Source organism: Dermochelys coriacea, chromosome 1 (genome assembly GCF_009764565.3).
Source record: "Dermochelys coriacea isolate rDerCor1 chromosome 1, rDerCor1.pri.v4, whole genome shotgun sequence".
In the NCBI taxonomy this organism is placed as follows: Eukaryota; Metazoa; Chordata; order Testudines; family Dermochelyidae; genus Dermochelys; species Dermochelys coriacea.
The window spans coordinates 163,717,684-163,789,772 of record NC_050068.2 but is presented as its reverse complement, the minus strand read 5'-3'; the positions used below and the strand labels follow the sequence as shown (position 1 = coordinate 163,789,772).

General features: G+C 46.2%; 1 protein-coding gene and 1 long non-coding RNA gene across 3 annotated transcripts; both read right to left on the bottom strand.

Annotated features, from left to right (window-relative positions):
• Positions 1–14,699: 14,699 nt before the first annotated feature.
• C1H21orf140 (chromosome 1 C21orf140 homolog) lies at positions 14,700–15,446 on the bottom strand. Its single transcript, XM_038388086.1, has one exon. The coding sequence runs from the start codon at positions 15,444–15,446 to the stop codon at positions 14,700–14,702; it is 747 nt and encodes a 248-aa protein (XP_038244014.1).
• Positions 15,447–35,157: 19,711 nt separating this feature from the next.
• LOC122458666 lies at positions 35,158–57,722 on the bottom strand. 2 transcript variants are annotated; one of them, XR_006278803.1, is made up of 4 exons: positions 57,578–57,722; positions 55,989–56,034; positions 46,584–46,700; positions 35,158–36,056 (listed from the first exon to the last, which is right to left on the bottom strand). It is a non-coding gene; the product is annotated as an uncharacterized LOC122458666 (long non-coding RNA). The 2 variants fall into 2 exon arrangements; XR_006278800.1 differs by lacking the exon at positions 57,578–57,722 and having other exon boundaries at positions 55,989–56,184.
• Positions 57,723–72,089: the final 14,367 nt, after the last annotated feature.

Below are 72,089 nucleotides of genomic sequence, written 5' to 3'. Positions count from 1 at the left end.
CCAACCCTTCAGAGAAAGCACGTGGAAGTCCACTGGCTTCAAGAGGATGTCAAGCTTTGTCAGATAATGACTGAATGTATCAGAGCTGATATGCCAACATATTTGGCCATATCTTCATGATCTTCCCTGATTTTTAGAGTCCTGTAACTAAAATGACCCCCATTCTAGGAAGTGGCATACATGGGTGCAGTCCAATAGCAGATTTTTAAACACACTTAGGATAGGTTTCAGAGTAGCAGCCGTGTTAGTCTGTATTCGCAAAAAGAAAAGGAGTACTTGTGGCACCTTAGAGACTAACAAATTTATTAGAGCATAAGCTTTCGTGAGCTACAGCTCACTTCATCGGATGCATTTGGTGGAAAAAACAGAGGAGAGATTTATATACACACACACAGAGAACATGAAACAATGGGTTTATCATACACACTGTAAGGAGAGTGATCACTTAAGATAAGCCATCACCAACAGCAGGGGGGGGGAAGGAGGAAAACCTTCCATGGTGACAAGCAGGTAGGCTAATTCCAGCAGTTAACAAGAATATCAGAGGAACAGTGGGGGGTGGGGTGGGAGGGAGAAATACCATGGGGAAATAGTTTTACTTTGTGTAATGACTCATCCATTCCCAGTCTCTATTCAAGCCTAAGTTAATTGTATCCAGTTTGCAAATTAATTCTAATTCAGCAGTCTCTCGTTGGAGTCTGTTTTTGAAGCTTTTTTGTTGAAGGATAGCCACTCTTAGGTCTGTAATCGAGTGACCAGAGAGATTGAAGTGTTCTCCAACTGGTTTTTGAATGTTATAATTCTTGACGTCTGATTTGTGTCCATTCATTCTTTTACGTAGAGACTGTCCAGTTTGGCCAATGTACATGGCAGAGGGGATAGCACTTAGGATAGCAATCATTTGACTGTGTTGGAGTGTGGGTCTCTACCCTGAACCGTGATTATGTAACAAAATGGCACCTTCTCCCTCAAAACAGTTGCCCCCAGTGCAGAGTCTGCAAAACATGGGCCTGCTTTAGAAAAAAAAGGGCGGGGGAGAAAACTTGCTTAGTGCACAAAGGAACTGAGGCTGGCATTAGAATTTGTGGGGCCCCAACCTGTTAATGGGGAAAGGAGGACAATAAAAGAAAGGCAGCACTACCTCCTTATCCTGTCCCATGGCTGCATGGGGTGAGGAAACCAGTGGGGAGTTCGTTTTTCCTTCCCTCTACCTCTGATTCTGCTGCCAGAGCAGGAGTCCCTCATGCATGCTCTGTAATTCAAAGGCTGGCCACTTGTATTCCTTGTGCTTTAGCTCTGCCCAGAAATTAAGCAACTCAACCATAACCAAACATGCAGTACCTTAGCAAAAGGATGGCATGGGTGTGTTCATGTTCCCAGAAATGTCAGAGGCGGCTGGTGTCTGCGCTACAGAAACAAACTGGAAGGGATAGGGATGCCTGGGCACACAAGCTCTTTTCTACATGCCCTTCTGAAAGGGAACATTACAGAAGGTTTCCCTGCATTTGGCTCCACATTTTGTAAGCGAAGAAGAATCAGGAATGAATAAGAGAATATGCTGACACCAGGGGGAGATGGCATCTCAGATTTGGTTTGGGTTTCCTGTTCAGGAGTTCTCTGGCTTCACCAGAGCTATGTATTTTCAAGAAACCACCTGAAAAATCCTAAGTAGCTATGTTCTTTAACTATGTCCTTTAACTATGAGTATTGACTTTCATTCTAAAGAGTCCTGCACGATCACATACTTTGAGCAGAGATAACTCCAAGTGTTCAAAAGTCAGATGATTTAAAAATATATTTTTAAATTTGTCTCCTGGTTTTCAAGTCTTAAGGGATAATGGTTTTAAAGAGCTTCTCCACAATCATGAGGGCTAGAAAATTACTTTTTAAAGAAAGCTGAGAGTCTCATATAGTCACAGGACTCCAGCAGCTGGGGCTTTAAGAAAAAACACCAAGTATTGTGAGTCTCATGATAAAAATCAGCAACATTGTGTTTTATGAACTGCTTGAATGGAGTAAGTACGGCTAGACCCAGCAAGGCTACACTGGGTTTGTTTGTTTTTATTTAATGTTTTGCTTTTTTTTAATACAAAGTGAAAGTGAAGAAAAAGGGTTCCAGATGGAACTGCATTAGGCATGTTCAATAAAGAGAATGTAGTTACACACTCTGGAATTTGGCCTGAACAATGGTGTTAACAGCCTGGTTTTGGTGTCATTGATTTTTTTTTTTAAACCTTGAGTGGTTGGGGCAGGGTTGGGCAAACTATGGCCTGCGGGCCAGACCCGGCCCACCAGCCCTTTTTAAGCCTGCCGTTGAGCTCCTGCTGGGGAGCATGGTGTGGGGCTTGCCCTGCTCTAGTGCTCCAGCTGGGGAGCAGGGTCGGGAGCCTCCCTACGCAGCTCCTGGAAGCAGCAGCATGGCCCCCCTCTGGCTCCTACGTGTTCTAATGGCCCTGCTCCAATGGCCCTCTCCGGTGCTCCTATGGGAGCTGCAGGGGGCAGTGCATGCGCACAGGGCAGAGTGCAGAGCCAGTTGGCCACGTCTCCGCGTAGAGGCCGGAGAATGGACATGCCACTGTTTCCAGGAGCTGCTTGAGGAAAGCGCCGCCTAGAGCCTGCACCCCCTGAGCCTCTCCCCATGCCCCAACGCCCTGCTCCAGCCCTGATACCCCTCCTGCCCTATGAACCCCTTGATCACAGCCTGGAGCACCCTCCTGCACCCCAAACCCCTCATCCTGAGTCCCACCCCAGAGCCTACACCCCCAGCCGGCGCCCTCACCCATCCACTACCCTACCCTAGCCCGTAGCCCCCTCCCACAACCTGAACTCCTCATTTCTGGCCCCACCCCAGAGTCTGCACCCCCAACCAGAGCCCTCACCCCCCCACACACACCCCAACCCCAATTTTGTGAGCATTCATGGCCTGCTATACAATTTCTGTACCCAGAGGTGGCCCTTGGGCCAAAAAGTTTGCCCAACCCTGAGTTAGGGCCTCAGCTTTAGATTTCTTCTGAAAAGCAGCGTCCCTTAATATTGTAGAAAGTTACAACTTCTCTGGCCACGATACTCAGGGATGGGACGTTGCAGTTCCAAGAGGTTTCTGGTGTTTGTACTGATTTAGAAGGAGAATGTGCAGGTAAAATTCCATGTCTCCAGAAAAATAGCAGGTTCACACTTCCATGGCTGATCCTAATCTGATCCTAGTCTTCCATGGCTGATCCTAGTCTACCAGGGGATTGGTTCAATAGTGCAGCTAATATAGTACCCCAGACTGGGATTTGGGAGACCTGGGTGCTGTTCCTAGTTCTGCTGAAGTCATTCAGGAGCTTCAATACCTTTGAGGATCTTTTCCTCAATTTCCCCATCTGTAAAACAAGGATAAATGATACTGATCTCTTTTGTAAATCACTTTGAGATCTACTGATGAAAAGTGCTAAACAAGAAGTAGGTATTATCACTTCCATCAGCAAGTGAGTATTTCTTATAAGTTCCACCATCTAAGTACTGAGCAGCCCTACTTAGCCCTCGTCTACACTACGGGCAGAGCAGAACCCAAGGGATGTAGCCATATTTTTCTCAATATAGATACCCAATAGCAAAATCTAAGCCTTTTACATGAATAGTCTGCAGTTGTCAGAGTATTCATATTCCATAAAGCTAGAAACCTCATAGGGCACTGTATGAAAGGTTGGTTTGTTGCAGACATAAATAATTAGGCCTATTCTGGTCTCTGCCTCCATACGGATCTTTTCCTATTTGAGTCTGAGACAATATCCACTGCAAACATCTCTGTAACAAAATCAAAGGCTGTATGTTACACCTGTCATGAGTTAAAGTCAAGTATATAAACTGCTTGGAGATTCTCAGATAAATAGGACTGTGGTAGTTGCGAAGTATTTATAATTGTTACTTTTCATTGATCATAAGAATGATAGCATTGGCTTCATTTTTTAACATCTGTGTTTCTTGTTTTTTAGCGCTTTTTCTTGACGTTTGACTACTCCTTCCCTTTTTCTACTCATGTTGCCTTTTTTCACTTTTTTTTTTAAGTTCACCATGTTTGTCTTTTAAAACCCCTTTTTGTATTCTGCTCTATGATCTCCCTTTGTATATAAATTGTCCCCCCCTCGCTTTTCCATTCCTATCGCTCATGGCTTTCTCTTCCTAATTCCTGGTTACCCCCCACTCCCCACTCCATCCTCTCCACCCTGGGACTTGCTCCATTGTAATTGTAGCAATCAAATGCAATTGTCAAGATCCAGGGCATGACTACACTTGCAGATGTAGAGCGCTGGGAGTTAAACCAGCCCTTGGAGAGCTCAGCAGGGAAAGCACTGCCATGTGTACACACTGTCAGATTCAAGCGCACTGGCGTGGCCACATTAGCAGCTCTTGCAATGTCACAGAGAGCAGTGCATTGTGGTAGCTATCCCAGCGTGCAAGTGGCTGCAACGTGCTTTTCAAATGCGGCGGGGGGAGGTGGGAAGAGTGTGACAGGGAGTGTGTTGTGTGTATGTGGGGGGAGAGAGAGTGGGTTTTGGGGGGGCTGAAAGTGTGTCAGCATGCTGTCTTGTAAGTTCAAACAGCAGCAGACCACCCTCCCCCCTCTCTCACACACTCACAGCAGCAACATTCCACACTAATGGTTGCTTTGTCCTGGAGCAGATAAGCAGCCGGCTGTCAGAAACAGAGCTCTGAAAGGGCATATCCACATTCCTACAGCTGAGTTCAAAACAATGACAAGAGTGGCCACTCGACTTCAGGGGATTATGGGATGTTTCTGGAGGCCGATCGCAGCGCAGTAATGCAACACCTGACACTGGGGCGTTTCAGCCAAGACACAACAAGCGTTATGCTTCTCGTGGAGGTGGATTACCAGGAGCACTGCTGCAGAGTCTGGGCTCTCTACGTGCCTTGCCAGTGTGGACAGGTCGTGAGTTAGGGTGCCTGGGGCTGCTTTAATGTGCTCTAACTTGCAAGTGTAGCCAAGCCCCCAGTCTGAACTGAGAAGTACAGCTCAGGCTTTGGAGGTAGGCGCTTACCCATTTCACGTTGTGTGTGAAGCAGGGTGGAGTAAAATGTGCTGATAGCTGCATGTACTGACTCACTTTGAAGCTGATCCTTATTTAAAAGTGTGTTGCTCATTTTCTGTGTCAAACTGAGGATTACCTGAGTATCCCTGTAATCCTAGGACCAGCACAGACAGGAGGGGCTCCAGAAGCAGCTAGGGAAGCCACACCTTGCAAACACTCTTAAGCAGCCTCCTGTGGCCAATTTACAGAATGTGGCATTAATGGATTCCAAGAGACCCCCAAAAAATAAGGTCAGTCGTAATGTTGAGTCATTGTAGAGCACAGGAAAATAATGAATTCCAGAGGACCTCCTACAAAAAAATCTAGTGCTGTCCTATTGCTGGAGAAAACTGGAAATGTACTTCTATTTCTTATGTTTGCATGTAGTTTACATCACCCTCACTTGTTCTTAACATAAAAGAGCTTAAACCTAGGCAGACTATCCAGGAGCTAGATTCTAATGCCCCAAAGTAAGTGTGTAAAATTAAATTGGGCTTAAAATTAATAGGTAAAAATGTGAGCCACTCCCCTTTCTCCCAATTCTGCCCTAATGCCCTACCAAATTTCCATGCATGAAGTACTTGAGCATATTGTTAAACAAAGGACTAGGAAATCTGGTATTGATCTAGTCATAGATTCATAGATACTAAGGTCAGAAGGGACCATTCTGATCATCTAGTCCGACCTCCTGCACAGCGCAGGCCACAGAATCTCACCCACCCACTCCTATGAAAAACCTCACCCATGTCTGAGCTATTGAAGTCCTTAAATCATGGTTCAAAGACTTCAAGGAGCAGAGAAGCCTCCCTCAAGTCAACCATGCCCCATGCTACAGAGGAAGGCGAAAAACCTCCAGGGCCTCTCCAATCTGCCCTGGAGGAAAATTCCTTCCCGACCCCAAATATGGCAATCAGCTAAACCCTGAGCATATGGGCAAGATTCACCAGCCAGATACCCAGGAAAGAATTTTCTATAGTAACTCAGATCCCATCCATCTAATATCCCATCTCAGGGGACTTGGCCTATTTACCCTGAATATTTAAAGATCAATTACTTACCAAAATCCCATTATCCCATCATACCATCTCCTCCATAAACTTATCGAGTAGAATCTTAAAGCCAAATAGATCTTTTGCCCCCACTGCTTCCCTTGGAAGGCTATTCCAAAACTTCACTCCTCTGATGGTTAAAAACCTTCGTCTGATTTCAAGTCTAAACTTCCTGGTGGCCAGTTTATACCCATTTGTTCTTGTGTCCACATTGGTGCTGAGCTGAAATAATAATTCCTCTCCCTCTCCTGTATTTATCCCTCTGATATATTTATAGAGAGCAATCATATCTCCCCTCAACCTTCTTTTAGTTAGGCTAAACAAGCCAAGCTCCTTAAGTGTCCTTTCATAAGACAAGTTTTCCATTCCTTGGATCATCCTAGTAGCCCTTCTCTGTACCTGCTCCAGTTTGAATTCATCCTTTTTAAACATGGGAGACCAGAACTGCACACAGTATTCTAGGTGAGGTCTCACCAGTGCCTTGTATAATGGTACTAAAACCTCCTTATCCCTACTGGAAATGCCTCTCCTGATGCATCCCAAAACCGCATTAGCTTTTTTCACAGCCATATCACATTGGCGGCTCATAGCCATCCTATGATCAACCAATACTCCAAGGTCCTTCTCCTCTTCCGTTACTTCTAATTGATGCGTCCCCAACTTATAGCTAAAATTCTTGTTATTAATCCAGAAATGCATAACCTTACACTTCTCACTATTAAATTTCATCCTATTACTATTACTCCAGTTTACAAGGTCATCCAGATCCTCCTGTATAATATCCCGATCCTTCTCTGAATTGGCAATACCTCCCAGCTTTGTATCATCTGCAAACTTTATTAGCACACTCCCACTTTTTGTGCCAAGGTCAGTAATAAAAAGATTAAATAAGATTGGTCCCAAAACCGATCCCTGAGGAACTCCACTGGTAACCTCCCTCCAAACTGACAGTTCGTCTTTCAGTAGGACCCGTTGCAGTCTCCCCTTTAACCAATTCCTTATCCACCTTTTGATGTTCATATTGATCCCCATCTTCTCCAATTTAACTAATAATTCCCCATGTGGCACGGTATTAAATGCCTTACTGAAATCTAGGTAAATTAGATCCACTGCATTTCTTTTATCTAAAAAATCTGTTACTTTTTAAAAAAAGGAGATTAGGTTGGTTTGGCATGATCTACCTTTTGTAAAACCATGTTGCATTTTGTCCCATTTACCATTGACTTCAATGTCCTTAACTAATTTCTCCTTCAAAATTTTTTCCAGGACCTTGCATACTACAGATGTCAAACTAACTGGCCTGTAGTTACCTGGATCACTTTTTTTTCCTTTCTTAAAAATAGGAACTATATTAGCAATTCTCCAATCATTCGGTACTATTCCTGAGTTTACAGATTCATTAAAAATTCTTGCTAATGGGCTTGCAATTTCAGGTGCCAATTCCTTTAATATTCTTGGATGAAGATTATCTGGGCCCCCCGATTTAGTCCCATTAAGCTGTTTCAGTTTCGCTTCTACCTCTGATATGGTAATATCTACCTCTATATCCTCATTCCCATTTGTCATGCTACCATTATCCCCAAGATCCTCTTTAGCCTTATTAAAGACTGAGGCAAAGTATTTGTTTAGATATTGGGCCATGCCTAGATTATCTTTAACCTCCACTCCATCCTCAGTGTTAAGCGGCCCCACTTCTTCCTTTTTAGTTTTCTTCTTATTTATATGGCTATAGAACCTTTTACTATTGGTTTTAATTCCCTTTGCAAGGTCCAACTCTACTTGACTTTTAGCCTGTCTCACTTTATCCCTACATGTTCTGACCTCAATTAGGTAGCTTTCCTTGCTGATCCCTCCCATCTTCCACTCCCTGTATGCTTTCTGCTTCTTCTTAATCACCTCTCTAAGATGCTTGCTCATCCAGCTTGGTCTACAACTCCTTCCTATGAATTTTTTCCCCTTTCTTGGGATACAGGCTTCCGATAGCTTCTGCAGCTTTGATTTAAAGTAATCCCAGGCCTCCTCTACCTTTAGATCCATAAATTCTTCAGTCCAATCCACTTCCCTAACTAATTTCCTTAATTTTTGAAAGTCAGCCCTTTTGAAATCAAAAACCCTAGTTGCAGATTTATTTTTGTTAATCCTTCCATTTAGTTTGAACTGAATTAGCTCATGATCCCTTGAGCCAAGATTGTCCCCTACAACCATTTCTTCTATGAGGTCCTCGCTACTCACCAAAATTAAATCTAAAATGGCATCCCCTCTAGTCGGTTCTGCAACTACTTGATGAAGGAATCCATCATCTATCGCATCTAGGAAAATCTGAGCCCTATTATTATTACTAGCACTGGTCCTCCAGTCTATATCTTGGAAGTTAAAGTCTCCCATGATCATGGAGTTTCCATTAGTATTTACTTTATTAAAGACATTAAAAAGGGCTTTATCCATATCCAAATTAGATTCCGGAGGTCTATAGCACACCCCAAGCACTATCGTAGGAGAGGCTTTACTAGTTTTCTTCCCCAATGTAATTTTTGCCCAGACAGACTCTGTCTTATCCATTGCATCGCTTCTTATTTCTTTACATTCTACCTCATCATTGATATACAATGCTACTCCACCCCCTTTACCTTTGTTTCTGTCTTTCCTAAAGAGCACATACCCTTCAATACCTGTAGTCCAGTCATGACTACTATTCCACCATGTTTCTGTTATCCCTATAATATCTGGTTTCACTTCCTGCACCAGTAGCTCTAGTTCCTCCATTTTGTTACCTAGACTCCTCGCATTGGTGTATAAACATCTTAATTTTTGCTATTAGGCACAGTCATTCTACATCCAGTATAACCTATTAGACTAGTATCCACACCGCCCTCACTCCTTATATACATTCTCCTACCCACGGCTGTATCCATTCTTACTTCATCTTCTTCCCTCTCAATGCTAAAATCTGGCGTGGAGATTTTCTGGACATCTCCCATCCATCTCCTTCCAATTCCTAGTTTAAAGCTCTCTTTATCAGTTGTGCCAGCCTCGATCCTAGAAGTCTATTTCTTCCCTACTCAGATGAAGTCCATCCCGAGAGAACTGACCTCTGTCCGTGAATGCCTCCCAGTGGCCATACATCCCAAAGCCCTCCTTATAGCACCACTGCCTAAGCCATCTGTTGACAGTCATAATCTTGTCACACCTTTGTTGCCCTTCTCTAGGAACAGGAAGGATCCCGCTAAAGATCACCTGAGCCTCAATTTCCTTAAGCGTCTTCCCCAGCCTAGCATAGTCTCCCTTAATACTTTCCAGCGAGAATCTAGCCGTATCATTTGTTCCCACATGAAGGATAATTAGGGGATTCTTTCCCGCTCCCTTTAGGATCCTTTTCAACCTCAGGTCTACATCCCGTATCTTAGCACCCGGAAGACAGCACACCCTTCTATTCTCAGGATCAGCTCTAGTTACAGGCCTGTCTATTCTTCTCAATAAAGAGTCCCCGATCACATAGACCTGCCTCTTCCTGGTGACAGTGCTATTCTCCAGTCTCTCCCCTGTTCCCTCTGGCTGCAAGTTCTTTCCATTCCTATTTTCCCTTACAATCTTCTTCAACCCATCCTGTATCCTCCTGGGGCTCATATTTGGTGTAGTCTCCCTTGACTCTTCCCCTTTTTCTATAGGACTAGCCTCTCTTCTCTTCTTCCTTACCCTTCCACCTTCAACAAGTACTTGCTGAGCCCCTTCTTCGTTTTCCAACTCTGCAAACCTGTTCCTAAGCTCTATTTCTCCTTCACTAGCCCGTCTTTTTCTCTGCCTGGTTCTTTGAGTCACATGTTTCCACTGACCACTTTCCTCATCCAGTCTCTCCTCAAAATTCCCCAGCCCTGGTTCCATCTGTGAGTCTGAGCTTTTCCCTTCAGATACCTCATATCTTTGCTCCATCATCTGCTCAAACCCCTTCCTAAACTCAACCAGACTTTCCACCTGCATCTCCAAACCTCGGATCTTTTCCTCCATCAGCTCTATCAGACGGCATTTCATGCAGACAAAACTCTTACCGGTTCCCCCCTCCAGGATCATGTACATACCACAGCTTCCACATCCTGTCATCCTCAATGTGTCTTTCACTACAGGAGTCACTCCCACAGCTGCCTCTGTATCTGTCATCTCCTTCCCACCTAAATCCTGTTAATCTGGGAAACACCAAGAAGACCACCCTCCCCCAGCAAAAGCAAACCCCAAACAAGCACCACAATACAAACTCCCCTTTCAAACTCCCCTGTTTAGAGCTCTGTTTGCTAGCTCCTGTACTGCTGCAGCTGTCTGTGCCGCTGCCTGACTGGCTGGCTACCTTTATAGGGCCCCTAGTCAGAAGCCCCACCCCCTAGGCAGGCTCAGCTGCTCTCCCAGCACAAAACCCCTACACACACACACACAAATACTAAAAATACAAAACCAAGTACAACTACCTTCTCCTCCAACAGAACTCCCACTCAAACTCCCCTGTTTAGAGCTCTGTTTGCTAGCTCCTGTGCCGCTGCAGCTGTCTGAAGTCATTGCATGCCTGCTCCATGAACTGGAGCAAATAAAGTTTTCATTGAGAGGCTGTTCCTTGAAAAAGTGTTTCCGCTTCAGAACCAATTAGCCAGTGAGATAGTATGTAATTTCAAGCTATTTGCATTCCTGCTTGTCTTGGGCACCCGCAATGGCTCTCTCATCAGTATTAGAATTCGCATCCGCCTCTCATCTGACCTCTAACCTTTATTCAAAGTTACTTGAGTTACTTTATCCTACTTGTGCAGTTTAATCATGCAAATAGAGATAGGGACAGGAATTAAGATATATGCTTTGATAATAGGTAATGATCAAATGTATTGGACTATACAGTACTACAAGGCTGGTACTAATGAGACTATACTGAAATCACAGCAACTTAAAACCATATAAAGAATTTATTACACTCATCCATGCTAGTTTAAATGACTTCTGCTGTGAATTGGGTGCATGTTATTTGTTAATATCCTATTATTAAAAATGGTTAGTCATAGAAAATGCTTGTCATTCTAAATTACCAGCCCAGTCAGAACTATATTATTATGTATTATTTGTATTACTGTACTGCCTAGGGAGCCCTAGTCATGGATCAGGACCCCATTGTGCTAGGTGCTGTCCCAAAGAGCTATATTAGCCATGTGGTTTTTCATCATCTTAAAGGATTGCAACATCCAGTAGAGAATAAGTTGCAATTTCCCTCAGTTGTGTAAAAGAACTTAAGGTTGATGTGACAGGTTGGGTCACAGAGATCCCCTTGGAACTGTCACCTGATGTGCTGAAACTATCTCTGAACCCGTTTTCTCTGCGGGCCTGGGACTCCAGAACCCTGCCTTGTTGAGCCAGACACATTAGCCCGCTGCAACACAGACCCAGGGGCTGACCCACACCTCCAAAGCTGCAGACTTAACTGAAAACAGCTCAGCAAGCACTCCTGTCTCCAGCACCCAGACACTCCCAATGGGATCCTAACCCAAAATAAATCTGTTTTACTCTGTATAAAGCTTATACAGGGTAAACTCATAAATTGTCTGCTGTCTATAACACTGATAGAGAGATATGCACAGCTGTTTGCTCCCCAGGTATTAATCACTTACTCTGGGTTCATTAATAAATAAAAGTGATTTTATTAAGTATAAAAAGTAGGATTTAAGTGGTTTCAAATAATAAAGGCAGAACAAAGTAAGTCACCAAGCAAAATAAAGCAAAAATACGCAAGTCTAAGCCTAATACATTAAGAAACTGAATACAGGTAAATCTCACGCTCAGAGATGTTCCAATAAGCTTCTTTCACAGACTAGACTCGTTCCTAGTCTGGGCCCAATCCTTTCCCCGGTACAGTTCTTGTTAGTTCCAGCTCAGGTGATAACTAAGGGTTGTCTCATGACTGCAGCCCCCTTTGTTCTGTTCCACCCCCTTTTATAGCTTTGGCAAAGGTGTGACTCTTTTGTCTCTCTGGATCCCCACCCCTCCTTCTAAATGGAAAAGCACCAGGTTTAAGGTGGATTCCAGTTCAGGTGACATGATCACATGTCACTGTAAGACCTTATTCTTCATTACCCACAGGCTGGCTCACAGGTCCACAGGAAGGCTTGCAGGTAAATAAACCATTTACAACCAATTGTCCTAGTCAATGGGAGCTGTCAAGATTCTAAACCACCATTAATGGCCCACACTTTGCATCATTACAATAGGACCCCAGAGTTATATTTCATATTCCTAGTTTCAGATACAAGAATGCTACATTCATACAAATAGGATGAACACACTCAGTAGATTATAATCTTTGTAATGATACCTTACAAGAGACCTTTTGCATGAAGCATATTCCAGTTACATTATGTTCACACTCATTAGCATATTTCCATAAAACATATGGGGTGTAATGTCACAGTGGATAAGCTCCTGCCTGTGTTAAGCTTTTAAAAGTTACTGTGTTACTATGACACAAATCGCTTGAGTAGGAAGGTCTTATTTCTGAGACTGATGACAATAATGAAGAATCTCATGCGATAGGGGAAGATTCTCTCTTGCTTATAAAGGGCCTTTACACACACTGGGTAGTGCCTGACTCTGCAGCTAGTCCCATTGATTTCAGGGGGGTCGGCTCAATGTGAGTAAAAGGTGTCTTAATCTGTCCCTAAAGAAAAACACAACTATGCAAAGGGGAGGCACATAAGCTCAGTAGGGAGTCGCTGTGTTGGTGAAGCAATCCAGCACTTTGTTTTGTTCTTGTGTTTGGTTCAGATTCTGATCTTATTTCTGCCATAGTAAATCCAGAGTAATGCAATGGATTTATTCTGGATTTACCCTGGTCTAACCCAGATCAGATAGTTTAATTCTTGTGTATAGTGTAGTATTATTGTTTGAAGGTCAAGCAAGACATTCCAAAAATGTGCTGTATATCATCCAGTTTGTTAATGAAATAATGAATACTGTGCTGGCTATGCAATTATTGTCCTTCATAACTCAAAAGACACACTGGGCCAGATTCTCTTCTCAGAGTGTTTTCACACCAACTTAACTCCACTGACTTGAGACGAGCTACTTCTCATTCACACCAGTGCAAAATCAGAATCAGGCCCATGGTATTTGAACAATAAAAGCTTTTCCTCTCATACCTTTTCTACTCCTTCAGTAATATATGCCCATACTTGGGCCATTCCCATTTACAGCATTTAGCCTGTCACTGTCACTTCCCCCTCCACCCTCCCACCCCCAAAAAGAGCTGCAGTTTATAGTAATTGAACACAAAGCTGAGAAAAGACACACTTTGAAGCATATATTCACACGTTACTAGAAGATATACTGTAGGGAAATGATACTGCTCTGACTCCACCCTCATCCCCAAAGGAATGGACTAGATTTCCCAATTAAGTAATTTACTTTTCCACCTCTAATTTCTATAATATATTATGTAGTTTCCACACATGGAAAAAGTAGTATGGATTTTCAGTGCATCAATCAAGCCATTAGAATAAAAATGGCAAGCATCATGAGATACAAATGTTTTCTTTAAGTTTTGAAGTTTTGTCATTTTCTGTGTAAGAGGCACATGGGAGAAGTATACAAAATAATGAATGGTGTAAAGAGGGCAAATCATGCACACTTATTTACAACAACAAGGGGACATTCAGTGAAATGGAAACAGCAACACTAGTTAATTTTGATATGAAGAAATACTCCTTTAAACAAGTCGTACTTAACCCATGCAACTCATTGCCACAAGATATTGAGTCTGAGAGCTTAGTAGGATTCCAAAAAGGATTAATCATTTAAATGGATAAGAAAAGCACATAGTTACATTAAGTTGAGTGCAATATTTTATCTGAAGGGATATAAACCAATCACTAACTGACAGGGTTAGAAACAAACTTTTCTCCTTGGCAGGTTATTGCATAATTTACCTCTATGGGGTTTCTTGTATCTTCCTTTGAAACATCTGGTACTGCCCAATATCAGATAACTAGTCTGAAGTGGTATGCCAATACCTATGTTTTATGTTAAAGTCAACTGTAACTTGAATTCTTCTGGCTTGTTTTCCCTGTTAAGCATAAAAGACATTGGCATTTCCACCTCAGATGTACTTTATTCATTAGTAGATCTCCCAAGTGGGTCAGAGATGGGCCTGAGCTGCAAAATTCATATACAGGTCAGGACCCAACTCAAACTCTGGGGTTTGATTTGGTGAAGGAAAGAAGAAAGCCATAAAATTCAGACCCAGATCAGCATCCGAACTTGTCCCAAAAATCAAGCTGTTTGGATTCTGGGTTTTGGTTTGGGCCCATCTCTGTGATTAAGGGAATTAAGTCTATCCATCCCAATACTTAAACACCATTTACCACCCTACTCCTGGACCACATAAAGAGATTAAAATTCAGATTAACATGATGTTTGTTATTAATATCATTGTTGATGTTTCTGTTTTAGGGTGGCCTCTAAGGAGGAAAGTGGCTCAACAGAGCTGGTATACTGGCTAATTGGTCGTTTATTTTATTTATTTTTAAATCAAAGAGCATTTGATGTTTGCAGGAGGAAACCTTCAAGCAAATGTATCAAGGTAGTAGTTCTCCCATTTCCGCACTTTGTTCGTCGCCACCTTCCATTTGCTTGGAGTCATCTTTTCTAGTCCTTTCTCAACCAAGTCACTGAAAAGTATACACCTGTAGGAGTAAGTTCTCTCAATGGACCTCAGACAAAACTCCTTCCTGTTGTTGATAATAAACCACTTCAAAGAAGACCACGCTACATCCATAGGGTGGAGATAGTTGTATGGCAGAGGCACAGAGAGAAGCTCATGGCCATTGGCTTTAGCAATTTGAGGGCAGCACTCAATGCTGGACATGTAAATGACTGATGGGACCTGGGGGTGAGTTATCTTCTCCTGAGCGGTGGGTTCTTTTGTCTGCCTTTTCTCTCTCACTATGATGATGCATTTCCCATAGAACTTGTTCAGAGAATCGCAGAATTCCTGAAAGATGTCTTCATGCTGCTTCATGGGCAATTCATTTCTTAGCAATATTCTGTATCTCCAAGGCACCCAGCCTTGACTGCTTGCAGCATGAACAAGTGTCCATGTTGGCCAATTCAGGCTGTCTTCCTGCAATATCTTTTCCTCTGTTATGAGAGATTCTGAAATATCAGTTTCTCCTAAAAAGATGGTGTTGAGACCATTAAACTGCAGAGTCCTAAGTGCTTTTAAATACTTCAGGCACTGCTTCCTTGCAGCAGCGTCAAAGGAACTCCTGTGGATAATGTGCTTTAGAAGAGGATTTACAAAGCGATACATGTTGCTTTCCCCAGGTTGCTTCGAAGTTCACAGAAGGTTCTGATGATACAGGGTAGGAAAGTGATGATCTCATAATGGCTTTCATTACACTGGTGTTATTCAGTAGCATCATAACAGACAGTGCACGGTGTTAGTATTTTCAGACAGCTGATCAAAATTCAGAAAGATCTCAGGAAATAATAGCTCTGTCGCACTAATTAAACTACAATTGTGCAGCAAGCTGTAAAGAACTTTGTCATCAGGATGTTTTTCAATTTGAAAATCATCCCCCTCTCCCCGCCTACCTCCCCGTGTTTATTAACATAACCTATCCCAGCTTAGTGTGGCATCTGCCCCCTGTGGTGGTAACTAGGCTACACAGAGGTTGATGAGCCTGTTACAACCTTGGCTAGGGTAGGTCTTTTAGCTCAAGCCATACGGGCAGGTCTGGATTACAATCTTCACTGTCAATGGTCAACTAGGGGTGTGGTGTTACAACAAGACAGTGATGGCTGAATTTGAAAAAGAGAAGGTTTTGGAAGGGGGTGTTAACACAGCCACTGGTGGAACACTCCTGCCAAAGTGGCAGTAAGAGTTCTCTGGCCTGCCCTCGATGCTGTTGGAAGGCAGGACAAGTAGAAGGGTGCTAGGAGTAGGATTCACCAGGAGAGTAGGATTCACCAGATGCCTAACTCCCACTTTAGATGATACGTCCAATATTTAAAAGCCACTGGCATTCACAATCCCCCTGCTCAGCTGCCACCTAACCCTATCAGTGCTTAAGGCTCTGTCTAAACCCAAAAAAGCTGTCCACAGCCACGAGTCTCAAAGCCAAGCTTAATTGACTTGGGCTCATGCTATGGGGCTAAAAATAGCCAGATAGATGCCCTGGCTTGGGCTGGAGCTTGGGCTCTGAGACCTGGTGAAGGGGGAAGGTCTCAGAGATAAGGCTCCAGCCTGAGCCTAAACATCTACACAGCTAGTTTTACTCCCATAGTGTGAGCCTGAGTCAACTAACCCAGGCCCTGAGACTCGCTGTTGAAGGTATGGGTCTTTTTGCTGCATAGACGTATCCTAAGTTTCCACCATTAAAGTGCCTGTGGTGTCTAAATTTCAGTGGCTGGGCATGCACATGGCTGCCTAAATCCTGACACTGACCAGCAGCATGGTGCTAACTCATGCCTAAGCCCCAGAGAGATTCACAAACTAGGGATCCGTCCTGCCAGCACCTAAGTCCTCCTTGTGAATCTAACCTTGCTGTCTCCCAAGGAAACAAGGCAAAGGGGGGAATGATGGGAGCGAGAAATTAAGGCTAGTTTGGGGATGGAAGTCATGTGGGGATGGCATGTTGATGGATCTCCTTCATCTCCCTCTCTCCTGAAGACTGGCGTGTATGTGGTTGGGGGAACGGGCTGAAGAAAGTTTTTATGTGGGGGACTGAAAATGGGTGAGGTATATTTCAAGACCTAATTTCTTACCAACTTTCCTCCCACTTTTAGAGGTACACACAGGATTGTTTCTTCGATAAAAATCTGGAAGTGCTAACCTCAGGATTGCTCAACCCTTACCTGTATCTACTTGCCAGTCACTAAACTCTGGCAGATTATTAGTTTTCTAGGCTGGATTACACAATTAAATTCTCTGGCACAAACTCTTCAGTCTCTGAATATTGCATATATGTCTCTGAACAGAGCATACCCTACAACCCACAGGATCACTTCCATAACATTCCTCTCCTTGCCACCTCCATTCCCTAGGTGGACATTTACTGCCTTTTTTTCATGAACCAGCTGGTGAAAATTCTGTGAGTCCAAAATACATGTGAAGGGTGGGCAAGAACGCCATCTCCAGTGACTAATGCAGCTGACCCATCGCCCGAGTTTTGAAGCTGGCTCTGCTTGCTAAGGATAATGAGTGATCCTGCCATTCGCTGTAGCCTTGTTACATAGAGAATGCAAGACTAGTAATTTGGAGATGCAGCCTGTCTGCAGCTCCCTCAGCTGAAAAGTGATGGAAGGTGTAGATCATGCATATATGGGAAAATGTTGGATGAACCTACAATACATTTGCATCATATGGGAATGGATCACAAGTCAATACTTATGTATATTTATTAGCAGAGTGTAGGCTTTCAGTGTTAGGCCCCAATCTTACATAGTCATACATGAGGTTAAGTCTACACACTAATAGGGTTACCAGGTGTCCAGTTTTCGACCGGAACACCCGATCAAAAAGGGATCCTGGTGGCTCTGATCAGCACCACTGACTGGGCCGTTGCCTGTCCCGTTGGTGGCACCATCGCACCACGCAGTGAGGCTGGCACGCTCCCTGCTAGCTGCCCTGACACATGGCTCCCAGGTCAGGAAGCATCCAGCATGTCTGGCTCCTAGCCTTAGGGGTGGCCAGGGGGGTTCGCATGTTGCCCCACCCTCCGCTTGCAGGTGCAGCTCCCGTTGGCTGGGTCAGGGCAGGGAAGGAATTAGCGCGAGCGTGACTCGCGAGTGCTCAGCAGATGGCTGTTGAGAGGTTACATGGGGCCCCCTGCTGCCCAGCCCTCTTCTTCTCGTCCTCCTCGTGTGGCTGGGCTTGAGCTGCGGCACATGCCCTGTGGCAAACCACATTCTGCCTGTCACCCCATCACTGGCACCCAGGAGTTTGAGGTACAGGGGTACAGGAACTCCTCACTTAAAGTCATCTCAATTAACATTGTTTTGTTGTTATGTTGCTGACATATTAGGGAATCCCTAGACAATTAGGGAACATGCTCGTTTAAAGTTGTGCAATGCTCCCTTCTAACAGTTGTTTGGCAGCCACCTGCTTTGTCCACTGCTTGCAGAAAGAGCACCCCGTTGGAGCGAGCTGGTGGAGGCTTGGAACCAGGGTGGACCTGGCAGCCCCCCCCATCAGCTCCCTGCTCCTCTAAGTTCCCTGTGTGGCAGCCGCCCAGCAGGCTATCAATTGCCGGCCGTTCAGCTGTCCCTCTCCCCACTGCCCTGTGCTGCTCCTTCCCTCTGCCTTGGAGCTGCTCCAGGGAGCCTCCTGCTTGCTGTGCGGAGGGGGGAGGGAGGAGGGGGAAGAAGGGGGATAGTTTCTTCCCCTGCTCCTGCCCTCCACTCCTGTACCCCATCTCTATAGAGCGGGGGGTGGGGGGACACGACAGGGCTCAGGATGGAGGGAGCGTGCTGGCAGCAGCTGTGGTCTCAGCTTGCTGATCTGCTTAAAAAGGCAATGTACTTAGAGTGGTGTCAGCTTACTTAAAGGGGCAATGCTCATCTCTCTTTCTTGCTCACACACACAGTGTGTGTCTCTCTGTCTGCCATGCTGTCTCCCCTCCCTCCATTCGTGCTGCCTTGTAGAGTGTGAGGCTACATTAACAACAATGTGTTAACCCTTGAGGGTTCAGCCAAGTGCTAGTTCATCATTTAGCAGTAAGGCATTCCCTGGGAAATATCCTACCCTCTGACTCCTCCACCTCAACCAAGCTTCACAATCATCATTGCTGTGTACAGTATTCCATTGTTTGTTTAAAACTTATACTGTGTGTGTGTGTGTGTGTGTGTGTGTGTGTGTGTGTGTGTATGGTCTTTTGTCTGGTGAAAAAAATTTCCCTGAAACCTAACCCCGACACCTCTTTACATTAATTCTTATGGAGAAATTGGATTCGCTTAACATCGTTTCGCTTAAAGTCACATTTTTCAGGAACACAACTACAATGTTAAGTGAGGAGTTACTGTATATGTATCCCTGTCTCTGAGTGCTGGGAATAGGGCTACACCCCCATCCCCCTCACTGAATCCCTCCCCATCCCAACCCCCCTGCACACCCATCCCCCTCCCTCGTCCCATCCTGTCCTGCTCCCCACACCTACTCATCCCAGCCATGTACCCCTTACAGTACTCTCCCACCCATCCTCTCCACCTCCCAGAGCTGCCACCCCCATGTCCCTCAGTCCCCACAGCCCTGCACTCTATTCACCTCCATACACTGCTGCACTCCCATTATGTCCCTATACACCCCTGTGTCCCCCACATCCTCATGCACCTGTTGCCTTCTGCCTCTCCCTGCATCCCCATCCACCCCACATACCCCCCCTCGCTCCTTCACTGCCCCCTCTCATCCCCACCCTGCTCTCGTCCTTGGCTTCTTTCTCTCCCCATCCTCTCTCTTCCACCCCTCTTCCCCATCTTTTCTCCTCCACCCTCCTCCCTTCTTGGCTGGGTGGTTTAGGTAGCCCCTGGAAAAGTGTATGAAAAAGTGGCTCTGTGTAGGCAAGTGTGTGTATGCATGCATTGTATGTGTGTAAGAAACTGTGTGTCTTTGTGTTGGGAGGTGTGTGTATTGCCACATGTGTGTATACCTGTGTGAATAAAATTTGCAGCCTAACTCTTTGACTTTTATTCCTTTTGCTGGCTTGCACACAAAAAAATTGATGACATAAAATATGTATGTATTCATTTCATAACAAGTTTTTAAAAGAGATGGGAACTCTAAAGGAAATTCATTATTTTTTAAAAAGTGAATGTTGTTGACTAGTAATTGCAGAAAAGCCAATGTATCATACATTTCTCCACACCTTTGTCTAGCTATATTATAGACTCTTTTTTGCAGAATCTCTCTTTTTATGTGTATGTCCAGCAGCTACCATCCTGGAGCCCTGATCTTAGTTGGGGTCTCTAGGCACTAAACAACAGTTGTAATATTAAATAATGTGGAAGTATATGTGTTAGTGCATGCTAGATGGGTACACACGAATACACGTGTATATCTGCATGTAGGTGTTGGGAGTCAGTTTCTACAGATTTATTTATATAGGTATCTGGACCAGTGTGCATTTCTGTGGTTGTGCTCTATGGATTTGTATTTGGGCTTCAGGAGTGGGCCTTTAATGGACCCACAGCAGCTGTGATAATGTGTGGTCCTAATTCCACACATAAAATTACAATAACTTTAGTGAACAAAAAACATGGATCTGGTTACAAAAAATGGGAAGAGGGGAGGGAAAGAATCATGAAAACCTTTGTGAAATTTCATTTTTAAAAAAATTACCCTCTTTGACTATTTTGCTGCCAGCTCTAGCGTCCTGTAACAAATAAAACCTGAACTTAGCATAATACAGTCAAACCTCGCAATAACGCACCCCACGATAACGCAATAGCAAATTCGGATATAATGCAATCATAAATTGGCTCCCCCTTAAGGCCGTAATACTGTTCACGTTTTGCCAGAATACTTTATTTACAACATTTATAAATAAACTGCATTCTTATGGTCTTATAGGATAAAGTGACTCGTGGCCATTGCAGGCCCATTGCACTCACTTGCCAGGTTGTACATGTGTATGGTGTTTGCCTATTAACTTGTTATTAATTTCGTATATTTCATTTTATTTCATAAAAATATTTTACCGTTATGGATACACCAGTTCTCAAATGCAAGTTGTTTTCTGCCCAAGAGAAATTGTATACCCTGGATCAACTAAAAAAGGGCAAACAAAAAACTCAGCCTGCTAAAGATCTAGGAACTAGCAAGTCCACTCTGCGAGGGTGGAAAAAAGAAGAAAAGTTCTGTAGCCTACCCTGCATTCTTGAAGAGGACACTGGTTTACAGCGTAAAAAGGTCAAGTTTGCTAATGACAAAAGCCTAGATTCAGCCTTGTACCAATGGTTTGTCTAGGCTCGCTCCCATTTCTGGCCCTATTCTGAAAGCTCAAGCAGAGAAATTTGATCACTTTATCAATGGAAATGAATCCAAATTTAAGGTGAGTAATGGCTGGCTGGACAGATTCAAGAAAAGGCACACTATAAGCCAAGTTCATGTGTCTGGGGAAATCTGCTCAGCTGATAAAGAGGCTGCCGATTCCTACTCAATTGAGCTTAAAAAGTTGCTGGAGGAAAGTTGCTACACAGCCGATCAAGTTTACAACTGTGACGACACTGGTTTATGCTTTAAAATGTTACCCGATCACACCCTCCCAACTAGGACTGATAGTCACAAACGAGAAGACTTTAAGCAGAGGAAGGACCGAGTCACTCTCTTGTTTTGCATCAACAGGTCTGGCAGCCACAAAGTCAGACCTCAGATGATCGGAAAAGCGAGGTCTCCCAGATATTTTCATCATGTTAATATGAAGGCCTTTCCCTTTGAATACACCATCAGCAAGAAAGCATGGATGAACACTCCGTATTTGAAGACTGGTTCTGTAAAATGTTTGTGCCAGCCATTAGGGCTCATTTGTGAAAACTCAAGCAGGAGCAAAAAGCTCTCCTCCTGCTGGATAATTGCCCTGCCCACCCTCCAGCGGAAAATCTTGTCAGCCATGATGGCAAGATTAAAGTCTCTTATCTCCTGAAGAACACTACGTTAGAAATCCAACCACTGGACCAAGGCATCATATCAGTATTTAAGCAAAACTATTGTTGCAAAATGATCAAGCGGATGGTAGCGGATGATAACTCCTCCGTCGACACATCACTGGCGTCACTCAACTTGAAAGAAGTCTGTCACCTCGGCGGGAAAGCCTGGGATGTTATCTCTGCACGTTGCATTGAACAATGCTGGATAAAGGGTCTTGGTCCAGCTTTTCTGTCATCTACACACGATGATGGTAATGACGACGAACCTGAATTTACAAGATTTATTGAAGATGACGTACATTTAGCCGAAGAAGCATTCAGAGAATATGAGCACAGTCATCATGATATCCTCAACTGGTTTTCAGCAGATGACATCTGCCCCAAATATGAACACATCACAGATGACAAAATTGTTGCAAATGTCAGCAGGAAGAATGAAGCTGCACCACCAGAGCCTGCAACCAGTGGCGCTAATGACAACAACGACGATGACGGCATCTCAACTCCCCCACCAAAAGTGTCCGAGGCAGTAAAGCACCTAGTAGCCAGTTTGAGGTGGCTGGAAACTCAAGATGTAGACAGCGTCAAAATCCTCCAACGCAGAAGCATTCTTGACTTTGCTAGAAGCCAACAGTCCATGGCAAATAAGCAGACCACACTAGATAGCTTTTTTAAGAAGTGATGACATTTAAAATTATGGAGTCATGCAACCAGATTGACTTTGCACTCTGCGCAATGATTAGTATAGTCCATTTCACATGTTTCTTTCATGTACATGTAATTAAATTATGACTTTTATGTTTAAAATAAGCTGGGATAACCATTGTTTTTTTTACAAGACCTAAATTGACCAGCTTGAGATGGTAAATTTTCGTAACCCCACTATAAAGCGACCCCGCATTTATCGCGATCAAATTTTTTGGACTCCAATTATTGCGTTATAGCAGGGTTTCACTTGCTACTGACCTAGGTGGGAGCTTGCGTTCCCCCAGGCGCTGCTTCCATGGCCAGAGCCACCCTGGCAGTTTCAGAGGAACAGAAGTTCTGAAGGCAGACCGAAGAGCTGGTGATGGCTCTGAAGGTCTTGCCAATCACTTTCCCCACTTCCTGGCAGCAGTGTGAATTTCTTACAATGAGGTCAGGGATTTGGCAATTCTCTCCACTCCTGTGGGTCTTTTGTTTTCCCTTCTATCCCCATCCATGAAGCTTCTTACTTGCCTCCATTTGCTGGCATAATGGAGATGGAGGGCTGGGGGTAAACATTTTCCCCCTGTGGAACCAGTGATCCCGGGTCTCCTGAAATGACAAGTCCACAAGCTCTTGTGGAGCAGGAGTTACACCTGTGGTTGGTGTCTGTGTTCAACTAGTGCCAAGTGCGATTTCTACATCTTACAGAAGAGTTCCAGAAACATAATTACAACCTTGTAATATACATTGACAACATCACCAGCAGTGTTTGATGTAAATATCTCTTTGCTCTCTGCCCTTAAGAAGCCTCGGCAGTGTGAAATGAACTGAAATGGTGACTGCTCCACGTTGACTCATATTTTAGAGTCAGTGAACCAGATTCTCACTTCACTTTAAAAGACGGTGAACTGCATCAATATGTCAGTGAAGTTACATCTGTATAAAACTGGTGTGAGATGAGAAATATGCCTGCCATGGCCTGCATTACACTGAAAGGCACATTTCCCTCTTTAGTAGGGTCTTCAGAACATTTTAGAATGTATATGTCTCTTCACCCCCCATGATTACTGGAAAAGGTGAATATCTGTTTTATTTAAGAATTTGGCTACTGGAGAAAACCTTTTGTGATACACTTCATTTTGAGGGGGACAGCAATCATACAATGCTACCAAGTATACTTTTGTCCTAGAGTGAAGCATGCTACCACTATAACTACTACAACACAATAGGACTGTGGATCCTTTGTGCCTCTTAAAATCAGGTGCCATATGTCTCATGTTGGGCACACAAAAGCTGAAGCATCCAAAGTGAACACTCCTGAAAATGTTGGCCTGATTGTATGGCCTGTAATTTAGCATCAATCTTGTTTTCACAGTTATGCTCCAACGAAGACCAGGAGTGGATGAAGGAGCCTCATATGAAATAAGAAATGAAAAATTCAATCATTTAATAAATCAGTAACTAATTACTTTCCAGCCTGTCTTTCCTCTTCAATATTTATCTATGCAGTGGCCAGATTCCACTGACATTCTCACTGATGTCCTGTGAAAATGTCATGACATTTTTGGAATGTCAGGAGACTCAGGAGACATGTACCCGCCTGATGTACCTGTCATGGTCTGCAAGAGTGAGCGAAGCAATTAAATTGTAACAATTACAAAAAATACTAAAGCTAATGCTAGTGACTGATTTATACTGAAACAACAGGGTTTATACTATTTACTAACCTTAGTCATAGTAGCCATTTAAGGGCGACATTCTTATTACACTCACTTAGCTGTCTGTTCCAGACACATTTTCTGGCTTTTAAAAAGAGCCTTATTTACAAACCAAGCATCTCAATATCATTTTCCGAACATCTTAGAGGCAGCATGGATAAATCACTGGGTGGGATTCATGAGACCTGGGGTCTATTCCCCCAGCTCTGCCACTGATCTGCTCCCCATGCCGCCCTTTCCCCTTTAGCCTGATTTATGGTGTACTAACAATATTAATTTAATGTATCAATTTAAATTTATTTTTAAATTAATTTAATTAATCAATAATAATAATAATTAATTATTAATATTAATTAGTATGGGTTTTATGCTCACCAATCTGTTTGATCAGAAGATAAAAGTTCTTGTCCTAAATCAGGCTCTACAGAATTTACAAAGGACCTTTGAGGGTATGACAGGAAGCTCACACTGAGACAGATATAGCCTTAAAGACTTTTTATTAAAATCAATAAGAGTAAGTAAATGGTAAAATACCCAGAGTTACAAAGTTACAATTGCATTACTGCTATTCAAAAGATACATATGATAAAATAGTATTATATGTAACAAAGCTTTGGTTAATATACTCACATCCTTCCTTGATAACCTGGTGGTAAGAGACACAGGACCAGCCTTGCAGTTCAGGTTTCTCAATTCTTGAGTGAGGGATGCAGAGCTTAGAAAAACTAATGCTAAGAGCTATTAAAGTGAACTTAGGGTTTACTTGACTAATTTAAACTTAAAATCAAAACCTAATAAACAAACTAAGAATAAAACTTAGGGAAACCAAGCTTAGCCTAGTTCCTTTGAAACTTAAAGTTTAAGAAGAACAAGTATAGCCTACTAATAGTAGTAGTCATAGTAGATAGATAGAATAAAATAAAATAGAAAGAGTGAGTGAAAGTAAGTAAGACAGAGTAAGTGAGAAAATGGAGTACTCTAGCGAGATGGGTTACCTCTTTTATAGGGAAAGTGCTGGAAATCCTTACTCCTATGCCCACATTTCATTCCTCATCCACAAAATGTTAGGGTACGCTTACCCCATAGGCTAGTATGTATGTGCTTATTGATGACATGTACCTATGCACATATGTTTCCTTGTGGTGTACCTGTTAAGTCTGTGGGTACAAATTGGGGGGAAAAAAACATGCCATTCTCCATTGTCTATTGGTCTAAATAAAAGGTCATAGACACAGGTGTGGGTACTTATCTATTTAGGTAACAAGATATAGGTCAACTTTGCTTTCTGAGTAAAAGGTCTTAATATAGATATGCTAACTTTGCCTTAGGTTAACATACAGGATATGGCCTGTAGGTCTCTTGCATTACAGCCAAACTTACTTTAATATAAATCTATAAACCTATTACAATAAACCAAATACTTAAACTATAAGAAAAGATATATATATATATATATACAAGCGAGCAGGTTAGTCCTATAGGCTACACCCCTTCCACCTTTTGTCTACTTAGCTTGTAATCTCCTGCAGGCAGGGGCTGTCCATTACTTTGTGTTTGTATGCTGCCTTCCACAAAGAGGCCCTGATCTCAGCTAGGGTCTCTAGGTGACACTGTAAAACAAATAATAAATAACAGTCTTAACATTTTTCTAAGATCCACTGAAAATGTTCAAATGCAGGTGTCCAAACACCTAAATAAGTGGCCTGATTTCCAGAGGTGCTGAGCAACTGCAGTTCCCACCTAATGAGCTGAGACCAATGGAAACAGCAAGTACTTAGACTATAAGAACAGACATACTGGGTCAGATGAATATATCCATCTAGCCCAGTATCCTGTCTTCCGACAGCAGCCAATGCCAGGTGCCCCAGAGGGAATGAACAGAACAGACAATCATTGAGTGATCCATCCCCTGTCGCCCATTCCCAGCTTCTGGCAAACAGAGGCTAGGACACTCAGAGCATGATGTTCTATCCCTGATCGTCCTGGCTAATAACCATTGATGGGCCTGTCCTCCATGAACTTACATAGTTCTTTTTTGAATCTTGTTACCGTTTTGGCCTTCACAATATCCTCTGGCAACAATTCCACAGGTTGACTGTGCGAAGAAGTATTTCTTTTTGTTTGTTTTAAACCTGCTGCATATTAATTCCATTGGGTGACCCCTAATTCTTGCGTTATGAGAAGGAATAAATAACACCTCCTTATTCACTTTCTCTACACCACTCATGATTTTATAGCCCTTTATCGTATCCCCCCCTTAGTCGTCTCTTTTCCAAGCAGAACAGTCCCAATCTTTTTAATTTCTCCTCATGTGGAAGCTGTTCCATACCTTTCATTATTTTTGTTGCCCTTCCCTGTACTTTTCCCAATTCTAATATATCTTTTTTGAGATGGGGTGACTACAGCTGCAGGTAGTATTTAAGATGTGGGCATACCATTGATTTATATGGTGTCATTATGGTATTTTCTGTCTTATTATCTATTCCTTTCCTAATGAGTCCCAACATTCTGTTCACTTTTTTGGCTGCAGTTGCACATTGAGGGATGTTTTCAGAGAACTATCCACAATGACTCCAAGATCTCTTTCTTTAGCAATTTTTGACCCCATCATTTTGTATGTATAGTTGGGATTCTGTTTTCCAATGTGCATTACTTTGCATTTATCAACATGGAATTTCATCTGCCATTTTGTTGCTCAGTCACCCAGTTTAGTGCGATCCCTTTGTAACTCTTTGCAGTATACTTAGTACCTATAAAGGGCAGGCTGCTTCTTTAAACGCCTAAAGGGAGTTAAGCACTCAAGTTTGAAAAATATGGCCCAGGTGAAGAGAAGATAAAGCTCCTGCACTTATCTCAAATGGTCCAGTGTTCATCTTCAACATAGAAAGCACAAAGAGGTGGGAAGAGGTGGGATGGGGTGGGGCCTCAGGGGAAGGGGCGGTGCAAAGGCAGGGTCTTGAGTGATGGAGTGGTGTGGGGGCAGGGACTGAAGGGGAAGGGATGACACAGGGGGCAGGGCCATGGTTCAGGCACCGGTGGCCCCCCCCACTTTTAGGAAGCTTCCGCCACTCTTGCAGGTAGTTCCATTTACCGGTGTGTGGAGTCAGGAACTGCTCAGCCTAGGAAAAGATATCAGAATCTTCTCCACAGTTTGTCTATGAAAATGAATAAGCAGATGTGAATTAACATACCAAAAAAATAAATAAATAAAAATCAAAGATGCTACATAGAACAAACAAAGAGATGGAAATGAAGATTTCTCATAACACATAGATGTAAATATTCACAAATATACCAGAATAACTATCAAACCTATCTTTCTGCCTATATGTTCATATGGCATGAAGTTCCTACAAGGCCTATGCCCCACTTAAGTTTGTCCTCTACACAGGGATGAATTTCACCTCCTGAGGGTAAGTTTAACGGAGTTCTTAGTGGAAATAGGCCTAGGCCAAAGCCCAAGATGTGAATGTTTTTGAATATTGGAGAAGTTCAGATCTGGATTTAAAGTCTGTGACTCAAAGCCCCTCTCAATTACTTTGGGGAAATTTCAGAATTTCCTGTGGAATGGGAATTCTTGGTTCCAACCAGCTCTATTCCTTACTTGTATCATCCATGCCTCCTCCTATCAGAAACAATCCTGCAAGGCCATGAATATTGGCTAACCACTCAGGCCAAATGGGCAACACTGGTATCAAAAGCAGGATAATGTTTCCAAGGAGAGTAATTGGGAGCTGGTATTCCTGTTGAACCAAAATGGAACAAATAACAGAGGTGCTCACAGAAATCAAAGGTAACCAAAAGGACTTAAAGCAAGAGTTGAAGACTTTACAAAATAAATTAAAACAAGACCTAAAACAAGAGCTGGCAATGTCTCAAAAAGAAATTAAACTACATCTGCTAGTTTCCCAGAAAGCACTGAGAGAAGATGACTTGCAGTCGGAGATAAAATCTTTGTCGGGGCAGAAGGTACATAGTGTCTGGCCATTTTTGGAAACCCAACTACAAAATTCCCAGGCTGGATTGGCAAGATGGATCAATGAGTAAACTGATCCATTATGAACCAAAAGGTTTTCCAGAAAAGAGAAGAGCCCAGAAAATCTTTGGTCATCTTTGAACTTGTTAACAGAAATGAGCTTCAGACTCTAATAGATGGGATGAAAACCAAGGCAACCAGTTCTCTGAGACTCCAGCAAACGGTCTCAGGCAATTGGGAAGGATGTCATGGTAGACAGCATGAAAAGCAGCACAGAGATGAGAAACAGAAAGAAAGAAAGAAAGAAAGAAAGAAAGAAAGAAAGAAAGAAAGAAAGAAAGAAAGAAAGAATGAGAGCCTGATGAGAGGAGATCACTTAACCCCCCACCAAGGAATGGCAGGTTCTGCCCCAGGTTGGGCTGTAGAGCAATGGCTGCTGTGCAATTTTAACTGAAAACCATTTTGTTTTGTCATATTTTCTTCTGAGTTCGAGAAAAGGAAGGAATAAGAAAGTGTCATATGAGTACAGCTGCATTTATGCCTCAAATTCTTAGAGTTTCAGCGGTATCAGGTCCTCTTTTTTTGCAGCATGCTGCAGAGAGTTAGGCTGGTCGGGGGAGGGATAGCTCAGTGGTTTGAGCATTGGCCTGCTAAACCCAGAGTTGTGAGTTCAATCCGTGATGGGGCCATTTAGGGATCTGGGGCAAAAATTGGGGATTAGTTCTGCCTTGAGCAGGGGGTTGGACTAGATGACCTCCTGAGGTCCCTTCCAACCCTGATAGTCTATGATTCAGTAGATAGGGAGCTAGGCCTTATAGAGTTGGGTTCTATTGCCCCACATGGACTTCTTGTATGACCTCATGCCAGTGCCTTAGGAACAGAGTTTCAAAAGTTTTTAGGCATCTAGTGGGGTTTACAAAGCACCTAACCTCCTTGGTGCTTTTGAAAATCCCACTAGGTGCCTAAATACCTTTGAAAAACAGGCTTTTAGTCTCTCTGTGCCTCAATGTCCCATCAGTACAATGGGGATAACAGCCCTGCTCTACCTCACAGAGGGGCTGTGAGGAGAAATAAGTTAGACATTCTGAGGCGCTCAGATACTATGGTGATGGGGCCACATAAATACCACAGGTAGAATGGGAACCTCTCTATACCACTGCTAGCCCTTCCCTTGGTTTTGGTCCCTTCTTTTCACCTATGCCCCTCAAATTTATCTCTTTTGTGAATGTAACCTTGGCTCAGAGGGCTTGACTGTATTTCTTCCGAATCCCCTGCATTCTCTCTTCAAACACCTCCCACACCCTGCAGAGGGATTCCTGTTTTACAGGCTCATGTAATAATTTACAGATTCTAAATTTAATTTCAAGCCCTTTCTTATCTTAATCACCCTGCCTCTGTTTGTAAATAAAATACTGACTCCCTGCCCTGGGGGCACCTCTCCTCTGCAGAACTCACATTCCACACAAATGCTGTGGTGCAGTTAAGAGCTCCGCCTGGGTACACACCTCCTGTACAAAACTTGGGGGTGGGGGGAGGAGCCCCCCCCCCCCGCCTCCCTTAAATGACTTTCTTGATCAGGCCTTGCTATGTGGCCCACTGCCTTGGGTGGTGGCTTCCATTGTTTTCAGCTATCTCACTGCATAAAGGGGCTTAATTTCTCCCTCTAGTTAGCCTGAAAGAAAGGTGCTTAGCACACTCATCAGCTTTCACCAGGCCTCTGATTCTCTATAGACAATCAAAGACTTAATGGCAGCCATCTATACCTTTCAGCATAACAGCACCACCCATTTCAGCTCTGACTATGGTCCTGAAGGAGTTTAAAATGATGACACCCTGAATGACCTATCCCAGATAGAAAGAATATAAATAATGTAAAAGTTCATTAACTATTTACATATTTACATATCGTCTTTCTGTCAGGACATTTGACATCGCCAACACAAATCAGTGTTACCCCCCCAACTAAATTTCAGACTGGAAATAAGGTATACATTTTCTAAAAGCTCTGCACTAGGAATCATATGGGGGAAGCTCTATGGCCTGTGTTATACAGCAGTTCAGACTAGAAACTCTCAATGGTCCCTTCTAGCCTTGAAATCCATGCATCTCCTTGGAGCTTTCCTTTTCCTGCCTGATCTCCTTTCATCCAAATGAGAGGGGCCATTTTTAATGGACTCCTGAAGAGTATCCATTGTTTCTGTTGAGCTGGAATAGACTTTGCCCAGTCTGTTTTTATGGGGAATTCATCACTGTCACAACTCCTTGAGCCTCAGCTTCCGTAGCTACATGGTCCGTTTCTGGGGACAGCCACGCTGAGAGTCAGACTCACTGATACCTTCTCAAATGGCCCATGCTAGAAAAGCAGCCCAGGAAGCAGGTCAGAGTTGGGAGCAGAGTCACAGAAGCAGCCCAGGGAGAGCAGATCCAGTGCTGGAAGCAGAGCTGCAGCCACAGAGCCAAGTGTGCTGAGCAACTGGGGCCAGCCAAGGGGGGACCCTGGGCAAAGGCCCAGTGCAGAAAGACACCCCCAGCCAAGGGTCCTTGCAGGCCAGACTGGGAGGGGGATCTTAACCCATGGGGGGCAGATGCTGGGAAGAAGGGTCCCACCACCCAAAGCCCAGAAGTGTGTGTCCACCACCATAGTAAGTGTCCAACCCGCAGCATCTCTGCAGCACAGCCAGGGCCTGAGAAGGAGGCCAGGGGAAGAAAACTGTTGTAAATGTCCTGTTTTACCAATTCCTTTGGCTGGCCCAATTCCATATCTAGGTAGCTGACTTCCATCGTGGTCTGCAAACCTTTGAATTTCCTCTCTGGGGATTTTTTAGCTCCTTAAATCCTTGTATAGGATTTATTTGGGTCCTAAGACTACATCCAAAGTTAGCCCCTCTGGATCTGGCATGGCTCCACTCCCCAGTTCAGCTTGGGCCCCACTCTGTCTGCCCCAGGCAATTCCAGCTCACACAGAGGACAGGACCCATCCTGGCCTCCTGACTCCCTGATTAGCCTGCCCGCCCTGCCATTCAGGCTGAGCAGGAGCATTGACCTCTCCTCATTGTTCCTGGGGACTATCAGTCTCAGGGTCCTGATTCCCCATTAACCCTTCCCCTTTTAGTACTGGGAGCTAGCCAACCAAAACACCCCCACTGAATGTTAGTAAGGGGACAACAGTCCCCTTACAATTAGATGGCTGAGATATTTCAGTATGAAGTATATAGTTACTGAGCACATGTTATGACATGTTCACTATGATATTAATATCTATGAGTGGAGGTGCTGATGGCAATAGAAGTTTTACTTGATTAAGGACAAGAAGATGTGACCCTCCAAATTTCTGTCAAGAGGAAGAGCTGCCAAGAGCTGCTGCCTTCAGTGGCCCTGATATATCTCAGAAATCTCAATTTTTTTTCTCAACTTTAAAATGTGGAATGTTCTTGGTGTTCGGTTTTAAATAGTCTCCTGTGAAAACTGCAACTCAATCACTGTAGTGTTGTGTTTAAGAGACTTCTGGAAAGTAACTAGCCTTTAAACAGAAGTGAAAGTGACCTGAAACTGTTAGTTTCACTCTCATTTAAAGTCAGTTTCTAGTCTATTATTTGTAAGGCGGGGAGTCTGTCACGGAGGTCACAAATTCCGTGACTTTCCATGACCTCTGTGACTTCTGCAGTGGCCGGTGCTGGCTCAGGGGCTGCCTGAGCCGGGCAGCCCCTGGGCCAGCAGCAGCAGTTTGGGTGTGTGGGAGGGAGCTAAGGGAAGGGGGTTGGGGAGTGTGGTGGGGGGGCACTTCCCTTGGGGTGGGAGGCTCCCTGGCTCCCAGTGGCATGGACCCCCTGCAGCTCCTAGTGGCAGGAGCGTGCTGCCCGCCCCCACACACCCCGCCCCCACAGCTCCCGGTTCCTGACCAATGGGAGCTGCGGCAGCCGGTGCTTGTGGCGGGAGCCGCAAAGCCCCTGTCTTGGCCCCTGCCTCTGCTGCCTAGGAGCTGCAGGGATGCGGAGCTGGGTAGGAAGCCCCTGCCAGCCTCACCAACCCCCCACTCTCTTCCCCAGTACCAGCGAGGGTCCCGGGCCGCACACCACAGCCAGGCTCCCCCTCCCCAAGCACCCGCAGTGCCCCCAGACTGCCCCCCCCCACAGAGCACTCACGGCCCCCCACCCAAGTTTTAGTCAGGGAGGGTATTTTTAGTAAAAGTCCTGGACAGGTCACGGGCCCGTGAATTTTTGTTTATGGCCCATGACCTGTCCATGACTTTTACTAAAAATACCTGTGACTGAAATGTAGCCTTAATTATTTGTAATAGGGCAACACCGCGAGACCCCCCGGGTAGGTGCAGTATAAACTCATAGGGCCTTGCCCTAGTAGGATGTTTTCAAAGTTAAATGATCTATTCCAAGCTTGGTGAACTGCAAAAAGGTGATAGAAAGTAATCTAGATTTTTCTACAATTGTTTCAATTGTTATACTCAAGAATTAGCAACAAAGTAAGAATATACATTAAAATTTTAACCCTAACAAGTGTCCATTAAGTGATTTGACACAAGATGTCAGAACATGTTAATATTAGACCTGAGTGCATCTAATATTTACTTTTCTTTCTTTATATAGGAATTATAAACAGTGTGTTCCAGTCAGCTAATTTGTAAATTATTATCTGAAAAAAATGCTAGCATTTTCAGGTACCTAAGTAGCCCCTGGAATCCTGGTTAAAGTTGTCCCCTCCCCGCCAAATCTGAAATGGCACCCCCGGCCTGATCAGAAGCTAAGTTATATGGATGGTGGGATCCCCAATTGCAATCACAAGGGCGAGGCTATGGGATTGGCTGTCAAACTGTATGTGCACTAGAGGCAAAAATGCCTTGTGAAAAGCTATTGGACAGTGAGAGAAGCAGTTGTGAGTGTAGCCATGGGTGCAGAGAGATAGACGGACTGCACTGATGGAAGGGGGCAAACCTGGAAATTGTGAGCAAGGAAACTGCCTGCTGTTAGTTTCTGCGTGGATCATGGAAACAGGACTTGGCGTACATTCTTTTTTAAAAAAACAGGCTTGCACCAAAGAAATATCATCCATTTCTTCTCCTAACTGAAACAACCCTGCAAGGCCATAAATACTGGCTACCTTCTTGGGCCAAAGGGGCAACAATATGTATAATAGGTATTTCAGAGGCATTTAAGGCTGTGATGCTCCCCCTCTCTCACTGAAAAATGTCCAGAAGGGATAGGCTGACTCTGCAAACCCCACTACAGTTGAAATGTGTGGCATTTCAGAGGTACTATCCCTCAGTGGAGGAGGCCAGGGGTTTGTGGCCCAGCAGAGGTGGCCATGGGCATTTGCCCTCCAACATCATGAAGGCTGTGGTTCTCGGGGCATCTATCCAATCCAGTTACTGCTTGCTAAGCTACCCTCCTTTCTAGGGCAAAAGTCAGAACATGTTAATATTAGATGTGAGTGCATCTAATGCCATCATGCATTCTGCTGCCACTGGAACCCCACCTGTATTTGTACCCTACTTCCTGCTCGCCACAAGGAAGCAGGAGAGGAGGAGTCCTGTGAGCTTCTGCTGGCTGGGCTAGTATTAAATGCAGAGGGAATTCTCAAATGAAATTCCACTGGAATTGTTGCGGGAAGTACCACAGTGCCTGATAACAGCCCTCCTGCTTCGCCACACCACCCCCTAGCCATAACTACCAGCTTCATCCACAGCCCACTGAAGTCAACAAAGTGAATCCCATTGATTTGAATGGGCTTTGGACAGGAGCACCGGAACCAGGGGCCATGTCCCCCCCCCACACTTTTAAATATGGTCAGGCCATGCCTGTCCACTTTTTAATATGGACATAGTAGCCTAGGGCAGGTGCGGAGCGGCCGCAGCAGTGCTGATAAGGTGATCAGCTCCCACACTGCAAAATGCTGTCCCTGCTAGTGGCACTGACCTCTTCCCGGTGTGTGTGTGGAAAGGGGGCTGAGGTGGGCCTTAACTCCCTCTCGCCATGGACCTCCCCCACTCCTCCTCTTCCCCCAAAGCCTCCCAACCCCTGGCCAGGCCAGAAGCTGAAGCGGGAGCCAGGCCATGGTAAGAGCCACCCAGGGAGCCTGGGCTGCTGTGGGAAGCCCCGGACCCTCCACCTGCCCTGGGCAGCACAGTCCAGGGGGTGGGGACATGGGCTGGGACTGGTGCCTGGGCAGCTCATACCATGGCCCGGCTCTGGTTTCCAGCCTGGTCAGGAGCTGGGGCCTCGGGGGAAAGAGGAAGTGTAGGAGGTGGAGCCACAGTTTCAGCACCAGTAGCTCCTTCCATTTCTACACACAAAGGAGCTTCCTGGGGGATGGGAGGAATTATGCCAAATACCATCCCCAGGCCAGTTTGGGGAACACTCCTGCCAACAAAGCGCTGTTCATACTGGTGCTTTTTGTTGGTAAAACTTTTGTCATTTGGGGGTGGTTTTTTTTTTAACACCCCTGAATGACAAAAGTTTTGCTGACGAAGTGCCAGTGTAGACAAAGCCTAAGGAAAAAGAGGTAGGGTGAGGCAGCCAGAGATGGATTCTATTACAGCTTGTCTGGCTCATGGCACTGGCTTGGCCAGAATGGACTATGGCTTAATCTCTGCCTCTCTTTGTTCACCTCAGGACTTTCAGATGCTGTATGCCAGGTGACTAATAACCTGCTACCTTATTTGGAGAAGGCTCCCTTGTGTTGCTGCAAATACTCCCTGAGAGCATTGCACCCTGAAGGGGTACAGTACAAGCCTCCCACAGGAGTCTGGTTTGTCTGGATTTGCTGCAGGGAGTCACCGAGAGAGAGTCAGGGATCGCCATTGCTGAAGGACTAGTCTCAGAGCCTTGGAGATAATAGGCCTGCCCTAGTGGAACTGTGTAGGTCCCTGGGCCTGGCACATTAAAGGGCTCACTCCCAAGACACTGGTTACAGGTGGAGGCACGGACCAGATCCTGTGGATCCATGGCAGTCCTGCCTTAGACCACAGAACCATTTGCCAGAGACTGTTGGTGGTCTTTATTTTTGTATAGCATACAGCCATGAAGAGATGGTTGATGCTAACCAAATAAATAAATGACGAACAATAATAATAATAATGCCAACACGGCTAGAAAAACCACTAGTGCATGCAGTGACAAGACAGGAGCATAAAGGAGGGAGGCGTTTCGTTCTTTTGAGAGACGCATTATAAAAACACATTAGAAAAGAGAATATAAAAGAGTCACACGAGTTGGGACTTGATTTCCAGTCACGTCTGCACAGACCCAGCACTGGCAGCACAGGGGCATTATGTTGCACTTCAGGACTGTGGAGGTGCTTTCACAGCTGCATAGGGGAAGCTTGCACAATACCGGGCTGGGCTATGTCCTGACACTAGACAGTGCTACCAGTATCTCACTTTCGTGAACAATAAAATCACTCTTTGATTCCTGTTCCTTCTTTAAAAAAGGCCCATCAATGCTCTTTCATACATTTCTCTGAACTGCTTCTTGGTTTGGCGTCTCAAGCTCGTTGTTATTACTGTCAGTTTTTTGCCGTTCCCTAGTGTTGCTGGGGTCCACCATCACTTCGTCGCTAATCGTTACCAATGTGTCTTTGCTTTCTTTTCTCTGAAGTCCTCTTTCATTTCCCTGGCTGTTAAACTTCCCAGAATAGAGATAGTCAATGTAGTTTTCAGGCTTGTTGGAAACAATATTGCTGATCATCAGGGAGAAAAGGAGGAAGCCAAAAAATCCAACGATGATAAGGATGTAAAAAGAGGCCGTTATCTCCTCTTGCTCCTTCAAGGCCGGGCTGGTGAAATTATTGAGTCTAATGCTTTTCCTCTCTTCCACATACATCTCAAGAAAATTCTGCAGGACAGAGTTTGTTTCTGAATGATTGAAATCCATTTTACAATTCCACTCTGGAAATAAAGAAAGCAACTGTAAGGAGCCTATTTCATGCTTTCGGCTTCCTCAAGGACAGCTCTGAATTGACACTGATATGAACATATTTTAGATTACTTTCCCCGCCCCAAGTCAAAACAAGTAATAACCACAGTTGGTATGTACTGACCACAATCTACCGTTCTTCCATGCACAGAACTTCCCATAAAGTCAACGAGGGGTTCATGCAAAAACCAAGGGGTGAATGTATTGGCTATTACATTGGTAAAGAAAACAGAAAACTCCATGGAGGGGATTCTCTTTTCACAGTGCTGTGAATCAGAATCAACTCTATTGCAACCAGTGGCATTACACCAGTGTGCAACATGCATGTACAATATTAGCACAATGGGGCTCTGATCTGTGATTGGGGTTGGTAGGTATTACTGTACTAAAAATAATAAATGGTCATTAATAATAATACTAAGTGAGAGGCAAACGAAAACTGTATTCTACCTTTGTTCAATGAGTAGAAGTACTATTGACAGCTGTGATGGTACCAAGTTAGTTACAAGTTTTTTTGTATAGTTAGTGCCCACACTGTACGCACAGAAGCCTCTCTGACATCCTTCATAAATAGAAGCCACCATTTCTCTCTCCTATATGACCAGTAACTCACTTCTTTCCTTTGTCCTTCATTCTCTGAGGATATTACAGTCCAGAACCTCAGCTGGTACTGCACAAATCTGTGTAGCAACACTGACTTCAATGGAGAAAATGCTGATTTATGCCAGCTGAGGATCCGGCCCCAACTATTGATTCCCCCACTAGAAAACAGTCAGAGCCAATTCATATCATATGAAACCAAAGCAACACTTATTTTAAAGAAGTACAGGAGATGAAGAACCAAAATAAAAAGAAGTTAAATATCAAACATCTGAGGTGGGCAATAGAGAAAGCTCCTTCAAACCAGCACTGTCCTTTAATCAGAGCAAAGCCATGCAAGCCATTGAGCAGTATTAAATATGGGTTACCCGGGGAAGAGATCATGCTCAGGACCCAACCTCAGGGCAGGCTGCATCTCCAGTTAGAACCTTCCTCTTCCCTTCCAGCCAGCTTGCCTGGACCCTCTCTCCCTGGAAAGCTGTTTTATAGCATCTCCTCACCATGTGAGGAAGATTACTCCTGACTGAAGAGAGTACGCCATTTCCTCTCCAGCCCCTTTCCTGGTGAGTATTAGGAAGCCTGATCAACTGAAATGCTAACTGCGACTGGGCACATGAAGTTGCAGTAACATCCTGAATGACTCAGGTTAAGGATCACTGGTTAACCTTCCCCCTCCCTCCTTGGAACTATTATCTTTTAATGGCTGTGTTTACCTTACCTTCATGGTTGTGACTGGGCCATCTGGAATGCTATTAACATTCAAATCCAGTGTGTGACTTTTCCACTTCACACCAGACACATTCATAATAGCAAGCACAGATTTACAAGCACAAGGACAGGCACCGAAAATGTAGCAGGTGGATTATAATAAATCACAACCTCAGTGGGTGTTTGGGACAAATATCAATGGTAGATCAATTTAGATTGGTACAAATACATCCTTACAAAATACAGATATATCTATATACATATATAGACAGATATAGATATAGATATATATTATGACAGGGTCAGGTCAGATGGCTATAGGAGAGTAATCCTATTGGGATCCGGGAAGTGGGTGGGCGAAGCCTGTCCACTGCTAAAGGATCCCCCCCAGCCTAAAAGGGGGATCCACAGGTCCTAGATACCAAAAAATTCCAGGGGACAACTAATGAAATAACAGGGACAGGAGTGTGGTCAAAGGGTCAAACGAAGGGAACCGGATGGGGACACCAAGCAGAGAACCCCGGACAGCGCCCACTGCTCCTCAAAGGCATCAAGGGAGTCAGAGAATGCCACTGAGAAGAACTCTGCCCGGATATGTGAACGGACCGAGGATCGGAAATAGGCCCCACGGTCACAGGAGACTCCATCAGCAACCTCCTCACTCTGGTTTTATAGATGGCCATTTTAGCTAGGGCCAGGAGGAGGCTGACCAGGAGATCCCGTGATTTGTGGGGCCATGGATAGGGAGTGCATAGATAAGAAGGTGAGGGGAGAAGTGCAACCAAAAGCACAATAAAATATTGGTGAGGAGCCAGAATAGGAGCTGCAGCCTGGAACACTCCAAGTATATGTGTGCCAGGGTTTCCGCTCACACCGCAAAAGGGGCAGGTGTCTGGGATTGAGGTGAACCGCGCCAAGAACATGCCCGTGCTCACGGCTCCATGAAGGAGCCGCCAACAGACATCCCCGGCAGGCCTCGGGACTAAGGTGGAATATAAGCTGGCCCACTGGGGCTCCTCACTCTCCAAAGTTGGCAGGAGGTCCCGCCATTTTGTATCAGGGTGGGACACGAGGGTGAGGGTGTGAAGCACGAGCGTGTATAGATGTTTTCTTGGCGCGGTTTGAAAGCAGACTGGCTGCATCTCATGCAGCCGGCTTACAGTGAAGGGGTGAGGGGGTCAGTTGGGTCCATGGGGCAGGGGTCCAATTAAAAGGTCCGGCGGGCCTGGGGTAACGGGTGGGCGGGGCGTGCCCTTGTGCAGGACTTGGTCAAGATAAACCCAAGCAGTGGGCGGCAAAGTGGCCTTCACCTCCTGAAGTATGCGCCAGGGAGTACAAGGTCTGGAGAGCCCCATATGCTGAGCGAGCATCAGGGGATCCAGCCAGTCTCCCCGGTCATAGTCCAGGAGGTCTCCGACTCTTGTGACTTCTGCCAGGACCAACCTCTGGCGCACCGAGCGGGACTCCGCCACCTGCACACGGAGCTGGGGGATGTGTAGCAGGGGCTCCGCGAGGAGATCTGCCCCCTCGGTGGCCGCCATGGACCTGGTCGTTGAAAACAGTTTCCAGGTCCGGAGGAGGTCCTGGTAGAAGACCAGCAGCCAGGAGAGGTCTCGTGGAAGACCTCTCGAATGGAGATAAAGGAGCTTCCAGTCGTATCGGAGCCCTCAGAAGCAGCGCAGGAAGGCATGTGCCAGTATGCTCCACGCCGGACTACCTGCACCATAAAGGAGCCTCTGCAGGTCTGGAGATGGAAGACATGGACCTGAGCAAGAGGACATTTCAGGCCCTGCCCTCCCTCTTCCAGAGGTAGATGGAGATCCCCTACAGGGACCCAGTGCAGTCCTGACCAAAAGAACTCCAGAATCGATGTCCGGAGGTTGGCCAGGAAACCCAGGGCCAGGACCAGGGTGTTGAGCCAGTACCCGAGCATGGACAGGACTAGTTGATTAAGCACCAGTGGTCTTCCTCAAAGGGAGAGGCACTGGAGTAGTCCTGTCCATTTCTGGAGCCACTCTATCACCCCGCCCTCTAAATTCTGCCAGTTCTCTGGCGGAGAAGGATGCGTGGCAGAAAGGTGAACGTCGAGACAGAGCAGCGGAACCGTGCTCCACCGGATGGCCTGAAGTGCGGGTGGGAGGGAGCTTGCCTGCCATCAGTCCCCTACCACCAAGCCAGTGCTCGACCCAGTTGACCCGCACGGAGGAGGCTGCCGAATAGATGGCCTGGCAAGCCTCCACCTGCGCCAAATGATCCGGGTCCTGGACCACAAGGAGCACGTCATCAGTGTACGCCGACAGGACCAGCCGCAGCTCCAGCTACCACAGCACCAACCCTGTCAACCTCCTTCGGAGGAGATAGAGGAAGGGCTCGATCGCCAGAGCGTACAGCTGGCCCGAGAGGGAGCACCCCTGCTGTACTCCTCACCTGAAGCTGACCGGTTTGGTCAGGGTCCAGTTGAGCCTGACCAGACACTCTGCGGAGGCGTACAGCGCCCAGAGAAAATCCACAAACTGGGGTCCGAAGCCAAACGCTTGCAGAGTGCTCAGGAGATACCCGTTATCAACCTGTCGAATGCCTTCTCCTGATCTAAGGACAGGAGGGCAAACGACAGACCATCCCTACACCTGAGTTCCAAAAGGTCCCGGACCAGATACAGGTTGTCGAAGATGCTGCAGCCCGGGACGGTGTACGTCTGGTCTGCGTGGACCACGTCCGCCAGCACGGACCCTAGCCGCAGCAAGATTGCTTTTGCCACGACTTTATAGTCCGTGCTGAGGAGCGAGACGAGACGCCAATTTCGTAAATCGCGGAGGTCCCCCTTCTTCAGCAATAAGGCGAGCACAGCTCGCCTGCACAAAAGAGGGAGGACCCCGCTCTGCAGAGACTTGGCTTAGATGGTGACTAGGTCTGGGCCGAGGACGTCCCAGAACACGTGGTAGAACTCCACGGTCAGCCCGTCCATGCCCGGGGATTTTTTGGTGGGCATATGGCGGAGGGCTTCCAAGAACTCGGCCAGAGTGAGAGGCAGGTCTAGCCAGTCTCGGTCGCCCGCGCTGACCGTCAGGAGTCTGTGCCAGAGCACTCTGCAGGTGTTAGGATCGGTCGGATCCGGGGAGAAAAGGCTTGCGTAGAAGGCTCTCGCCCTCTCGCACATCTCCACCGGATCCGTGAGGGGGGTGCCATCTTCTGCCAGAAGGCAGATGACATATTTCTTAGCCCCCCTCTTTTTCTCCAGGGCGTAGAAGAAGTGGGAGCCGTAATCCATATCCCGAAGGAGACAGATGCGGGATCGAACAAAGGCAACCCGGGCCCGATGGTCCTCGAGGGCCCGGAGCTCCTCCTGCTTCTCCCGGCACGCTCCGCAGAGGGGCGGATCTTCGGGACTGGCGGCCAGACGCCTCTCCAGCTCTAAGACCTCCCGTTCCAACTGCTCTATCGCTGCATCTCTCTGTCAGCTGGCGCCCCGGCTGTAGTCACGGCAGAAGAGCCGGGCGTGCACCTTCCCTAGGTCCCACCACCGCCACACCAAGGGAAAGGCACGCCACTGCCCTCACCAGGCCAGCCAGAACTCCCGGAAGGACGCCACGAAGCCCGCATCCTCCAGCAAGCTGTTGTTAAAATGCCAATAGGCCTCTCCGCACAGAGGGAGGCTGTCACAGTGGCTAAATGATGGTCAGAAAATGAGGCCGGCCGGATGCTGGAGGAGTGGGCTTGTGAAAGATGGAAGCGTGATAAATAAATGCGGTCCAACCGGGAGTGGCTCGACTGATGGGCCTCCACCCGGACAAAGGTGAACGTGGAAGTGTCATCCGGGTGGTGGTCGCGCCAGATGTCCACCAGGGAGTGGTGTTCAACTATCTCCTGGAGTACGGCGATGGTGGCCGGGCTGTGCTCGGTCCCCGAGCGGTCCCGCTCCTCAAGAGTGATGTTAAAGTCCCCTCCCAGGACCAGGCACTCATGAGGATCCAAGGTGCCGAGGAAGGCGGACGCCTGCTGATAGAATTGCAGCCACTCCGGGCTCGCTGCCGGGGCATAGATGTTGACGAGGTTGACTACGAGCCCCTCCATGCGGACCCGGAGGTGCAGCAGGCGGCCCGGCACAGACTCGGTGACCCCCAGCACCTCAGGCCGTAGGTCGGGGGAGAACAGGGTCGCCACTCCAGCTATACGAACTGTGAGATGGGTAAAGTAGACCCTGTCCCCCCAATCCAGCCGCCAGCTGTCTTCGGCGGTTGGATCCATTTGGGTCTCCTGCAGGAAAACCACAGAGTACCCCCCCTCCCGAAGGAAGGAGAGCACCTGGGACCTGTGGACACTCATCCTACAGCCGTGGGTGTTCAATGTTGCGATGGTAAGAGGTGCCATGAGGAGGGTTGGGGGGGATCCTTGCTGGAAGGGACGCTCGCGTCTCCTGACGGGCTGTGCAGCAGTCCGTGACCTACCCATAGGTGAGTAAGGAATCACGGAAGGGGCGGACCTGCTGGTAGGCCACAGCGCCCTGCCTCCTGGTCCTTTTACCCTCTCCCATGAGGGCCCTTGAGGCCCGGAGGATTTGATTAAAGTCCCCCCATCACTGGAGAGCAAGCTGGACTTTGTTGCGGGAGCCATGGACGTCTTCTAAAAACTCCCCCACCTCCTCTCACAGTGCATGTAGGGGTGGGGTTACGGTCTCCTGGTTACTCCCTGACGGGGCCCTTGGTACAGCCCCGTGGCCCACCGAGAAGGGCAGACAGGGTGCGTACCCCCGACAGGGCTCCTGATGGGTTGGCGCCACTAGGCCCGCCTCAAACCCTAGGGTGATAGGGGACAGCGGAGGGAGGATAGCAGCCCCTGGTGAGTTGGGATGGGTAAACACAAAGGCCGCTCCTTGGGGGTCATCTATTGGAAAAGGGAAGGAGACAGCCCCAGGGGCGGCAATAACATCTCGGGAGGTGGACGGGATAGGGACGGGGACAGGGGCAGGGGTAGGGTTTGAGGTGAGAGTCTGGGCGGGGAGAGGGCTCTCAGTGATGCCGGGCACAGGCTCTATGGTGGATTTGGCAGCCACGGCATCAGGAGGTGGACTATCTTCTGTAGGGCCCTCTCCTGGGAAGGAGGTCGAATGCTCCTCACCGACGAGGGGTGCCCTTGGTGGCTCGGGTCCCGGCCGCATGGCACTGGCCGTCACCTCAACAGGCTCGGTGGCCCTCAGCGGGGTGCCATCTGCAGCCGGGTTGATGAAGGAGTCCAGGGGCTCCTTGGAGGTGGGAGCGGAAGCAACGGTTAGGGGGAGGGAACATGGGGAAAGGGGGGCTGGAGTGAAGTCGCCCAGATCGAGGCCCACTGGCATAGGGTCGTCCTCCCCCTGGGTGACCGGGGTCAGACCCAGGGCCTCGATCTCCTCATATATGGATGGGAAATCATTTTCTGCCACCCCGGGATTCTCCCCGCCGGCACCTGACACGATGGTCGCCTCGGGGCACACTGAGGTTTCAGATGGTGCCAGGGCAGGGGGGGCTCCCTTGGGGGCCTCAGAGGGGAGGGACTCCCATGGAGGGGAGATACTGCCTTCCAGTGCTGCCACGTCTTCCCCAGCCAGCACTGGTGGATGGAGCACACCCGTGGGTAGAGCGGAAGGCTCGGCATCGGTGCCCCTCTTCCGGGGGGCCTCCGCATCAGATGGGAGGAGCGGAGCTCGAGCCTTCCTCTTGCCCCGGTTCCCCTGGACTAGGGCTCAGCCCTCCATGGCATCATCCAGGGCTGGCTAGCAGGGGTCGTGTCAGGGGGCAGAGGCGATGGCTCAGGGACTCGAGGAGGTAATGGTGGAGCAGCACAAGGGAGGGAAGTTTCCCCTTGGGGTGGGGCCTCTCCCATGCTCGGCAGTGTCCCTGCCGCACCCTCCTCCACAGGCCCCACCAGATTGCAAGCAGCGGGGGCAGGGCTCTTCCGCTCGTCTGGGCATAGTTGGGGAGGTGCCCCTTGGGCCCAAGCGGGAGCAATGGTGGACTGGGAAGGAGGAGGGATGGTTTCGGGTGCCGGGCAGCCAGGCGCGCCGGCGATGATGGGGCCGGTGCCCTGCCGGGGCTCAGGAGTCCCAGATGCCCCTCTGTGCCGGGCCAAGGGGTAGTCCCTCTGGACATGACCCATCACCCGGAAGAGGTAGCATTGGACCCCCCCCGTGGAGTAATGCACCCGGTAATGGGCCCCCTGGTAGGGGACCAGGAAGGACCCCTCCAGCACCTCTCCGTCGCGCGCCGCCGGCAGCAGTTGAAGCTGCACTTGCCGGCGGAACGAGAGGACGTGACGGAGGGCGGGGTCTTTGCAGCCCAACGGGAGATGGCTGATGACAGAGACGGGCTTCCCCAGGGTGGAGAGGGCGGGTAACAGGGTGGCATTGGGAAGAAAGGGAGGGACGGAGGTCAGGACCAGGTGGACACCCAGGTCCTCTAGTGGCTCCAGTGGGACGAACATGCCCCCCACCACCAGGCCCTTCTCCACCGCCTCCTGGGCGGCGGCCTCCACTGCTAAGAAGACGACGACCTTGCCATACATTTTGGAGGCCGCCACAATGGCCGTGGGCCCCACCACCCTCGCCAACGCCCGCACATAGGTCTGCACGTGGGGCGAGGTGGGCACCAGGAGGCAACGGACACTGTGCTTCCTGGTCATGGTGGGAAAGGGGCCCCGGCCGCTATAGCTGGTAGCAGAGATGGTGGGTGGGAAAGATGATGTAGCGGCAGGTTGGGGGGGCTGCCACCACCTGGACGTACGCCCTGGTGGCCGGGGGGAGGGACACCCACAGAGCTGGTGGAGGGAGCAGTGGGTAGGGAGGCCGTGGCTGGTGGCGGGGCTGCGGCAGTGGGGGCAGTCCCTGCCATGGAGGGCCTGGTCTTTTTGGCGGGGCCCTTCCCCTTCTTCTTCCCCTGGCCCTTCCTGCCGGCTGGGGGGACTCCCCTGGAAACCGAGGGGGCAAGAGGCATGGCAGCAGCGGAGGTCACCCCGGTGCCCGCTATTGCTGGCGCCCTGGCAGGGGCAGGTGGTGTGGCAGCGGCGGGTGAGGTAGAGGCTTGGGGTGGTGATGGAGGGGCAGGCGGGGGAAGGGTATCTGGGGCTGCTGGAGGGGTCCCACCCGTCATGTCCCCTGCCATAATAAGCAGGGAGGGAGAGGAAAACACCAGAGAGAGGAGGGGAAAGGGGAGGCAGGTCGACCACTCCTCCCCACTAGGCTGCAGGCAGGGGAGAAGGGCGCCAAAAAGGGGGGGGCCAGATGGGGGGGGTATCAAGGGCTCGTAGGGGACAGTCACCGACTCAGTATAGGAATCCAGCTCCTCTAGCTGCACTAGGGGAGGGAGGTCACAAGAATGTTGGGGGGGTGCAGTGAAGGGGGCAAACTCAAACAGGGGAAGAGCACAAGCGCATGGGTGGGGGCATGGGCGCACTGGGTAAGGGGCCAATCAGGGAAGGGGTACCCCATGGGGAGGGGGGAGAACCAGTCCGGAGGCAGGACAGGGAACTGAGGAGCTAGCTTCAGAGGCTGGGGCAGGGCAAACAAACAAAAGCTGCAGAGGGAAAAGGATGGGGCAGGCAAAACAAAACTGAAGCCAGCGAGGTGCTGGGGTAAAGGAGAGGGCAAAAAGGCTGCAAGGGGCAAAATGGGGCAAGTAATGGTGGACAAAGCCGGGGCTCACTAAAGGGGTCCAGTCCAGGGGGATGGGGGGGCACGTGCACCCTATGTATGCTTGCAAAGAGTCAGTTTGGGCTGGCTGCTGCTTCAGGCCCAAAAGGTGGGGAAAGGGCGCAGTCGGCCAAGCAAGCAGCGGAGTCCCAGAGGCAGGAGCTGAGGCAGATGGTAAGCAGCCAGTGGGGGTGGTGGAGGGGGCAACAGTGGTGGTACTGGTGGGGGTTGGGGGGGACACACAGATGGATCGGGGGGCAGCTCCACACCACACCCCATGTCCCTAGAAACACGGTCAAGACCCCCACCACAAGAGCACAGTTTGAAAGTTATTCAGTCTTAGGGCCCCCTCCACGGTGGTCTGCAAAGTCTCTAGGTGCTCCCTCACTGGTAGATGATCCTCTTCTTCTCCTCCTAGGGCTTCAGCAGCTCCAGGCAGCAGACTCCACAGCAGCAGCAGCTCCAGGAACTCCAGGTGGTGGTCCGGGTAGGCAGAAAGGACCCCTCTCACGTGGTGGTGTCTACAGCAGCAACGGCTGGGGTCCCTCACTCCTCCCTTCTGGGGAGTGGGCCAGCAGGCTCCCCCCCAAGGGGCTACAGTTAGAGCAGTAGCAACACCTGGGAGTGGAGGGGTCCAGCAACCAGGTAGGAGAGAATGGGGAGGGGGTGGTGTCTGGCCCAACCTAGGGAGCAGCTGGATCAGCAGGGAGAGCCCAGGGCTTAGCAGCAGGAGTAACAGCCTTCTCCCTCCAGGCCAGAGGGCTACTGGAGTGTAATCAAAGAGAGAGCTATGGGTCCCCAATTAACCAGGTCCCTTTTCCCTGGGTAAGGGAACAGGGAAGGTTCCAGAATAATCAGGAACCTTCTGGAGACAATTAAGACAGGCTGATTAGAACACCTGCAGCCAATCAAGAAGCTGCTAGAATCAATTAAGGCAGGCTAATCAGGGCACCTGGGTTTTAAAAAGGAGCTCACTTCAGTTTGTGGTGTGCGTGTGAGGAGCTGGGCACAAGAGGCACTAGGAGTTGAGAGTAAGAACGTGGACTGTGGGAGGACTGAGATGTACAAGCATTATCAGACACCAGGAGGAAGGTCCTATGGTGAGGCTAAAAAAGGTGTTGGGAGGAGGCCATGGGGAAGTAGCCCAGGGAGTTGTAGCTGTCACACAGATGTTCCAGGAGGCACTCTAGACAGCTGCTTTCCACAGGGCCCTGGGCTGGAACCCGGAGTAGAGGGTGGGCCCAGGTTCCCCCCAAAATCCTCCTAACTCCTGGTCAGAAACAGGAGGAGTCGACCTGGACTGTGAATTCAGAAAAATGGCCAAGCTGAGGGCTGCCGTGAAGCTCCAAGGTGAGCAAATCCGCCAATAAGCGCAAGACCCACCAAGGTAGTGCAGGAACTTTGTCATAATATATATATATTAATATATATATATACACACATAAAGTGGCACCTCTACCAGAAATTACAATAACAAATTCAATTAAACTGGCCACAGAACACGACCCCCACCCTCAAAATCGGATAACGTTACCTGAGCTCAGTTGTGGCAGAGATCTGTGTTCATGACGCTATCCACACATGAAAGGTGTCCTTATGGTCCCTGGTTTTCAGAGATGAGTAATTTAGTAGGGAATCAACTCCATGTGGCCTGGAAAGTAGCAAAAAGTTATCACCCTAAGGAAGAGTTTCCAAAAGTAAACAAGATGATTTAGGCTTTTTCATCTTATATTAGGAAACTAATACCCTCCTGTCTCTCTATCCCAGGCCTGCACAACGTACGGTCCACGGGCTGTATGTGGCCCGCGTAGGCTCACGGTGCGGCCCGCGGGAGGTGAGTAGGCAAGCGGTGAGGTGGGGCAAGGGGAACTCCTCCCCACCCCAGCTCACCTCTGCTCCGCCTCCTCCCCTGAGCACGCCATCCCACTCTGCTTCTCTCCCTCCCAGGCTTGCAACGCCAAACAGCTGATTGGCGCCGCAAGCCTGGAGGCGGGAGAAGTGGAGTGGCTGTGGCGTGCTTGGGGAGGAGGCGAAACAGAGGTGAGCTGGGGTGGGGGAGCTGCCGCATGGCTCCTTGGGTCAAGGGGGATGGGTTGCAGGGAGCTGCACAGGGGGGTACCTCGGGGGGGGGCAGGGAGCTGCCGCAGGGCTCTGGGGGGCGGGGGTGGGCACAAGGTGGAAGTTGCACCGGTCCTGGGTGGTGGGGAAGGAGGGTGTGTTCTGCGAGGCTGGGCAGCGCTGGGGGGGGGGGGTGTTTCCGCGGGGCTCGGGGGTTTTGGCCCTCAGCTGTTTTCTTTGGAGTAATATGGTCCTCGCTGCTTTACGAGTTATGCAGGCCTGCTCTATACTATGCCTGAGGAGTTCCAATCTCTTGCTGCACCCGCCAGGCACTCAGAAAGACCTTGCATCCTATACTATCCTTTGAGATAGTGCAGCCTGCTTCCCTTAGCTCACCCAGCCAACTCCATGGGCAGTGCATATGCCAGCATTACACCATGCACAGATTCTCCCAAACATTGTGGACCACTTAAGCCAGTATCACAGCCTCTCGCCACCATCTGAGCAGGGCTGGGGATCTACTGTTTCAATAGTATTCTTTTTATATGTGCAATGTCACTGGGACCACTCACTAATAAATCAGTTGTGTTCCACTTTCCAGAAATTAAAACACTGGTATAGTAGAGACACAGTGGAGATGTCTGAACAATGTGGAACTCGCTGGCCCATAGAACAATGAAAAACTCTGGGCATATTTTGAATGCTGTATTTTACCTGAAACTGCCTTGACAATGTTAATAGTAGTGATACGTAACAAAATATAACAGAAAAAAACGACAGTGTGCGATCGTGCCTGCAGAAAACAACGAGCATTTGAGTCTGCTGACATCACAAGAGCAGATAGAGCAACAGCCGTTACTGTAATGAACAAGTAATTAATAACAGGTTAAACATACAACACACTCTGACTTTTATGCAGCAGCCTCTTCAGGACTTTCTTGCAGAAGATGTAAAGCAACTGACAAGAACAGCACCTGCAAACACGTACAATAAAGGAAGAGGGAACAGGCATTTTGGGCTTGATCTTGTGCTTATTGACACCAATGGCAAAATGCCCATAAACTTCATTGGTGCAGGACCAGCCCTTTATTGACCTCGGGTTCAAATTGGCTGGTCTCAAGGAGAAATTAAAAATTTAGTTTTTGGACAGTACCTGTAGCAACTGAAATTGTGTGTATAAAATCCCCCTGCATGAATTGGAAATTTATATTATTTGACAAGGTGTGTGTGCATTTTACACACACACACACACACACAGAATTATAGAGTTTAAGGCCAGAAGGGCACAGTAGATTACCTAGTCTGTCCTCCTGAATATCACGGGCCTCTAAACCCCATGCAGCTACCCTTGTATTGAGCCCAGTAAACTGGATTAGACTAAAGTACTGCAGCCCTCAGGATGCTAAACAATTTTGTGCCACTGGCAGGGAACAGGAAGGACCTAGGCCTGAGGCCCTTGCAATGGCAGGAAATGTATTTGATGAGATATACCTAGATGATCCTAGCACGTGCAAGCAACGTATGTCTATACACATAAACATACATAGAAATGTATGCACACACACACAGAGCTATAGAGAGAAATACACACACAAGCATATGAACACATTAAATACATACAAATTATATATATATATATAGCCTAATATGTCAAAAATGACTAGTGATTTTGGGTGCCTCAATTTTTGGATGCTCAACTTGAGACATTTTGAAGGTGGACGATTTTTATCAAGCAGGTAGGTAGACCAGATTCTAATCCAAATGATACATGGGGAAGATTTAACTTAATTGTATAGTTGGTTGAAAAACAGGACATCATTTGGGGGAAATTGTTCCTGATTATTTTCTCCTTTCTCTTAAATTGAAGTCTGAAATTTTGAATTTTGACATTTGTTGCCAGCTCCCTAGCTAATCAAAAACAAGATGAAATGTTTTTTAAAATTGTCACTGACATTTTTTTATTTGAAATGTATGCACACACACACAGAGCTATAGAGAGAAATACACACACAAGCATATGAACACATTAAATACATACAAATTATATATATAGAGAGAGTTAGGGTAGTCAGAATAAAGAGCATTGCTGTTGCTAGCTAGACAGCATCATACTCAGTGAAGAATCTGGGGTTGAGGCCTCGATGATAACAAGCACTAGAAGTAAGAATAAGCCAACTGGTGCTGTCTGGAACCTTTGTCCCTTCTCTAGCCTGCCCTGATGAATTTGGAAAAAGATCAAATAAGGAGAACTTTCCCATACACCTCAACTTGGCCGTGCTCCTCCTTCCCAGATTGCTCCTCAACATACTGTCAGTTTCTTTAAATACACTTTAAATACTAACAGAATTATTCGGGCATAAGCTTTCGTGGGTAAAAAATCCACGATTTTTCTTCAGATGTGAAGAAGTGGATTTTTTAGCCCCGAAAGCTTATGCCCGAATAAATCTGTTAGTCTTTAAGGTGCCACCGGACTCCTCGTTGTTTTCCTTTCCTGAATTGTATGTGGAAGGACAACCCATTCTGAAGTCATCTGCAGATTGCACTGGATTTTGCAATCTGGATCTGGCACTAGAGATTGTTCTCCAGTGCTGGTATTTCTTGTGAACAAAAGTAGGTGTGAGTTTGAAAGCACGAAAAAATCTTAAATGTAATGCCAGTAACTTCCTTTGCTTCATCCCCTTCATCACTATGCTTCTGCTGAAGCATAAAAATGTCCTGGGACAGAATAGCAGCATCCATAATAACAAATCATGAGGAAGCTGAGTCAGGGGACAGCGTTGGGGTGCAGGGCAGAAGAGGGAGAAAATGAAGGATTTCTCCAGGAGGAGAGTTGTGGAAGTATATCCAAAAATACCACCTATATACATAAAAAGAGAGCATGATTTCGCAGCCCAGACCAAGCCATAATTATCAGCAGGGCTAGCAGTGAAATATTTACTGCTTTTCAATAAAAAATATATGGGCCACATGCTCAGCGGGTATAAATTGTCATAGTTTCATTGACCTCTATGGACATACAGCTATTTACACCAGCCGAGGCTCTGGCCCACATGTAGAGTGAAATTAAGAAATTACACTAATTAAGAGCTTTGGGAGTGTTATCAGCCTTACAACAGTAAACAAGATCTCTGTGAGCTGAGCTGTTGTTTACAGCTAGGATCGATGCAGTCTTTCAACGTGAACGGAATGCGTCCTTACATCATTGCTATGCAGAAGGGCCAGGGGAGGCCTGGAAAGCGTGTGTGGGGACATTAGGAAGAACACAGGCTAATTGCTTTAAAATTCCTTTAATGAAATTAGAAAATTATGGACCTTTCAATGTGCTGTTGATGGGTCTGGAAAGGCATCCAGAATTTCGTGTGCCAAAGAATCTTCAGAGTCATTGACACTCACACTAATGTTTTTATTTGTAACATAGTAGCTTTGTTTCTGTGCATTAATTTCTGTGCTATAGTGGATGGAAGGTATTAATAATTCCATGCAGTACCCACTCTCTGCTACGGAGAATCAGATAGCAGGTGTTGTGCCACTGCCCGTCCAATACACAGGCCTCTTTCACAGGTCAAATGTGTCATCAGCATAACACCTCTGGTTTTCAGTGGCTTGGGGAAACAGAGTTCTGAGCCAAAGTGTTCCACAGCCCATCTCATTATACTATTACAGTGCCATGCCACTCGGCTGGTCCTAGTCCTCTGTCTTAGTTCAAGTGGAGATGTGAGGTGAAGGGCTGGTTGAAATCCAGGTCTGTTTGTGTGAGATTTCAAGAAGTCTCTCTCTTTTATGACAACTTTCATTTTTAACTTTACTGATTTCACATTACTGGTTATTCTAACAGGACTATCCGGTTTCCTTCATGTAACTGTCCATAGCCACAAGTAAAATACAAATACTTACACAGCAAACATGTGGAGTGAATTACAAGAATCCTTCATGACTCTGGCAGACCAGTTGCTAGCTCATGCAAATGCCCATAGGACTCACGTGAAGACTGACAAATACATAGCTGGAGACCAGTCTGGCTCACCTGTGTATTAGTATTGTTAAAATAGGTATTAGAGTTATAAAAATGTGGTTAGAGTTTAGAATGTATGAAATGCTTATAGGATGTTGCAAGTATTAATCTCACTGATAACATCTTTACCATCTTTACCTTATCTCTACCTAATAACGTGATATAAAATGTTTGCATTGTAATCCTCTGTAATTGTGTAAGCCATCAAACTGGAAAGAAACATTAATGTAAAATGCTGGCTTGTGACAGAAGGGGTTAGGCCAGCCCACCAACAAGGCCCATTGAAACCAAATGAGCCACTGTGATACATCAAAGAACAAAGTCTTTGTTAAATGCATTTCTTCCCACTTCCATGAAGAGGAGACTCATGAACTTGCGTGAACTCATCCCATCAGCTTGAACATTGTGGGGAAGGGGATAAAAATTCCTTACAAGAAGAAAGTATCTTTAATGATGCTTGGACTCTGAGGGCCAAGGATTACTAAGCATAAGGCAAAAGATCCCCAGTGCTTGGCCTGGGTTAGCCCTAAAGAAGACATAGAACTTGCTTATTATAGAAGCTTCTATTACCTTTTAAAACTTAAGACTGGCACTCATTTGTGAATGTATATTTACCTGCTTTAACCTTGTAAATAACTCACATTTCTTTTTCTTAGTTAATAAAGTATTAGTTAGTTTATTATAGGATTGGATACAAATGTTGTCTTTGTTGTAAGATCTAAAGTGCAACTGGCCGGAGGTAAATGATTGTTCCTTTAGGATTGGCAGTAACCTGAATATTGTTGTGATTTTTGGCATAAGGGACCATCTATCACAAAGGCAAGCTTATATGGGGAGAAAGTTAGGTCAGAGTACCCAAGGAGACTGTCTGTGACTCCATAGTAAGGCTTCAGAGTAGCAGCCGTGTTAGTCTGTATTCGCAAAAAGAAAAGGAGTACTTGTGGCACCTTAGAGACTAACAAATTTATTTGAGCATAAGCTTTCATGAGCTACAGCTCACTTCATCGGATGCATTCGGTGGAAAATACAGTGGGGAGATTTATATACGCACACAGAGAACATGAAACAATGGGTTTTATCATACATGATATGATATCATATCATATATGATAAAACCCATTGTTTCATGTTCTCTGTGTGCGTATATAAATCTCCCCACTGTATTTTCCACCGAATGCATCCGATGAAGTGAGCTGTAGCTCACGAAAGCTTATGCTCAGATAAATTTGTTAGTCTCTAAGGTGCCACAAGTACTCCTTTTCTTTTTGCATAGTAAGGCTGTTATAGTGTGTGAGGAGTCCATACTTGATAATTGGTTGGTGAAATCTAAGTATAGAACTCACAACCAGTTTGGGGTTTGTGCCCTGTTTCCTGCCCTAAGGCTGGTACTCATGCTTGTGAGCCACCGCAGGGCAGCTCCACACCCTTTACTTACCATGGAATTTGCCACCTGCTCACATTATACAAAGAGTGTAATTAGATAAAGCTCAATTCCATTATGACGGATTGATTTAGTCCGGTGATAGAAGCCTCAGGCAGCTAAACATAGACACCTGCTCTTCTTTTCTTTAATACAGGTTATTCTTAAATCCATATTTTCCCATCCCATCTCCAATGGGTTGGCTTCCATTAAGGCAAAGGCAGGATATGGAGTCACTGTTAATGATACTCCATGCTGTTTGGCCAAAAGAGATGCTGATCCAGCTATGGATATAAATAGTGGAAGTGGTTCAGATAAAAAGCATCTCCAGAAGTGATTAAAGATGGCATATATATTTACCACCATTCAAATGTATATCATATATAGGCTGGTATAAGGCTCATCTCTTCAGTCACACCCTCTGCCTGAAGGTGTGATTGCAGGGAAAATATAAAGCTATTGTTTGGGGTGGGAATCTTTTGGGCTGTTTTTGTCACCACATTGTTCGATATTTTGACCTATGTTTGCAAACATCTGGCTCCCTTTTTGCAGATATAATTTGTGCTTGCAAAATTTGTACCCACATTTTTTCTCTGCACACCAGCTTTGTGATTATAATCTGAAAACTGATGCCATAGAAATGCCACCATGGAGCTACATGTGTATTATTTCTCAGTGACATCATACCCAGCTAAATCAACTTACTAATGAAACGACATTTTTCTCCAGGCCAGCTCTTTAGAGAGAAACTGAGATGTAAAAGTCAAAATGGGGTCCATTTTGTTTCAGGCATCAGCACTACTAAAAAGAAGCTTCTACTGGAACTTAGTTAACAAGTCTATTGATAATGCATGAACCAGAATAGAATCCAGCTCACTCTGTCATAGCTGCATTGGCTCTGAAGATCTAACAAGAGTAAGAAGCAGTAAAAAACATTTTTTGTCAGCAGATGGAAACCTGAATTCTCACAGGGAACAGATTTGCTGAGTAAGAAAGTGCCACCTTTGCTGACAAAGGAGGTGCTGTCGTCATCATGAATAGGTCGGAGTATGAACAAGAGGCTACTAGGCAGCTCTCCAACACCACTTTCTACAAGCCATTATCCTCTGATCCCACTGAGAGTTACCAAAAGAAACTACAGCATTTGCTCAAGAAACTCCCTGAAAAAGCACAAGAACAAATCCGCACAGACACACCCCTAGAACCCCGACCTGGGGTATTCTATCTGCTACCCAAGATCCATAAACCTGGAAATCCTGGACGCTCCATCATCTCAGGCATTGGCACCCTGACAGCAGGATTGTCTGGCTCTGTAGACTCCCTCCTCAGGCCCTACGTTACCAGCACTCCCAGCTATCTTCGAGACTCCACTGACTTCCTGAGGAAACTACAATCCATTGGTGATCTTCCTAAAAACACCATCCTAGCCACTATGGATGTAGAAGCCCTCTAAACCAACTTTCCACACAAAGATGGACTACAAGCCGTCAGGAACACTATCCCGGATAATGTCACGGCTAACCTGGTGGCTGAACTTTGTGACTTTGTCCTCACCCATAACTATTTCACATTTGGGGACAATGTATACCTTCAAATCAGCGGCACTGCGATGGGTACCCGCATGGCCCCACAGTATGCCAACATTTTTATGGCTGACTTAGAACAACGCTTCCTCAGCACTCGTCCCCTAATGCCCCTACTCTACTTGCGCTACATTGATGACATCTTCATCATCTGGACCCATGGAAAAGAAGCCCTTGAGGAATTCCACCATGATTTCAACAATTTCCATCCCACCATCAACCTCAGCCTGGACCAGTCCACACAAGAGATCCACTTCCTGGACACTATGGTGCTAATAAGCGATGGTCACATAAACACCACCCTATATCGGAAACCTACTGACTGCTATTCCTACCTACATGCCTCTAGCTTTCATCCAGATCATACCACACGATCCATTGTCTACAGCCAAGCTCTACGATATAACCGCATTTGCTCCAACCCCTCAGACAGAGACAAACACCTACAAGATCTCTATCATGCATTCCTACAACTACAATACCCACCTGCTGAAGTGAAGAAACAGATTGACAGAGCCAGAAGAATACCCAGAAGTCACCTACTACAGGACAGGCCCAACAAAGAAAATAACAGAACGCACCTAGCCATCACCTTCAGCCCCCAACTAAAACCTCTCCAATGCATCATCAAGGATCTACAACCCATCCTGAAGGACGACCCATCACTCTCACAGATCTTGGGAGACAGGCCAGTCCTTGCTTACAGACAGCCCTCCAATCTGAAGCAAATACTCACCAGCAACCACACACCACAACACAGAACCACTAACCCAGGAACGTATCCTTGCAACAAAGCCTGTTGCCAACTCTGCCCACATATCTATTCAGGGGACACCATCATAGGGCCTAATCACATCAGCCACACTATCAGAGGCTCGTTCACCTGCGCATCTACCAATGTGATATATACTATCATGTGCCAGCAATGCCCCTCTGCATGTACATTGGTCAAACTGGACAGTCTCTACGTAAAAGAACGAATGGACACAAATCAGATGTCAAGAATTATAACATTCAAAAACCAATTGGAGAACACTTCAATCTCTCTGGTCACTCGATTACAGACCTGAGGGTGGCTATTCTTTAACAAAAATATTTCAAAAACAGACTCCAACGAGAGACTGCGGAATTGGAATTAATTTGCAAACTGGATACAATTAACTTAGGCTTGAATAGAGACTGGGAATGGATGAGTCATTACACAAAGTAAAACTATTTCCCCATGTTATTTCTCCCCCCCACCCCACCCCTCACTGTTCCTCAGATGTTCTTGTTAACTGCTGGAATTAGCCTACCTTGCTTGTCACCATGAAAGGTTTTCCTCCTCCCCCCCCCTCCCCCCCCGCTGCTGGTGATGGCTCATCTTAAGTGATCACTCTCCTTACAGTGTGTATGATAAAACCCATTGTTTCATGTTCTCTGTGTGTGTATATCAATCTCCCCTCTGTATTTTCCACCAAATATATCCGATGAAGTGAGCTGTAGCTCACGAAAGCTTATGCTCAAATAAATTTGTTAGTCTCTAAGGTGCCACAAGTCCTCCTTTTCTTTTTGCGAATACAGACTAACACGGCTGCTACTCTGAAACCTGAAATTTTCTGCCCATAATTATACTTCAAGCAATTCTGAATAATTGCTATTCATGAGCTCATCCGTCTTTGGATGATTCTTAGTTTCCTCAGCACATGATGATCATGATGACTGACAGATGATAATTGATTGAGGAAGAGGATGGTTAGAATGCTCATCCAAAAGCCCCATCCCCCTATCCATCCAGAGTCTGATGCTGGACCATGAATCAGATTAACAACATAGAGAGTTGGATTTATCTATGGCTGAAGTGGAAGGAAGGGGCAGTTTTCTTACCTTGACTTTTTCTTATTGTTGGTATGTTCAGGGGGGATCCCAGCCACTGTGGAGTTGTACAGTGGAGGTAGGGTTCAGGGGTGGTTTGACATATTAAGGTATGTCTCTATTCCTCTGCTCAGGCTCCTTTCCCACGTAGGCACTGACTTTAAGTTTTCCCCAAGGGTGCACCACCTGTGCTCTGTCCCGAGGCTCCATCCCCACTCTGCCCCTTCCCACAAGGCGCCATCCTTGCTCCGCCTCTTCCCTCCCCTGAAGCCCTGTCCTTGTCCCCCCCTTCCCAAGGCTCCGCTCTCACCACCCCTCTCCCTACCCCCACTCTGCCCCCTCCCCAAGGCCCCACCAGCCCACTACTCATTGCTCTCTGCCCTCCCTCAAGCCCTCCCTGAGCTGCCAAACAGCTGTGGCTGGTGTGCGCTGGACACCCACTATTTTTCCCCTGGAGCCCCCACAGGGTCGGCACCTGTGCCTTCCCACATGCTGTGCCTCTGACCCAGGAAAGCAGCACAAGGAGCAGAAATACATAGGTTGGAATGAGAAAGAAACAAAGGCAGAGAAACAATTTAAAGGGAAAGAGCCAGTCAGAAAAAGGGACAGGAAAGAGAGAGAGGAGGTGGCCTGAGACAAAAGAGGGACACAAAGGAAAACCCGTGGAGAAGATAAAAAATGGAGTTCGCACCCTTAGGAGCTGGCAGAGCCTACAACACACCAAACAACTTTTGGTCACTACTGACCGTGGGTGGATTTGAACTAGTGACCTAAGTGGATTGTCCTTGAAACAAATGGAACAGAAGGTGCTACAAGTTCAATAACTATTTATAAATGTATTATTTTTAATGTGTGTATGCCTGTATTTTTTCAGCCAGGCTAGAAACTACAAATATTCAAATACAATTAAAAGACTTCCGGTAGAATATTTCTGATTTCATCAAAACAGGAAGCAGTGGGTATCTTTATTACTATTATGAAAGATTTGGGGCCAAAATCTTCCAGTTTTACTCCTGGTGAGTAGCTCCTCGCTCTGTGAGTAGTCCCACTTGAACCTGCTTGAAAAGCAAGGTATTGCTCATTGTACAGATGTCAGAATCTGACCCTTATATAGCAGCAGCATTTTGCATGGGACTTCACAGAGATTTAATAAAGAACCCTGGTCCCTGCCCTGAAGAACTTACAAGCAAATTAATAGTTGTTTACATAAATTTGCACCGGTTTAATTAAACTAGTTTAGTTGAACTGGTGCAAACCCCTGTGTGAACACTCTTATTTCAGTTTTAAAATGGCTTATTTTAGTTTACTTTAAACCCGTTCCTTATTAGTTCAAGCTAAACTGAAATAAGCCTGGTGAAAACCCAAATAAGAGGGTCTACACAGCCTTTTGCAGCAGTTTAACTAAGCTGATTTAAAATCAGAGCTCTAGTTCATGGTCCTGGCATATTAACAGATAAATTAGATAACATAAAACACTCTTGTAAGACACTCGTGTCATAACACCACTTTATGTCTTAGAATCCAGCACAATACCCCACAAGAACACAAAAACAGAGCAAGAGAGAAAGCAGGCTGCTCTCTAAAACAGAGGCATAACTCACCCCACTTTACACTGGCCGGCTGTAGACTGACTGCTGCAAGGCCCAGATCACTTGCTTCCCTAGAGAGCCCCTAGCCTGCAAGCAGGACGAGGAAACACATTTGAAGTGCCAGATTACAAATTTAACAGTTTTCAATACAGTACAGCTAAACTGGCGCAACTCTGCATTTAGGCAAGCCCTTAGGCAAACGTAGAACATGGTGAAAATAGACAAGGGAGTAGGCAGAGAAGGGAGGGGCAAAGATTAACACCGTGTGAGGAGGCCTGCTTTGGGAGAGCTCTATTCCAAAAGGACAGAGTGAATAGAGGGAGCTAATCATCCAAACGTCTGAATGGTCAGCTGCATCAAACCTCCAAACATTTTGCAGTTCTCCCATCATTCTCATACTATTCCTTTACAACATGATCCCATATTCTAATGCTGTTTGGACACTGAGAGGCGCTGACCGCAGCAAGAGTTGGTCAAAGCTGTCATCTTGAAACAATTATTTGAAAAGAAATAGGGGGTAGGGATAGCTCAGTGGTTTGAGCATTGGCCTGCTAAACCCAGGGTTATGAGTTCAATTCTTGAGGGGGCCATTTAGGGATTTGGGGCAAACATTGGGGATTGGTCCTGCTTTGAGCAGGGGGTTGGACTAGATGACCTCTTGAGGTCCCTTCCAACCCTGATATTCTATGATTCTATGATTCTAAGTCAGTGGAAAATATTGCCCGCAGTCTTCAAAATGTCATGACCTGGCTATTTCTAGATTCATTTTACATGAAGATCTCTTCACATAGCTCTTCACATAGTTATCTAAAAAATTGTTATCTGTGGGCCATATCCCGCCTTTGTTTCTCATCTGACTCTTCCATTGACATTAGAGGACTGGATATGGCCCTTTAATTGTAACTTGGGGAAACAAAGAGGCTTGCATCATTTGTTGTGGGCAAATGTGCACATTTTTGGCTCCTATCCTACAATTGTTAGTCATATAATTTAAGTAGCAAAGCTTTATAATAGTGTCTGCATGACAGCAATACCATTCTGTGCTTCATATCCTGTTTCCACAATAGGCTACCTACTAAACAACTCTTGATCATGACATCAACAGCACTATCCTTTAATGCAACATGTGACCACTAAATGATACTCATAGTAGAGAATGGCAGAGTCCTCTGGCACCTTATAGACTAACAGACGTATTGGAGCATGCTCGTGGGTCATGTGTCCTCCCCTTTAGCTTCTTCCCCTCACTATGGGGAGGCCCCAGTGGTCTATGTTTCAGAGGCTTGTGAATACATTCATTAGGAATGAAAAGAGATCTTTGATTAAATGCCTATGGCCTGTTAAGTTATCAGCATTCTTTGGTTAATAGCCTTGTAATAGCATTGGTTATGATGGACTTCTCTGCTACTGTACTGGATTCATATAAATCCAGATGTAATACAGGACACCTCTAACATGAAAACAATGTCCAGACAGCTAGAGGGTGAAAATGAGGAGCTGTAGATGAGTCAGTCTGATATTCTAAAATGGGGGAAGAAGGTATGAAACAAGAAATTCTGCCTGAATGGTGGGCTAGGCTATGATTCAGCAAGGTACTTAAGTACGTGCTTAATTGTATGCATGTAAGGAGTTCCGTTGACCTTATTAATAAATAATAAATATCTCTCTCCTATATAGCACTTTCATCAGTACATCTCAACATGCTTCACAAAGGAGGTCAGGAACATTATTCTCATTTTACAGCTGGGACCACTCATGTGCTTTAAGCTAGGGCCTGTGCTTAAATCCCTTGCTAAACCAAAACCATCATGTGCAATTGCCCAACCCCACAAATGTACATAATGTTGCCCCTTTTTGATGTGAGCAGCTGGTCAAAGTTTGGGACCCTGTGGATATTTCAACCGGGAGTAGAAACTGGTGATCATCAGGTATGTCTTTGAGGCAGGTTTGCTTATTTACAAAGAATGTATAAATAACAGGAAACAGTTTCTGTTGCTTTCAGCACTAAGAGCATACGTGTAGCCTACACCCTCAACACAAAAACCTCTCCAGAGTTGACCACCGGGCTTTCAGATGCTCATTCAAGAGAGCTCTTCCCCTCAGTCTTTTTCAGTTTTCTGTGTGTTCTCTGCCCCCTTCCTACACCCGTACACAATACCCAGTGGAAATTTCCACCCACCTGGTGCTAGTTTCTGAGCAGATTGTGTTAGGCTTTGTTTTAGCTGTGGCCTCCTAACCATCTCTTACAGCTATCTCAAATGTGGGACTCATTCACACCTCAGTTTGGACAAGATTTTTAACTCAACCCACAAGGTGTCTCCCAGCTCGTGCCAATAATAAATCCTGGTGTGCTTTCGCTATCATATTTCTCTCCTGTTTTTATTTACGCCAGCTGTTTAATTACACGAGTGAGCCAAGAAGAGGCAGAGACAGCTCTGGAAAAGGAAAGAACAAATCAGTGCCAATGTCATCATCCTATTTACTTGAGAAAGAGGGAACGGGCAGGTGGGAAGATTTGAAGGAAGAAAGGGAAGGTGCTACAGGATGGGGTGGTGACAGCATAACTTCCCTCCGGGATTCCTCATTGTGGAGGGTGAGCATTGGGAAGGAACTGGGAGAGTGGTGCTGCAGTGGAGGCCTGTGAGGCAATTTACCAGGCAATTTTCACTTTAATTTCCCATAGGATTGTATTAACTTTTAGTGCATCACTCGCTTTGGCAGCCATGTGCTGGGGTCCCAAACATTTAAAACATACAAATAACGCAGTGCTAACAAGAGTGAGCGGCAGAGGTACCAAGGCTGATAGCTGTGGGCTGTTACACTGCCAGGAACCAAATCTTAATCCGATGCATATGCCTTAAATTATGCTTTGAAGGCCAGCAAAGCAGGGCTGTGGTGGACTACAAATGATACTGAAATCTGTCGAGTTAGGCCCACAACTGAGAAAACTCCACCTCTGGTCCTGGATAGTTCAGTTCATAGGGTAAAACACGCCTAAACCCTGGCTGTCACAGAGAGCATTGCCACTGACTGCAACAGGGCCTGGATTTCACCCCTGGAGTATAAAAGGGAGAAGGGCTCTTTCAGGTAGCTGGGTATGGACTTCAAGTTTGTACCAGCTCCTTGAATTGCACACACAAGTACACAGGAAAGGAGGACAAAACGCTTGAGTACAGGTATTCCGCCTTTGGAATTAAAGGCATTATATAAATATAAGAATGCAATAAAAGTTAGCATCTGTTCCAAGTGCTCAGAGAAATGTTCTTTCACAGCACTGCATCTTGGCATTTGATTTCTATAAAGGTAGAGATCAACATATTTGTTTAGCTAGGTTGATCATGCAGTACATTAGAGTACAATTTCTATCTGCTTTCCCTGTTGTAAAGTGTACAAAAGCCTTCCCATTCAGATATTGCCAAGGAGGTTACAAGTGGTGAGATGCTCTCTCTGCTCATTGCTGGACACAAACCAGGTTTCTGATGTCATATGCTGGGCTCCATTTGTAATTTTGACAGGCATATACATTCTAGTATTTTGGTGAGTTCTAGGAACTGATGCTGAATTTTAAAGAGGGAATAAAGAGAAATCTGCACGTAAAGAATTCTGGAGAAGAGACTCAGGGGCTGTTTGATGTTCATTTTGGAATAAGCAATTCCTTAAGAGAAGGATCCTTTTTCTGTTGCCTACATGGTGCAGTAGCACCACAAGAAATATTGGGAAGTACAGAATGGAGTGCATCTCTACTGCCAGTTTTCACTCAGATTATACCAGCTGCACTAGAGACATCATCAGCTATGATCACTTGAAGTTAGGATTTGGATTTAGGAAAGGATTGCTGTATTTTTGACATTAGAAAGATCTCTCTTTGTACCTCTTTCGGGAGAAATATAGATAATCCAGACAATTAATGTTGCATTTAAGGCCTCAGTCGTGGAGTGAGCTCTATGAGTCTGTGGGCAGATTTCTGTGGCTGTGTGCTGGGCAGTCTCAGGGCCTAATGGCCAACTGGTGCTGAAGCATCTTATTAAGATGTATAAATTATATTACATCAATGGTAGTAAATGATAGATGTATTTAGAGTCTTCTCATCTTCCTGAACAAAGGAAGGCCCAATTCACCTGTCACCCCTCTGCAACTCCACTGGCTTCGGTGGAATTGCACAGGAAACAGAGAGAAGAATTTAGCTCAAAAGATTTATTGGAGATGAATATTGTTTTTTGCTATGTTATTTGTGTGAATTTTATTTGCATTTCCAGATCCATTTTGTAATATGAAAAACTAATATATAAATGATACATAGGAATATAAGGGGGCAAAACATAGACCCAGACGTAAAGCCCTTACTCCCATTGATTTCAATGTGTCTGAGTACAGTCTACAGGGCTGCGTCTCACCTGAGGTATACAAGAAATGAAGCTGAATGATCTTTCAGTCACATTACACGCTTCCGTGGAACGTTTTGACATTATACTGCCGCTTTAAAATGGACATAAAGGAAAAACAGAAAGAGAATTTCTGTACCCAGAAACAATGGGACAGGTTCTCAGCCAATGTAAATCAGGGTAGCCACTTCAATGGAGTCATGCTGATTGATGCCAGCTGAAGATCCAATCCAGAATCCTGTGCTGTGGGGATGGCTGAGTCTGATAATACATTTTGGAGGCTGCCACAATGGCCGTGGGCCCCACCACCCTCGCCAACACCTGCACATAGGACTCCACGTGGGGTGAGGCGGGAACCAGGAGGCAACGAACACCATGCTTCCTGGTCATGGTGGGAAAGGGGCCCCGGCCGCTATAGATGGTAGCGGAGGTGGTGGGCTGGAGAAATGATGTAGCGGCAGGCGGGGGGGCTGCCGCCACCTGGGCGTATGCTCTGGGGCCTGGGGGAGGGACACCTGCAGAGCTGGTGGAGGGAACAGCGGGGCGGGGCGCCCCAGCTGGAGATGGGTTCAGGGCATTGGGGGCAGCCCCTGCCATGGAGGGCCTGGTCTCTTTAGCGGGGCCCTTCCCCTTCTTCTTCCCCTGACCCTTCCCGCCGGCTGGGGGGACTCCCCCCGAATCTGAGGGGGTGAGAGACGTGGCAGCAGTGGAGGTCACCCCAGTGCCCGTCGCTGCTGTGTTGCAGTTAGATACTTGCTGATGTCACGGCCTTTGTGCTACACAATGTAAAAGTAACTCTGCATATTGACACAGGATTTCTCAGGAAGTGCACACCAACGTTTCCCCTCACTCCACCACATGGGAGACTTTGACAAATTCACAATCAGAGGATCCAGTTTTTCCAATGAGATGTGGCCATAGTCTAATGTGTAGGCTTTGTGGAGAGAGTGGTGGATTCTTCATCTCTTACATCCAGTGGTGGAGGAACAGAAAGATGGGTCCCACTACAGGTTTTTACTGTGGGCCACCACCCAGAGCAGCACCAAGTACAGCAGCACCCTCTCATCTGGGCACCACAACCCTAGCCCAGTGTGGAGGAGAGGCAGGGTGGGGAAAAGGAGGGCTCCGACAACTTCTGTGTCCTGTGAGGCTAGGCCCAGTCACCAACTCTGTGCATTGCAACCTGGCAGGTGTGGTTATAGCACTGCTCATGTTTGGCCCACCTGACCCTCCATTCATCATGACAGAGGGCCAAATCTGAGCGGCACTGCAACCCGGTGCTCTAGGTCAGTGGTTCTCAAAGCTGGTCCGCTGCTTGTTCAGGGAAAGCCCCTGGCAGGCCGGGCCAATTTGTTTACCTGCTGCGTCCACAGGTTTGACCGATTGCGGCTCCCACTAGCCGCGGTTCGCTGCTGCAGGCCAATGGGGGCTGCGGGAAGGGCGGCCAGCATGTCCCTTGGCCCGCACCACTTCCCGCAGCCCCCATTGGTCTGGAGCAGCGAACCGCGGCCAGTGGGAGCCACGATCGGCTGAACCTGCGGGCGCGGCAGGTAAACAAACCGGTCCGGCGCGCCAGGGGCTTTCCCTGAACAAGCGGTGGACCTGCTTTGAGAACCACTGCTCTAGGTCACAATGCTACTCACTAAAGTCTGGCCCAGCTGCTCCCTCGCTGCCCCCATCCTGATGGAGGGTTGAGTGGGCCAAACCTGAGCAATGCTGTGATCCCACATGCCAAGCTGCAAGTGCCGGGCCCAGCCCCATGGGACACAAGTGTCACTGGAGCTGCTGCTGCGGGGTGAGTCATGGACCCAGAAAAAGTTATGGACAAATGGACAAATATTATTTGTGACTTTTTTCACGCCATGACAAACCTGCAGCCTTAACAATGATACCTACATTTGAGCCTCCTGGGACCTCTAGGGGTATGTCTACACTGCAATTAAAAACCTTCAGGTGGCCCATGCCAGCTGACTTAGGCTCGCGGGGCTCAGGTAAGGGGCTGTTTAAGTGTGGAATAGATATTTGGGCTCAGGCTACAGCCTGAACTCTGGAACCCTCCCACCTCACAGGGTCCTAGAACCTGAGATCCAGCCCAAGCCCAAACATCTATACTGCAATATAAACAGCCCCTTAGCCTGACCCCCATGAGTCAGCTGGCACAGGCCACCTGCAGTTTTTAACTGCAGTGTAGACATACCCTTTGCATCTGTCCCTGTGCATCCCACGGCAGCTGCTCTGGGTATTCCTCTGCCAGGGCTTTAATCACGACTGGATGCCTCTCTAAAAGATACCGTCTAGCTCAACCCAGGGCTATGGGCTTCATGCAGAAATTATTAAGTGGTGTTCTCTGGCTTGTGTTCTGTTGGAGGTCATATTAGATGGTCACAAGAGTCCCTTCTGGTCTTGGAAGGTGTCAAGGTTCCTTCCCCACTCTGAACTCTAGGGTACAGATGTGGGGTCCTGCACGAAAACCTCCTAAACTTACTTTTTGCAGCTTAGGTTAAAACTTCCCAAGGTACAAACTATTTTACCCTTTGCCCTTGGACTTCCACTGCCAGCACCAAACGTCTGGGTTTATTTTTTGAGAAAGAGTTATTTGGAAATATCTTTCCCCCCAAAATCCTCACCAAAACCTTGCACCCCCTGCCTGGGGAAGGCTTAATAAAAATCCTCACCAATTTGCATAGGTGACCACAGACCCAAACCCTTGGATCTTAAGAACAATGAAAAAAACATTCAATTTCTTACAAGAAGAATTTTAATATAAGAAAAGGTAAAACGAATCACCTCTGTAAAATCAGGATGGTAAATACCTTACAGGGTAATTAGATTCAAAACATAGAGAATCCTCTAGGCAAAACCTTAAGTTACAAGAAAGACACAAAGACAAGAATATTCTTTCTATTCAGCACAGTCTAATTTTTCAGCCATGTAAAGAAATCATAATCTAATGCATATCTAGCTAGATTACTTACTAAATTCTAAGACTCCATTCCTGATCTGTCCCCGGCAAAAGCATCACACAGACAGACCCTTTGTTTTTCCCTCCCTCCAGCTTTGAAAGTATCTTGTCTCCACATTGGTCATTGTGGTCAGGTGCCAGCGAGGTTATCCTAACTTCTTAACCCTTTACAGGTGAAAGGATTTTTCCTCTGGTCAGGAGGGATTTTCAAGGTGTTTACTCTTCCCTTTATATTTATGACAGAAGGTATGAATTTTTGAGTCTATATTTCCTTGTTTCTTCCCTTCTCATTCAACCTGAAGGATAGCCATAAACACACCTAAACATATTTTTAGAAACAAATGTCCTTGCAAAACGTGGCATTGAACCAGCAGAGAAAATTATTTCCCTTGAGTAACTTTAGCATGATGCCGGCAAGATATTGTACTTCTTGTTATGTACAGTTGGTTGGCTTTGAGTTACAGTTAAGCTAGTACTCAGAACCACCTTCTGCAAACAACCGCTGTCTAAAGAAACCACTTTCAAGTTTCTCCAGGATTCCCAGGAAAATTCAGTTTGATCTTTAATGATCACCACCTCTAGTAAGCCATCAAATTCGTGCTGGTCTCTTGGGTAATGGCGTCAGACAGGCTTGCTATTAGCTGTTTGTATTAAAGCCCCAGCTTCTTGAGCCAGGTGATTACATGAGATTGGCATCTTCATTTAAAAAAAAAGTTTTGAGCCCTCATGGTTGTAGAAAAAAGCCTGAAATTTGTGAACTTTAAAGATTCCAAATCAAGAGGGCAAATAAACATAATCCTGTATTAATTTTTTTTTAAATCTCATGATATTTTGCGGACTGACTCCTGATTTTTGAACCATTGTGGTCAGCAATACTATTACCCAGTGTCTTGCTTGGCTGACCCAATTTTCACTGCAGTAATATAAACAGAGCTGATGGCTTCTGCTAGGTAAGGAGATCAGGGAGTGATTTTAGTATAGTGATAACAACACATAGAAACCAAACAGGATGCATTAGAAATATTGTACAAGATAATTGCTATGCTGGTTATCAACAGTAAAGAATGTTCTGCTTACCTTTGATTGCTCAAAGCTCATATTTATATCAGTTTGATTTTTGCTATCCTTTGTGCGTGTTTTCCATGAATAGCTAGTTTGATCCAAGCAACTCCAAATAGACATCGTTCTGATAACTCTGCAGCGCGTTCTAACATGCTGGAAAAGAGGGAGCCACCTTGGTCTTTCACACTCCAGTTATCCTGGTGTGTTAAATATTTCATGGAGAGAGTAGTTAATATTAAAGACTCTGATCTTGCTTGCCTTTAGCACCAAGAAGTTCATTGTGTGCAATCCCAGACCCATTGACTTCAGGGGAAGTTTTGTGTGTGCTAGGAATGGAGCATCCGGGATGGAGAAAATCCTCATCTCCAAGAAGGAAGGAGGGTCTTTGCCTAAGGCACTGGGCTGGGGGTGAGAAGATCTGGCTTTCTTTGTGACTTTGGGTACGTCACTTAGAGTGAGATCTTCACCCCACTCTGGCTTTTTTGTCAGGTAAAAGGGGTGGCACAGCGTAAAGTGGTCATAGAAGCCCTGGCCCCCATACCTGGCTAGGTGAGGATTCCCCTGTTGCAGGCAGGGCTGTATTAATCCATTTCTGAGCTGTAGGCTAATATATACACTCTTGGCCTCCACCTTCTAATATGATAATACATGATAATAAACAGCCATATAGCACATTCACTGTGGCTGGGCTGGCCAGGCTATGGATTTGCTGGGACTGGCTGCTCCTTGGAGTGCTGCTCCCCAAGATGGAGGGGTGGCTGTGCTAAATTTGAGCAGTATTGCGATTCCATGTGCTATGTCGCAATGCCACTCACTCAAATTTGGACCAGCTGATGACAGGGGGCAGCATCTAGACCAAACCTGAGTCGCACTGTGACCCAGTGCACCAGGTTGCAAGACCACTCACTCAAGTGAGTGAAGTTCTTTCAGTTCACATGCAAATCTGCATTAGAAGCGTCCCTTCCCTGTGGGCTGTGATTTCTGTACTGTACCTCGTAGAGGCACAACACAGAATCTCACCCATGAGCACCCTGTTCCTCAGTTTCTCATACAAGAGGGATAATACTACTTCTTTTCTCCCATCCTCTGCCTGTCAGTTTAGAATGTAAAGTCCTTAGAACAGGGACTCTTGCTATATGGATGCAGAGGACCTAGCACAATAGGACTCTGATCATGTCTAGGGCTTTTAGGTGCTACCATAATATAAATGTAAATGGTACTAGTGATTTAAAAAAACCAACATACCTAATATGTAGCTTACAAATCATCAGACGATAGCCACAGATGGTTGTCGAGCTAATACACAGTAAGTCGCAGAGAAGTAATCAGCCACACAGACATACTGGTTACCACAATCCAACATTAATATTCTGTATTTGACGCATACAAGTCAATGAAGCAAGACACAAAACACCTCAGTTTTCGAGAAACAGAGAAAAGAAAGGTTTCAGAGTGGTAGCAGTGTTAGTCTGTATCAGCAGAAAGAATGAGGAGTCCTTGTGGCACTAACGAGGAGTCCTTAGAGACTAACAAATGTATTTGGGCATAATATTTTGTGGGCTAAAGCCCACTTCATCAGATGCATGCAGTGGAAAATACAGTAGGAAGATAGATAGATATATACAGAGAACATGAAAAAATGGGGGTTGCCAGGCCAGCTCTAACGAGACCAATCGATTAAGGTGGGCTATTATCAGCAGGAGAAAAAAAACTTTTGTAGTGATAATCAGGATGGCCCATTTCAAACAGTTGACAAGAAGGTGTGAGCCACAGTAGAAGGGAGAAAGAAAAGAAAGCAACCACCTCACATCTGTGCATGAACCCAGGCCACACGCATAACTTCTGCCTCCAGAGCTACATATTTTTTTCATCAATTCATATATTCCAAGGGCAGAAGGGACCATTGTGATCATCTAGTTTAGCATCCTGTATAAAACAAACTGCAGGACTTCCCCAAATAATTCTTAGAATGTTTAGTTTAGAAAAATATCCAATCTTTATTTTGAAATGGTCAGTGATGTGGAATCCACCACAACCCTTGATAATTTGTTCCAATGGTTAATTACTTCCACTGTTAAAACTTTACACCTTACTCTGAATTGGTCTAGCTTCAACTTCCAGTCATTGGATCGAGTTATATCTTTCTCTGCTAGATTGAAGAGCCCATTATTAAATATTTGTTCCCCCCTGTACGTATTTATAGATTATAATCATCATCCCTTATCCTGCTCTTTCTTAAACTAAATAGACTGTGCTCCTTGAGTCTATCACTATATGGCATGTTTTCTAATCCTTTAATCGATCTCATGGCTCTTCTCTGAATCCTCTACAATTTTTCAACATCCTTCTTGAATTGTGGAAATGAGAGCAGGACACAGGATTTCAGCAGTGATCGCACCAGTGCCAAATACAGAGGTAAAATAATCTCTCTACTCCTACTTGAGATTCCGCTGTTTATTGCATTAGCCAGTTAGGCCACTGTGTCACACTGGGAGCTCATGTTCAGCTGATTATCCACCAGGACCCCAAAACCTTTTTCAAAGTCATTGAACATTTACACTTAGCCATATTAAAACGTGTATTGTTTGCTTGTGCCCAGTTTACCAAGTGATCCAGATTTACCACTGCTCCAATTTTTGTGTCATCTGCAGACTTTATCAGTGATGATTTTATGTTTTCTACCAGGTCATTAATAAAAATGTTAAATAGTGTAGGGCCAACAACAGATACCTGTGGGAGCCCACTAGAAACACATCTACTCTATGATGATTTCCCATTTACAATTACACTTTGAGATCTATCAGTTAGCCAGTTTGTGTGTTCAGTTAATTTTATATTGTTCTATTTTTATTAATCAAAAATATTGTGCAGTATCAAGGCACACACCTTACAAAAATCTAATTAAATTACATCAACACTATTATCTTTATCAACCAAACTTGTAACCTCATTTGAAAATAGGGGTCAGCAAACTACAGCCCGTGGGCTGCATCCAGTGTGTCAGACCTTTTAATCTGGCCCTCGCGCTCCTGCCAGCGATCAGGGCGAGCGCTTGCCCTGCTCTGCGCATGTCATGGGTCCACGTGGCTACCGGAAGCAGCTACGTGTCCCCACTCTGCCTCCTATGTGTAGGGGCAGTCAGGGAGCTCGCATGCTGCCCTGGGCCCAAGCACCAGCTCTTTAACTCCCATTGGCCAGGAACTGTGGCCAACAGGAGCGGTGGGGGCAGTGCCTGTGGATGGGGCAGCATGCAGAGCTGCCTGGCCGTGCCTCTGCATAGGATCCAGAGGGGGGTACATGCCGCTGCTTCCAGGAGCTGCTTGACCTTCTCCCATGCCCCAACCCCCTGCACCAGCCCTGATCCCCCTCCTGCCCTCTGAACCCCTTGGTCCCAGCCTGGAGCATTCTCCTGCACCCCAAACCCCTCATCCCCAGCCCCACTCCAGAGCCTGCACCCCCAACCAGAGCCCTCACCCCCCACAATCCTCTACCCCAGCCTGGGTCCCTTTCCTGCAACTTGACCCCCTCATTTCTGGCCCCAGCCTGGAACCCATTACCCCAGCCCAGAGCCTGTACCCCCTCCCACACCCTAACCCCCTGCCTCAGCCCAGAGGCTGCACCCCCAGCTGGAGCCCTCACCCCCTCCTGCACCCCAGCCCCCAATTTCATGAGCATTCATGGCCCGCCATACAATTTCCATACCCAAATGTGGCCCTCAGGCCAAAAAGTTTGCCCACCTCTGTTTTAAAAAAAGATATTGTTAGTGTGACACACAAATAAAACAGCAAAAAGCCATCAATTTACTACAATTCCTAGCTTCTGATTTATAGTCACTATTATCAGCTTCCCCCTTCTTGTATTTGTTATAGATATAGTTTTATTTTTCATTGCTGCTTTCACTTTCCTCTCAACTAGGCCAGTTTTTTTAATCTAATAAGGCCTTCTTCCTTGATTGTGACATTTTGGGCACTTAGTAAAGTGTTCTTAAACAGTTCCCAGTTATCATTCACTTTTTTCTGATTAAATATTTCCTCTCAGCTAATTTGGCTCATAATTGTTTTCATTTTTATGAAACTGGACATTTTAAAGCACCAAGTATATATTACTGCTTTGAACTGTATTCTGTTTGCACATTAAAAATGTGATCAAGTCATGATCACGTGTATGTAGGCTATCATTAATTTTTAGTTCTGTGATCAGTTCCTCTCCATCTATTAAGATCAGATCTAATATAGAAGTCCCCTGTGTTGGTTGCAACAGTTTTTGAGTTAGTAAATTGTCATCTATATTCAGAATTTCTTATTACTGGCAGCAAGAGGCCTCCAACATATGCCACTCAAATTGACGTTCCCCCATGATCATGCAGCTTTCTTTCCTTATAGATAGGTGTGTAAGGAGAGCCTGTTCCCTAGCATGGTTTGATGGTCTGTAGCAGACACCAACTAATACCCCATCTTATGCTTTATCTGTTAGGACACTGATCCATAAGCTTTCAAGATTATTTTCTTCTGAGTTATCAGTGACTCGCAAACAGGTAATGCTATTTTTTACATAGAGTGCCATTCACCCTCCCCTTTTGCCCACTGTCCTTCCTATATAGGTTATAACCATTGGTTTTAACATTCCAGCTGTGAGAGTCATTCCATCAGGTTTCAGTAATACCAGCTAGACTGAATTTATGCTCATAAATTACCAATTCCAGCTCCTCTTGTTTGTTAGCCAAGCTCCTAGCACTGGTGTATAGATAATTCAAGAATTTCTTCATTCATGTTCTTTGGTTCCTTGATTAATTTTGTTCTCAACATCTTGATTCTGTGCTAAATGAGTACTCAGATCTTCCCTCTGTTTTACCCTCTTATTCTGTTATTAGTTTATCCCCCTCATGACTATTCTATCCAGCCTGTCCCCAAGGACATCAGTTCTCATTCTAATGAGTTAAAAAGTGTTGATTAAATAATATACAACAAATAATGTATCTAATGACTGTAGCCTCTTTTTCAGCTCACCAGTAGTCACCTACATGGCAGGATGCCAGGAAATGTGAGTGCTAGTTAATGATATTTATGACAATTTTTTTGTTGTTGTTGCCAGTCTTTTGTATGTAAATATGACTAAGAGCTAATTGCACATCCCTAAGTGTTACTCGTCCAATTAATACTCTTGCTTCTGTTAAATATTCATGAGCAATTAAGACGCTAGCATCATGCACCCTGAATTAGTCAGTGATTAACGATAGAGGAAGTTGGAGTTAAGTTTACAAGACCTACATGATGCTTTGAAATGCAGAGACTACAGTCTGGCTCACAGGTGTTAGCTCTCAATATATGTTACATTTCATGTACTCACAAAGAGTTCACCCCAGCTTTTAAGCTAAATTATGATCTGGTAGTATCTAGCCTGATCTCCCTTGCTCCTCCATGCCATCACATTTGGAACCCCCTTCCAGAGATTACAGGGAAGGCACAGGCAAGCCTGCTCCATCCACCTCCACACACGCTCCCATGCTCACTCTGCCTGCATTTCGCCCCATAGGCTTGGGCTACGCTAGAAATGTGTGTTGCTATAACCTTGTTGCTCAGGGTCTGGAAAATCCCGAGCAACATAGATATACCAACATAGCCCAGTGTAGACAGCGCTGTGTGGACGGGAGGGCTTCTCCCATCGACATAACTACCGCCTCTTGGGGAGGTGAGGCACAAATGTCAATGGGAAAAGCTCTTCCGTCATCACAGATCGCTACAGAGGTGTAGTTGCGCCGCTGCAGCACTGTAAGTGTAGACAAACCAATAGTACTAGAATCATAAAATATCAGTGTTGGAAGGGACCTCAGGAGGTCATCTGAAGCTAGTCATCCCAGCCAGGGCTTTGTTAAGCCTGACCTTAAAAACCTCTAAGGATGGAGATTCCACCATCTCCCTAGGTAACCCATTCCAGTGCTTCACCACCCTCCCAGTGAAAAAGTTTTTCCTAGTATCCAATCTAAACCTCCCCCACTGCAACTTGAGACCATTACTCCTCGTTCTGTCATCTGGTACCACTGAGAAAAATCTAGATCCATCCTTTTTGGAACCCCCTTACAGGAAGTTGAAAGCAGCTATCAAATCCCCCCTCATTCTTC

Bases quoted from the DNA above. Each gene is read 5' to 3' on its own strand.
- C1H21orf140 (XM_038388086.1), bottom strand. From the start codon at position 15,446: ATGTATCGCTTTGTAAATCCTCTTCTAAAGCACATTATCCACAGGAGT.